Source organism: Sorex araneus, chromosome 5, assembly GCF_027595985.1.
Source record: "Sorex araneus isolate mSorAra2 chromosome 5, mSorAra2.pri, whole genome shotgun sequence".
NCBI lineage: Eukaryota > Metazoa > Chordata > Mammalia > Eulipotyphla > Soricidae > Sorex > Sorex araneus.
In genome coordinates this window covers 117,830,645-117,902,174 of record NC_073306.1, presented here as the reverse complement: position 1 = coordinate 117,902,174, position 71,530 = coordinate 117,830,645, and the positions used below count along the sequence as shown (strand labels likewise).

Genomic DNA, 71,530 nt, shown 5'->3' with positions numbered 1-71,530 from the left:
GGCCACACTAAGTGCTCAGGGTTTATTCTTGGCCCTGTGCTCAGGGATCACTCCTGGAGGGGCCGGAGGGACTACCACAGGGTGCTGGAGATTAAACTCAGGTTGGCTGTGTGCAAGGCAAGTACTCTTCCCACTATACCGTCACTCCAGCCCTTTATAAATTCTATTTTTGTTTTATTTAATTAATTTATTTTTGGGTGCAACACCTGGCAGTTCTCAGGACTTACTTCTGACTCTGAGGTCAGGGATCACTCCTGGAGGGACTCAGGGGACCAAGTGGGGTGCTAGGAATTGAACTTGGGTCAGCTGCATGCAAGACAAGGGCCTCCCCACTGTACTACTGCTCCAGCTCCTTCTAAATCTATTTTTTTTAATTTTTATTTATTTAAATATTTTGCTTTTTGGGTCACACCTGGCAACGCACAGAGGTTACTCCTGGCTCTGTACTCAGGAATTACTCCTGGCGTTGCTCAGGGACCATATGGGATGCTGGGAATCGAACCTGGGTTGGCCACATGCAAGGCAAATGCCCTACCCACTGTGCTATTGCTCCAGCCCCTCCTATTTTTTTAATTCAATTATTTTTTCTAAAAATATCCATGGGGCTAGAGAGATAAGGAGGTAAGGTACTTGCTTTGCACCCGGCTACACATGGCATATCCCCAACACCCCCTATGATTCTCTGAGCCTGACCAGGAGTGAGCCCTGAGCAGAGAGCTAGGAGTAAGTCCTGAACATGGCTGGGTGTGGCCCCCAAACAAATAAACACACCCTTCCTCCACACACCCAGGGCTTCAGGACTTCAGGAGAGGGTCCACACACCTCTTCTCTCTCTCTCTCTCTCTCTCTGGGGGCAGCTTCGTGGCTCCTCCCTGCCTCACTGCTCACCCTCCCAGATTGGAGGTTTAGGCTCTTGGCAAGCAATGGGCAGGGTCCCACAGGCCCCAGTGTCTCCTACCCCCTCTTCCTACAACACCCTCTGTCCTGTGCCTCCATCCTCAACCCTCACACCCACCACATCTCCTGTCCCTCTTCACCTTCCAGTCCAGTTCCACCCATATCTGGTTGCCCTGGGCCTCCTTCCATTGCCCCTAGCAGCCAGGCGACACTGGCAAGTGTCTCTAGGACTGGAGAAGCCACGTGAAGCTCTCCTGGAGATGGGGGGCTCAACTTCCCCAGGTGGAAAGTGAAAGTCAAGTGGCACTGGGCATGAAGAGAAGCCAGGGCGGTTAAACACAGGCAGGAGAGTGGCACCCTCTAGCCCGTTCCAGAATGACGGAATCCAGAGCCAGCTCCTGACTCAAAGCATTTCCCACAAGCACACAGTGTGTACCTGCTGGGTCTGGTGCCTGGGTTGAAACAGCCAACTAGGCCACAAAGGCAGGGTTGGAGAGGAAGTACAGCAGTCAGGGCACTTGCCTTGAATGCAGCGGACCTGGGTGTAATCTTTAGTAACACCGATAGTCCCCCAGGCCCACTAGCAGAGCCAGGAGTCAGCCTGAGCATTGCCAGGTGTGGCCCCCTAATATATATATATATATATATATATATGTATATATATATATATATGTATACTCAAAAGTGCTCTCTTATCCCTCCTTGCCTCATCTCCCCTCCTCTCCTAAAGGTTGTAAAACTTCTCCTCTCCCACCCCACCTACAGGGCCAATAGTGACGCCCCACTAGCTCTCTCCCTTGGCCAGGATTCTCTCCTGGGGAGCCGGGGCTGTGAAGAGAGCCAAACTTGCTGGATTGTCTTTTATAAGCCTTGAGGGGCGTGTATACCCCAATACTGACTGTGCTCTTTGCATCTTGGGGTGCTTGTGATAACTTTGGCTGCAGTGGCCACTGCTGGGATATCCGGAAGTGGTCCCTGCCTCTAGCTAGTATGCAATAAGTGCTCCCCGCCCCATGACTAGCAGGGGCAGGATGAAGGGAACCACACTTGTGCCCAGCAGTTGGGACCAGCTGTAAACACACAGTGCAGGAACCATGCCACCTGTGTGTTTGTCCTTAGAGGACCCACACACAGTGGGCACCTGTGCGGGAAACATATGTGGAAGAGAGCAGGGGACAGAACCTTTGAAATTATCTTCCAGTACCCCGGAAAGCAAACCTTTCAGGCTTGCTGGAAAAGAAGCACTTTGGGGTATTGTTGAGGCTTATTTTGAAAACTACCAGGTTCAGTTTCCTCTGGAATGCTTTCCTTTCTTCCATTCTCATCATTCCTTGTCTTTTTTTTTTTTTTTAACACTTGCCTTTCGAGTGGTTGATTGAATCATGGCCCTGGGGACCTGCACGAGCCAGTCAGGGTTCTAGCGAGGCTTCCGAGACACCAGCCCAGCATTCGCACCCAGAAACCAGCTCCAAGGAGGATGGAATCTTCATCAGAACACACACACACACACGCTGTAAGAAATAGAATTCTCAGGGGCCGGAGCGATAGCACAATGGGTAGGGCGTTTGCCTTGCACGCGGCCGACCCAGGTTCGATCCCCGGCATCCCATATGATCCCCCAAGCACTGCCAGGAGTAATTCCTGAGTGCAAAGCCAGGAGTAACCCCTGAGCATCGCTGGGTGTGACCCAAAAAGAAAAAAAAAAAGAAAAGAAAAGAAAGAAATAGAATTCTCCGTGACAGGTGTATGTCCAACGCACAGACAACATAAAATGGCTGTTGGGGGACGGAGAGATTAAAAGCAGGCCGGGCTCCTGCCTTGTGCACGCCTACATGTGTTCGATTTCCTACAGCCTGGCCAGGAGGGATCCCTTAGAGCAAAACTAGGAGTAAGCCCTGAGCACTGCAGGGTGTGGCCCAAAAGCTAAAGCACAAAACCAGAAAGAAAGGAAGAGAAATGCCTGCTCAGTGGGAGAAGGTGGATTGGAAAAAATTCTCTTGCTGCAGTGGTTTCATTAGGGCCAAGACTGGAAACAGCTGGGAGCTTACCTGTCCAACCCCCCGGGGCCCGCCTGGCCTGCCTCCTCCTGCCACACTCTGGCAGCCCGGGCGTGGGGGGGTCAGGCAGAGGGAGAGATGAGCTTCAGCTGAGCGGTTTCACCTTTCAGCTGAGTACTTACCGCCCTTCAGGTGAGCACTTTTGCTCTTCAGCTGAGTGCTTCCTGCCCTTCAGCTGAGCACTTCCTACCCTTCAGGTGAGTACTCCCTATGCACCGGGCACTGTCTCACAGGACTCTGAGAACAACTCTGGGAATTTATTGTCACTCTTTTGCAGAAAGGGGTTTCCTGTGGTATCTCAAAGGATAAAGAGGGCCCAGGAGATAATTCATAGGACTGAAATGTCTGCTTTGCATGTGTGAGCCCCAGGTTCGATCCCCAGCACTGTGGTACCTCAGCACCATCAGAAGTGACCCCTGAACACTGAGAAGAGCCCCCTGAGCATGGCTGTGTGCAATAGAAAACCCAACAAAGCAAAACAAAGCAGTGGATGGAATTGCAGCAGTGTGGCACGGCTGCGGCCACAGCAGGGAGGGGAGGGTGAGGCTGGAGCTGAAGGATCACGTGGCCCAGAGCTCTGCCAGCTCGGCTGGGTGGGAAAGGCCCAGGAAGCCCAGGTCAGGAGCTGGGAGAGGGCGAGGGATGAGGCGGGGGGCGCCGGGGATACTGCAGGAAGAGAATTCGTGTATGTTTGTTTGCAATCAAACCTGGCCACACTCAGGGGCTGTGTGTGACTGTGCTCGGAAGTGGCTCCTAGTGGTGCTTGGGGACCATATGGGAGGCTGGGGATGGAACCAAGATTGGCTGCGGCAAGGCAAACGCCCTCCCCACTGTACCATCTCTCCAGGGAAGAGCAATTCAAAGGGTGTGCGGGCAGCAGCATCCGAGGCTGACAAGGCTGAGTCGGAGGAGGCACGAAGGGCTTGGGAAGTGCATGTCCTCACCAGATCACACAGGTCCCCACACCACAGGAGCACAGGGTGCGGGTCGCATTTTCATGTGTCCAGGGCTCTGAGTCCAATTCCTGGCACTACCTTGGGGCCAAGAGCACCACTGGATCTGAGCATGCATCCCAGTTAGCCAAGGAGTTAGTCCTGACCACTAGCTGGGGGTGGGGGTTGTGGGGAGAGGGGGGAGAGAGAGAGACAGAGAGACAGACAGACAGATAGACAGAGAGACTGTTGTTACGTGCAGAAACAATTGTGCATATATGCACAGGAATACACATGCAGGACTGCTCTCATGTGTGCAGGCCTCTGTGTGCACAGGGTACATGCACACACACACCCAGAGAACAGGGACAGGCGCAGGCTGTGGGTCAGTGGCAGAGCGCCTGCCTCTCAGGCCAGAGGCCCTGTGTTCCATTCTCAGCATTGCAAGAAGAAAGAATGTGAAGAGCACATATGTGAACACACCGGGAGGCACGTGGACACGGGCGCTCCTCCCGGTACAGGCACACACGGATAGCGTGTCCACGGAGCCTCTGCGTCGGGTCCACCCAGGGATCCTGCCTCACACCTCATTAAGCGCCGCCAGTTCTGAACTGGCAACTTGTAACTAAATAAATATGATAAACAGCCCCCCTCCAGATGGCTCCGGCGCTCACCCACTCTTGCTCCGAGGGATGGCACGCTTCGTGCCAATAAATCCTTCTGTTTGAAAACATTTGCCTTCTTAATTGGCCCGTTTACGGGTAAAATATGTTTCTGCGTAGAGTTCTGCCAGGACGGGCCCCGAGGTGCCCGGCCACCCCGCACTCAGCAGGGGCACAGGCGATGGTGCAGCTGCTGGGGACAGCACCCCCAGCCCTGGGAGGCCCCTCGGTCCTCTCACAGGGACAGGCCCAAAGGGACATGGCCCTCTGCCGTGTGCACCTCCCTCTCTCTGCCTCCTTTGCTTTCCTGGGATTCGTGTGTTTGTTTGTGTGTGTGTGTGTGTGTGTGTGTGTGTGTGTGTGTGTGTGTGTGTGTGTGTGTGTGGTGCCAGAGAATGATTCTTGGAAACCCTTAATAGTAGTCCCCCTAAAATATATGTTCGGGGGCTGGAGTGATAGCACAGTGGGTAGGGCGTTTGCCTTGCACACAGCCGACCGGGGTTTGATTCCCAGCATCCCATATGGTCCCCCGAGCACCACCAGGAGTTATTCCTGAGTGCATGAGCCAGGAGTAATCCCTGTGCATCACTGGGTGTGACCCAAAAAGCAAATAAATAAATAAAATAAAATGTATGTCAAGGCCATAAACTAGGAGATGGCTCAAAAGCCCAGAGTTCATGCTTTGCATGTCGGATTGTATTCCCAGCACCTCATAGTCTCCTGAGCACTGCCAGGAGTGACCCTAGAGCATCAAACCAGATGTAGCTCTTAATCAAGACTGAGTCTGGCCCCCAACAAAAATATGTCCAGGCCAGGAACGTAGCTCAGTCGTAGAGCACACATCTGGAACAGATGAGGTCCTGGGTGTGCGGGAGCTGAAGAAACAGGGCTTAAGCGCTTGCTTACCTTGCATGTGGTCAACCCCAGTTTGATTCCTGACACCCCATATGGTCCCCCGAGCACTGCAAGAGGTAGTTCCTGAGAAAAAAGCCCAGAGTAGCCTCTGAACAAGACTGGGTGTATTTGACCCAGCAATACCACTGCTGGGAATATATCCCAGAGAGGCAAAAAAGTACAATCGAAACAACATCTGCACATGTATGTTCATCGCAGCACTGTTTACAATAGCCAGAATCTGGAAAAAACCCGAATGCCCCAGAACGGATGACTGGTTGAGGAAACTTTGGTACATCTATACAATGGAATACTATGCAGCTGTTAGAAAAAAGGAGGTCAAGAATTTTGTAGTTAAGTGGATGGGCATGAAAAGTTTCATGCTGAGTGAAATGAGTCAGAAAGAGAGAGACAGACATAGAAAGATTGCACTCATCTATGGTATATAGAATAACAGAGTGGGAGACTAACACCCAAGAACTGTAGAAATAAGTACCAGGAGGTTGACTCCATGGCTTCGAGGCTGGCCTCACGTTCCGGGGAAAGGTCAACTCAGAGAAGCGATCACCAACTACATTGTAGTCGAAGGCCATGTGGGGGAAGGGAGTTGCGGGCTGAATGAGGGCTAGAGACTGAGCACAGCGGCCACTCAACACCTTTATTGCAAACCACAACAGCTAATTAGAGAGAGAGAACAGAAGGGAATGCCTTGCCACAGTGGCAGGGTGGGGTGGGGGGGAGATGGGATTGGGGAGGGTGGGAGGGACACTGGGTTTACGGGTGGTGGAGAATGGGCACTGGTGAAGGGATGGGTTCCCAAACTTTGTATGAGGGAAGTATAAGCACAAAAGTGTATAAATCTGTAACTGTACCCTCACGGTGATTCTCTAATTAAAAATAAATAAATTATAAATAAATAAATAAATAAATATACATATGCTAAAAAAAAAAAAAAGACTGGGTGTGACCCAAATGTCAATCCCCAAGAAACGGTCCAGAGAGCACTCAACAGGCTGAGTACAGATTTTGCAAGTGAAAGGCCGGGGTTTGATTCCTAGCACCCAAGTACTACTGGAAGCCTCCCTGGCCCAGTCTATTCACACCAAGTACAGAGCCAGGAGTCGCACCCAGCACTGCTGGGTGTGGAACAAAATCAAACCAAAACCAAGACCATATCCAGATTTCCCGACCTGTGAACACAGCTTTATCTGGAAAGAGGGTCTTAGCCATGATCTCAAAGACTTAGCCAGGAGTATCCTGGCCTGCACAGAGGGGCCCTCGGTCCTGCGCACGTTCCTTAAGGAGATGCACAGAAGGTGGAGCAGAGTTGGGGGCACAATCCCAGATTTGCAGGCAAAAAAACAAGGGTGCTTCATCCTGTGGGCAGCGGACATCCTGGCTGGATTTGGGGGCTGCCCAAATGCACTCGACTTGGGTTTTAAGCCCCTCTCTTTGGAGCAGTTTGTTCTGGTGGTCTCAGAAAACTAATACACCCCCTCTTTTAGAGGGGGGGCACATCCTGACTATACAAAACTTGACTTTGCTCTTTGTTGTGCCACCTCACGGGTTCTGAGAGAGACCCTCAGTCCAGAGGGGAGCGGCGAGGGCAGTGACAAGGCCAGTGCCCCGTCATGGCCCTCCCTCGTACCAGCTCACCCCCGCCAAGTCTTCCTGTCAAAAGAAAGTGGCAAGGAAGTAAAGCAGAGGGTATTGTTGAGGTGAGAATGGATAAGGATAGGATAACCAGAACCCTTATCCTGGTTCAACTAAGGAAGGGGGTTCCTTGGGGGTTTTATTTTCTTCATTTTTAGGGGGACCAGGTGAATAAGTCTTCGAGACCCCCCCGCCTCGGCCCCGAGGTGCCTCAATCTCTCCTGACAGCTGCTCCCCAGTGGCTGGGGAGCTGAGGCCAGGCCTCTGGCTCTGGCTCCCAGGGCACCTTCCAGGATGGGGGGCAGCCAGGCCCCTCGGAAACCAACAGAAACCCCAGCTCCTTGCAGAGCCAGCCTGTGGCTAAGCAGCTCCAGCATGGCCAGGTGGGAGTGAGGGGACAATCTGACCACAGTGTGACCTGGGCCACCGCCTGCCTCCCCGGAACCTCCCTTTCCTCAGCTATCAGGGGGATCAGTCACCCCAAGGGTTCTGTGAGAACTGAGAGAAACCACCCCTGGAACTTAGCGACTCACGGGGCAGCAGGCAGAGCTGGCGAGGGCTGTGGGGGCGGGGAGGCTGTCAGGGTCACTGAGCGTGCAGAGGGCAGGGTGCTCTGGGACCAGTGTCAGGCCAGGGGACAAAGCCCCAACAGGCGGGCTCCGCTGACAGACGGGCGTGTGCTCGGCACTAATGCCTCCCCGAAGGACACCAAATCCTCTGCTCGTGCCTCGCCCAGGGCTGAGGGCAGAAAGGAACTGCAGGGCCAGGGTCAGGGAGGAGGCAGGCGCGGGGACACAGCAATAGCCTGGCCCCGCCCCCCGCTCCCCTTCCCTGGCTGGGCACGGCAGGCCTCTTCTCCCCAGTTCAAGGGAATATCAGGTGGATCCTGTTTGTTTGGGGACCACAGTCAGTGTGCTTGGGAGTTACTCGTGGATCAGTGCTCAGGGTACCATAAACCACAGGGGATCGGATCCAAGCCTGACCACCTGCGTGCAAAGCAAGCACTCGGCCCACTAAGCCGACAGTCCCGACCCATCAGGGTTGACGGGAATGAGGCAGCCAAAGAAGTTCCGTGTCTGGGGCCAGGGCGATGGCTCAGAGGGCTGGAACGCATGCTTTGCCTGTGACAGCTTCAGCTTCAATACCCAGCAAGATTGGTCTCCCAAGTACCACCAGGAGTGACCTCAGAGTCGAGCCGAAAACAGGCCCCAAGGGGCTGGAGCGACAGTACAGCAGGTAGGGTGTTTGCCTTGCATGCGGCTGACCTGGGTTCAATCCCCGGCAACTCATATGGTCCCTCAAGAACCTCCAGGAGTAATTCCTGAGTGCAGAGCCAGGAGTAACCCTTGAGCATCACTGGGTGTGACCCAAAAAGCAAAAAAAAAAAAAAAAAAAAAACAAGAAACAAAACAAACAAACAAAAAACAGAACCCAAACAGGATAAAAGAGAGGTTCAAGGTTTGGTTAGTGGGAACAGAAACCAGATCAGGGGCTGGAGTGATAGCACAGCGGGTAGGGCATTTGCTTTGCATGCGGTCAACCTGGGTTCGAATCCCAGCATCCCATATGGTCCCCTGAGCACCGCCAGGGGTAATTCCTGAGTGCAGAGCCAGGAGGGACCCCTGAACATCGCCGGGTGTGACCCAAAAAGCAAAATAAATAAATTAATTAAATAAACAGAAACCAGATCATGAACATTAGCCACACGGGACAGATGAAAAGGAAAGCAGGGCATGTGGCCACCAAGCCAGGTCAGCTGAACACTCACTCCTCTGTGGACACCATCCCTGAAGTGTTTGGGGTCGGGGTCCCCCAGTAGAGGTCCAGCAGTTGTCCTTTGGTCATATAACGGGCTTTCTCAGAAGAGCTCATTCAAACAATCCTAAAAGAGTTTCAAGGGGCTGGAGTGATAGCACAGTGGGTACGGCGTTTGCCTTGCATGCAGCCGACCCGGGTTCGAATCCCAGCATCCCATATGGTCCCCTGAGCACCGCCAGGGGTAATTCCTGAGTGCTTGCCTTGCATGTGGCCGACCCAGGTTCGATCCCTGGAACCCCCTATGATCCCCCAAGCCTAGGCACCACTGGCTGTGGTCCAAAAACAGACAAAAAGTTTTAAGAGCCCTGCCCTTTCGGTTCTGCCTTTGTTTTTGTCTGGGGGCCACACCTGGCAGTGCTCTGGGTGTCCGCCCAGCTCTGTACTCGGGAGACACTCTGAATGCCCAGGGAACCAGGCGGTGCCGGGGACTGAACCCTGGCCTCCTATGCATAAAGCAGACCCCAGGGCATTGAGCCATCTCCCAGGCCCCAGGTCCTTTCACTCAACTAATTCATCCCAGCTAGGAATGAATTCGGCTAGGCTGCTGTGGCTCTCATTGGGAAGGTGAAAGTAGGAGGGCGAGAGGGCCACTGGGAAAGGCCACCACGGTGATGCCGCCAGGCGGGGACCATGAGGCGGTGAGCCACGTGGGAGGGCCCATTCTCGTGTTCTCATTCTCAGTAGAAGAGACAGCAGGACAGAGACATCTGACCCGTGTTGACAGGCTGGTTGGCTGCCAGGGGTAGCCAGGACACCTGGGGAAAGTCCATGACAAGTGAGTGATGCCATACAGGGGCCTGGGCCAACCAGGACCACGCGGTGTGTAACCTGGGCAACCGCACAGGGCTCTCACTTGCAAGGGCCCTTCAAAGTTTTCCAGCCATTTGGTTTGAATTCTAAGGAGCCCCCAAATTAGAGAGCTCCTTTGGAGTGTGTTGGGGGGGCACAGAGGATTGAGCCCAGGGATCCACGTGCAACACAAATGCTCGGCTGCTGGGGCACGACCGGGGCCAGCAGACACTCTGGCCAAATCAGAGAAAGCAGATTTTATTTGGGGGGTGGGTCACACCCGGAGTTAATCCCAGTGGGCTTGGGGGGACCCATTTGCTGCTACAGATCAATTGGGGCTTCCTGCATGCAAAACCTGAGGAAAGGGGTTTTCTTTTTTTCCTTTTTTCTTTTTGGGTCACACCCGGCGATGCACAGGGTTTACTCCTGGTTCTACACTCAGGAATTACTCCTGGTGGTGCTCAGGGGACCATATGGGATGCTGGGAATCGAACCCGGGTTGGCCGCATGCAAGGCAAACGCCCTACCCGCTGTGCTATCGCTCCAGCCCCATGGAAAGGGGTTTTCTTAATTCAGTTTTTTTTTTTTTACTTCGTTATTAGTTTGCCCTTTACTGGGGGGGAGGGAGGGCGTACCAGAGATCAGACTCAGGATTCGCAGGCTGTTCCTGTGCTCTGTCATTCCCGCCTTCAAAGTCTTGCACAGTCCTTTTCCTTTCCCTCAGTGGGGAGCGAGGCCTGAAGTTGGTTATGGGGTGGCGGTGGGGTCATTCCTTCTGGAATCAGGGAACAACCACAATCCCCACCCCGACCGGGATGGCTCTTCACCTGTCTCCCAGAGTTCACCCGGCCCACCTTAGAAGAACGTTCAAAGCAGCCACTGTAGGCAGGAGGAGGAGGAGCAGGGGGTGAGAAGGAAGAGGAGGGGGGGAGGTGGGGAGAAGGGGGAGAAAGAGGAAGAAGAGAGGGGAGGAGGAGGGAGGAGGGGTTAAGGTGGAGAAGGGGAGAGGAGGAGGAGGAAGGAGGAAGGAGAAGGAGGAGGGGTAGAAGGTGGGGGGAGGAGGAGGAGGAGAAATAAGAAAGACCTTAATTATTATTTTATTTATTCGTTTGCTTTTTTTTTTTTTGGAGGGTCACACCTGGTGATGCACAGGGGTTACTCCTGGCTCTGCACTCAGGAATTACTCCTGGTGGCGCTCAAGGGACCGTATGGGATGCTGGGATTCGAACCTGGTTTGGCCGCGTGTAAGGCAAATGCCCTACCCGTCGTGCTATCACTCCAGCCCTGACCTTAATTATTATTAAGGTGCTTGCCTCGCAGGTAGCTGAAGTGACTCTCACCCAAATTTGATGATTCACCCCCTCGCAGCTAGCCTGTACCCCTACCTCCTCTCCTTACCTCCCGTCTCTCAGGTCCTGGCAGGTTCCCTCACTCTCCCATAAAGCAGGATGCAGTGGTATGGGGTGGCCGGTGTGTGGCGTGGAGAGGATCCACGGCAGACACCCCCAACCCCGCACACACTCCCATTGCCTCCTCTCGCCTGCAGTGGGGCACGGAGCGCGGGCCTCACTCCCGGGGGCATGGCGCCACCTGCAGGTCACAGAACGCACTGCAGCGGTGGCCCCACAGACCCGGGAGGGCCCCACCTGCTGGGATCCCACCTGGGGAAACCCCAGTATCACACACACACACACACACACACACACACACACACACACACACACACACCCCTCCCGCAAAAGATTGGAAGCAGCGTTTCCTAACTCACGTCCTGTGGAACGCACACACCGCGGCAGAAGTTTGGGAAATGGCCTCAGATCTTCGTGCTCACTTCCTTCTGAAGTCGGCTTTGAGTTCCCTGACGGGGGAAAGTTCGGCCCTTCCTCTTCTGCAGAGTGGGGCTGGGGGTGTTGTTACCTAAAAGAGATTTTCCCTCCAGACAGATGGAATTCTCGGACTTTACCAGGTATGGAAGCCTGTTTAAAATGCAAGTTCCGGGGCTGGAAACGTAGTACAGCCGGTAAAGCATTTGTCTTGAATGCTGGGTTAATCCCCCGCACCACATATGGTACCATGGGCATTCCCAGGAGTAATCCCTGAGCACAGAACCAGGAGTAAGCTCGGAGCACCGCTGGATGTATCCACTCCCCCAACAAATAATAAAACAACCAAAAATTTAAAAATACTAAATACAAGTTCCAAGCAAGTTTGCTAAGGAGGTGGGGTGGAGAGCAGGAGGGACCCTTGGGTCATTTCAGGAGGGACTCTGACACTGGGGGTGCGTTTGGAGTTGGAACATTGTATGCCTGAAACTCTGTAACTAATGGTTTTGTAAATCATGGTGAATAAATTTGAAATATTTTTTTAAACTTAAAATTTGGCTTTATTTTTTTGTCACACCCGGCGATGCTCAGGGCTGACTCCTGGCTCTACACTCAAGAATCACTCCTGGTACAATGGAATACTATGCAGCTGTCAGAAAAAAGGAGGTCATGAATTTTGTAGTTAAGTGGATGGGCATGAAAAGTTTCATGCTGAGTGAAATGAGTCAGAAAGAGAGAGACAGACATAGAAAGATTGCACTCATCTAGGGTATATAGAATAACAGAGTGGGAGACTAACACCCAAGAATTGTAGAAATAAGTACTAGGAGGTTGACTCCATGGCTTGGAGGCTGGCCTCACATTCTGGGGAAAGGGCAACTCAGAGAAGGGATCACCAACTATAATGTAGTCGAAGGCCATGTGGGGGAAGGGAGTTGCGGGCTGAATGAGGGCTAGAGACTGAACACAGTGGCCACTCAACACCTTTATTGCAAACCACAACAGCTAATTAGAGAGAGAGAACAGAAGGGAATGCCCTGCCACAGTGGCAGGGCGGGGTGGGGGGAGATGGGATCGGGGAGGGTGGGAGGGATGCTGGGTTTACTGGTGGTGGAGAATGGGCACTGGTGAAGGGATGGGTTCCCGAACTTTGTATGAGGGAAGCATAAGCACAAAAGTGTATAAATCTGTAAATGTGCCCTCATGGTGATTCACGAATTAAAAATAAATAAATTAATTAAAAAAAAAAAAGAATCACTCCTGGGGCCAGAGCGATAGCACAGCAGGTAGGGCGTTTGCCTTGCACGCGGCCGACACGGGTTCGATCCCCGGCATCCCATATGGTCCCCCAAGCACTGCCAGGAGCAATTCCTGAGTGCAAAGCCAGGAGTAATCCCTGAGCATTGCTGGGTGTGACCCAAAAAGAAAAAAAATAAAGAATCACTCCTGGCGGTGCTTGGGGAGACCATATGGAATGCTGGGAATCGAACCCAGGTCGGTCGAGTGCAAGGCAAACGCCCTACCCGCTGTACTACCGTTCCAGCCCCGTTTAAACTTAAAATTTGGGGGGTTGGGGGTTTGAGCTACACCAAGCATGTTCAGAGCTTACTCCTGGCTCTGCACTTAGGAATGGCTGTCTCAGGGTGCCATATGGGGTATCAGGAATTGAACCCCAGTCAGCTATACACAAGGCAAGTGCCTAACCTGCTGTACTGTCTTTCCAGCCCCTAATTTAAACAAAAAATTTAAAAAGGCAAGTTCTGGGAAAGGGATGGCAAAAAGGGCTGGAGTGCATGCTTTGCCCAAGGGCACCCAAGGTGCAATCCCTGTCCTGCATGGTTCCCCAGCACCTCCAGGAGTGACCCAGGGCACCAGTAGTCAGCAGCTGGTCCCACAAGTGAGCAACCACCACCACAAGGGAGTAAAAAGGAAAGACAAATAAAAAAGGCAGGTTTTTCACTGACAGATTATCTCATTCCTAGGTAACTGACCATAGAAGTAAGATTAAGGGTTTAACTCATGGGACCATACATGATGCTGCAAATGGAGCCAAGAGAGCAGATGCAGAATTCAGCTGTGCTGTCGGCACTCACCACAGGCTGCGTCTGCAAATGGCCCGAATGAGCTCTCTGGTCCCTGGGCTCTTTCAGAAGGAGCTCAACCCTCATCAAGAGGTGGGGGTCTAATTTCTCTCCCTCTGAGCCTGCTGGGTAGACTGCTCTCTCGGAAGCAGAGAAAGGCCTGCAGTCACTGCTGTCTGACTGGCTGGGGGCCGAGGGCACCTTCGCCTTGCTGGCTCACATAAGGCAGCTGATTACAGCCTCAAGCTCTGACTCCACGGACGCCCATGCTGAAGAGACGCCCATGCTCCTGCTGACAGCTTCAGGGAAGCCCCAGCCAATCACAACACACACACACACACACACACACACACACACACACACACACACACACACACACACACATGATTCCAGCTGTTGAAATGAAACCCCGGTTTGGGGGCAGGTAAGGCCCCGTTACCACACACACACACACACACACACAGATGTAAGTGGTCTCCACTCGGTCCTGTCCTGTGCAGGTCTCCCCCATATCCCCCAGGCACATAACAAAATCACATTGCACACCAGAGGGGGCTGTTGCTTCTTTCTCTCTTTTGCTTTTTGGGTCACACCTGGGGAGTATCCCAGAATTAGGAGTTATTCCTGATTCTGCAATTAGGAATTACTCCTGGAGGTGCTGGGGGACAATATGGGATGTGGGGATCAAACTTTGCTGTGTGCAGAGCAAACGCCCGCCCTCCCCACTGTGCTAGCGCTCTGGCTCCAGGGGCTGCTGCTTCAGGGGGGTGTTCTCCCATGATGCTGAGGCAAACCTGCACTCCTGGCCCCATGTCTCAGCTGTGCTTCCTGGGAGGGAACTAAGGGTCTGCGGTCACTCAGTCCTCAAGCTGAGAGAAACTAGTTTCCCCGGAGAGATGGTCTTGGGGTAAAGATCTGCACGCTCTGATGGGGAAGTCCACCAGCCCAGGCGGGTCCCACCTTCCAAGTTCCTTGTGAAGGAGTCAAAACCCCACTCTGCAGTATAGTTCTGACCCTGCCGCTCTGTGTCAGGGGTAGTTCTAGACCCGGGACTTCCTTGGGTAGTTCTAGACCTGGAGTTTCTCCGGCTGGTTCTAGGTCCTAGCTTTCCCTTGGTGGTTCTGGATATTGGTTTCTCTGGGTGGTTCTGGATCCTGGATTTCCCTGGGGGTTTCTAAATCCTCTTGCCTCTTTTCTCCCAACAGGGAGACATCTAAGAGTTGGCTTTCTCTGGCCCCTGCAGCTGGTCCCAGTCAGGGTTGAGTTGGCCCCTCTAAAAAAGCAAAGAAATCGCTTGACCCTGTCCACACTGCAGGAAAGGCCTGGCTGAGGATGAGTCGCTGGATTCTTCTTTCTTTCTTCTTTCTTTTCTTTTTCTTTTTTTTTTTTTTTCTTTTTGGGTCACACCTGGCGATGCACAGGGGTTATTCCTGGCAGTGCTCAGGGGACCATATGGGATTCTGGGGATCGAACCTGGGTCGGCCACGTGCAAGGCAAATGCCCTATCTGTTGTAGTATTGTCCCAGGGGTGGCTGGATTCTTGCATCAATGGTGCTCATGAGCAGGCAAGTCACTGTCTCCCTGAGCCTGGGTTCTCACCTACATGATGGAACAGGGCAACAGGTGGTCTGGCCTGAGTTGTTCTTGCGTGGCCTCAATGAAGTGATGCAGATCCGTGAGTGGTCTGAGTAAATACCCCCAGTGTCTGCTCTTCCTTGAACACCAGCATCCAGGAGTCACTGTGCACAGAACGTGACTTTGCCCCAAAGGGGCCCTTTCCATTCTGCTTCTGATTTCAGTGGGAATTTGGCACCCCATGAGCTGGAGCTTCGGGGAAATCTAGTTAGGGCTGGGGGCACAGTCCAGGCTGCAGGACCCACAGGTCTGTGCCTCTATCCCAACTCCACTGCCTTGTCGGCCCTTGGCTGAGCCCGGCCAGAATGCCATGAGGAAGGCTGGGCAGGGCCAGTGTCTAGAAAGAAGCCTCCATAGGTGTGCACTGGGGAACTGAGTCTCAGCTAGAACCTTGGTGCCCTGCTCTCCCCATCTGTCATTTGTTCTGTAAATGCTGCAGATCTGGTGACTCCAACATGGTCTGGCTCAGGCTCCCGAGGCAGCCAGGCAGCCCCGCAGCCTTCACTCTGCTGTTGAAACCCCTTCCCCATCTTTTCCTTGGCTGAGTTCGTAACATCCCCATCCTGGCTGTGGCCGACCATCCTCCCACAAGTCCTCCTGGGTCAGGCATCCTCTTCCCAATGAGCTGAACCCCACTGCTGACCCAGCCTGCGGGCAATGATGGCTAATTTCCCCACGAATCCACGAGCTCAGTGAGAGTTGGCAGAGGTGCTCAGCACAGGCTGGTGGAACCAATGGCTCCTACAGCAGAAGAGTTCATAAGCTTGTCTGCCTCTCATTAGCAGTGAGTCCCACTCTTTTTTTTTTTTTTTTTTTTTGCTTTTTTGGGTCACACCCGGCGATGCACAGGGGTCACTCCTGGCTCTGCACTCAGGAATTACCCCTGGCGGTACTCAGGGGACCATATGGGATGCTGGGAATCGAACCCAGGTCGGCCGCATGCAAGGCAAGCGCCCTACCCGCTGTGCTATCACTCCAGCCCCAGAGATCCACTGTTTCTTGAACCACTGGATTTTACAAGCAGCAAGTGGGGCCACAGTACACCTGAGCTTCCCGCCTGCACCTCTCAGGGCGCCCTAAAGCCTGCAGGGAGGCTTACAGCCTCACAGCCTCACTCTGACCTCACAGCCCCAGAGCGGTGGGTTCGATACTGCCCTACAGCATCCCTGTCCACCTGGAACCTGTGTTACCTTGTTGGAAATAGGGTCTCTGGAGATACAATTACAGTGAGCGAGATCATGGGCATCAGGGTGGGCTCTAATGATGACAGGTGCCCTCAGTAAGGACACACACCGTGGGGTGTCACTGCAGAGAGGCAGAGCCCAGAGTGATGCCCAGAGGGCCCTCCTAGAGCTGCTAACCGGACAATATCTGACTGTGGATTTGAGACCTTTTAAACTGTCGAGAATAAGTGCCTTATTGTTTTTTTTTTTTTTTTTTTTTTGCTTTTTGGGTCACACCTGGCGATGCACAGAGGTTACTCCTGGCTCTGCACTCAGGAATCACCCCTGAGTGATGCTCAGGGGACCATATGGGATGCTGGGGATCGAACCCGGGTTGGCCGCGGCGTGCAAGGCAAACGCCCTACCTGCTGTGCTATCACTCCAGCCCCAAGTGCCTTATTGTTTTGGAGTCACACCCAGTGGTGCTGGAGGGCTACTCCCCGTAGTAGTAGTTTGGGAGTTGCTTCTAATAGTGGCTCAACAATCCCGATGCCCCAAGGATAGAGCCCAGGGCTCCTACATGCAAAGCATGTGCTCAGCCCTGTAGCTGTCTCTCCCTGGTGCTCAATGCCTGTTTTGTTTGGGGGCCACACCCAGCAATGCTCAGGGTTTACTCCTGGCTCAGGGATCATTCCTGTGAGGCTCAGGGGACCAGATGGGGTGCAGGGGATCAAACCCAGGTCAACCACAAGCAAGGCAAGAGCCCTGTGCACTGTATTATCTCTCCAGCCCCCAAATTCCTATTATTTGAAGGCACTTAGTTATGATCCTTTGCTATAACCAGCCCTGAGTGTTTTGTCACCTGTACTTTACAGATGAGAAAATTGAGGCTGAGCATGAGCTCACGAAGTCTCTGGTATTGCAGGACAGACCCGGAACCTGTGTGTCAGACTCAGAGCGCCATGCTCCTGGCATCTACCCTGCTCTTTGTGGCCCGCCCACGCCCCTGCCCAGTGTCCAGTCTCAACTTGAAGCAGCAGGATCTTCCCCCACAGCATCACAGCTTTGGAAAATGCTGTCATGGCCTGAGAATAGACAGCAGCCCTGGTTTAAGCCTGTTTTCTTACTAGAAACCCGACTGTCTCCAGGTGTGATGAGAAAGGGCTCAGGGAAGGGAGCTTCCTCCCAAGTTTTGCTTTTTTCAGGGGCCACCTGGCAGTGCTCCAGGCTGACTCCTGGCCCTGTGGCCGGCCTGGGGGACCAGATGGAGTGCTGGGGATCGACCCCAAGCTGGCCACATATGAGGCAAGTGCCCTACCCTGCTGTACTATTGCTCTGGTCCCCTCTGGCCCAGTTTTTATTTATTTATTTATTTATTTTGCTTTTTTGGGTTACACCCGGCAATGCACAGGGATTAACTCCTGGCTTTGCACTCAGGAGACCATATGGGATGCTGGGAATCGAACCCGGGTCGGCCGCATGCAAGGCAAATGCCCTACCCGCTGTGCTATTGCTCCAGCCCCTCTGGCCCAGTTTTTAGAGCATCCTGGCTGCACTCCTTTGGTCCCCACATACAGCCCAAGAGACACAGGGGAACTTGGTTGCATCCACACACAGTCCCTTGATCATGTCCGAGACACCATAAACACCTGTTCAGTAAGTTTTGAATAATTAAGTAAATACCTTCACTGCTTATCCTTCTAATTCGTTGAGTCCTCTAGTGGTTGGGAATCAAGGAGCCCAGACACAGTAACTTCTCTCTCCAGCTCAAGTGGAGCCTTTCCTGAGACTAGGGAGGCACCGGGCATTACTGCCTCCTGCGTCCCACAGGCCCGGCATAAGGCCATGTCATTAAGAAAACCCCCTATTTTTCAAAGAGCCCCAGATGCTGCTGTGGTCCTGTCTTCAATGGCCTGTAAAGAGCCGGGTGGGTATCTGAGTGCCCAAACATGAGGTGCGAAGCCCGAGGCAGCTGAGAAGAGTTAATGCTCACCTCCGCATCTCCCCAGGAGAGCACGCTGCTCAGGGACCACACCCGTGCAGGCTACCAAGGGTGGGTACTGGGAGACAGAACAACAGGCAGGGTGCTTGCCCTGCACATGGCGGGTGTGATCCCTCCCCGCAAAAACATAACAGGAGGGCTGGAGCAAAAGTACAGCGGGTAAGGCACTTGCCCTGCATGTGGTGACCCAAGTTCAATCCCCAGCTTCCCATTTGGTCCCCTGAGCGCTGCCAAAGCCCAAAGCATCACTGGGTGTGGCCCCAAAACAAAAGGAAAACAAAATCAAAAAAACCCCATCACAGAAAGGGAAGAGCCTGACCCGGAGCCACTAGGCAAGAGTGAAGACCTGTGGCCTGAATCCTGTCACTGCCAGCCAGGCGGGAGGGCCACTCTGCAGAGCTGTAGATGGGCTCCATGCACGGACTAGGACTTGTCGGCTGGTGACCCTGCGTGCCCGCTGCACTGCCTCACAGACACTGACAGACCAGGGGGAGGAAACTGGTTCCTGAAGCTGTCTTGGAGGTCCCCAAGTGAATGGACAGCCGCAGTCCCCAGTCTCTGGAGCCCCGAGACCCCGCCGGCCAGGCTCGTGCTGTGCTCAGGCTCACCCCGTGGGCGGGTGGCCAGCATCGGTCTTCCAGGTCTCGCCACAAAACACAGGTCCCCTCCGAAGCACATGACAGACGGAACACAACAGCAAAGTATGAAAATTAATCGAGATATTTAATAGACAGTGCAAACCATCATTTCATCTGAATATAAATGTATGCACATGTTTTCAATGAGTTATCTATCAGTTATCACAAACAGCAACAAGGACCTTAGAGCTATGTTAGAAAAATGGATCGTTGGAATTTAATTCTAACAATCTCACTTGCTCTCAAGAGAACATAATCATCCATTTCAAATCAGTCACAAACTCCAAAAGACCGGGGTGGGGTGGGATGGGGGGGATAGGAGCGAGGAGTGGGCCAGCGTGGGAAACGTGGGGGCCAGTACACGGGTGAGAGACAGAGATACAGCGCTCAGAGAAACCCAACTTCGATGCATTATTACAGCTAAAGACAAGGAAAAGCCTATGGCTTTTTAAAAAAATGACTTTTCTGCCAGTACCGTAGAGTCTTACAAGGAGATGTGCGACAAGTCAACTGATTTAAAAGGACAGAGGCTACATTTTCAGGTCATTTAAACTGCGGACGGTCGACCCTTTCCATTGAGGCTCAGCAGTGGAGTTAGCGTAGTCCGGAAGCTCAATGTTGGCTTTGCAAATACAGTTTATTTTACAGAAATTCAACATTATAAACAGCAGGCACCTCCCCCCCGCCCGCCCCCCGCCCCCCGCCCCGCTGGGTGCAGACCATGCTATGCAGAGAGGGAGCAGTGATGTGGCCCCTGCTTCGGAGGGAGACTGAACGATGGAACCTGCCCGCACCACGTCCTGCCTGCCCTGCACGTGCCACAGTCCGTCTGGGCCCAGCCTGCAGGGGACCGGCTAAATGCTTCCGGCCCAGGTCTCCAATTCCTTCATGTCGTCATCTTCCTCTTCCTTCTTCTTGGCTGTGAGAGGAGAGGAAGGCTAGTTACTAGGACAGCTGGCGGCGTGGCTCCACACATCCGGACTGGGTGCCAGGGCCTCCCTGAGTCATCCAGCCCCGCTCCAGAGCCTCGCGCTGGGGAACAGTGGGGATCTTCAGGTTTGCCCCCACCGTGGGTGCACCGGGCCAGAGCACTCTGCAGTCGTGGGGGTCTCTCGAGGAAGGGCCCGTTTTTTTCTGTCCAGTGTGTGGGGGGAGGATGGGTGCGGGTCTGATTCTCAATACTGGCAAACCCGGACTCAAAGGGAAGCCAACCGAGCCCAGGTCATGACTCGAGTGCCAATACTCACCGGGTTTGGACGGTAGTGTTACAGAAGGGACATTTGGTAGAGGGACTGTTTCGGGTCCGCTGATTTCCAACAAATTCTTGTCTAGCTCTTCCTGTTCTAGTTCTTCTAGTTCTGCCATGAGCTCATCCTGGTAAGAGAACAAGAGTAAGAGAGGTGTGTGTGTGTGTGGGGGGGGGTGTGGTGTGTGTGTAGTGTGTGATGTGTGTGTGTGTTGTGGGGAGGGGAACGCAGCAGGAGAAGGAGGATGTTGGTGGAAGTACAATGAGCAGGGCACTTATCTTACATACACATGACCCAGGTTCAACCCCCGGCACCCCATAGGTCCCCTCAGCCCCCTCCTCCCCCCCAAAAAAGAAGAGTAAGAAATGTTCCTGGGAGTCTCAGCATATGTAGCAATATCTTTTACACAATAATTCAGGGGACATGCCACTCCTGAGTTTACAGAAGAGAAGAATTTCAGATCTGCACGCATGATTCAAAACCCTGCTTCCTGGAGGGCAGAGTGGGCTGGGGGGCACAGTGGACTGTAGAGAAGTTACATGTCAATGCTGCACATGTGTCCTGCTGTAAGCATCTGGAGGGAAGGAAGGGATCGTGTCTTTTCATTCCCGTTTCTTTGGTTTTGGCTTCTGGGTCGCACCTGGTGGTCAAGGCTTACTCCTGGCTTGGGGGACCATATGGGGTGACAGGGATCAAACCTGGGTCAGTCATGTGCAAGGCAAGCACCTTATCTGCTATACTATCTCTCCAGGCTCCTATTTTTTTGAGGGGACTTGGGTTTACATCTGATGGTGCTCAGGGGCTAGCCCTGGCTTTGTCTCAGGAGTAACCCCTCGAGGTGTTCAAGGGGCCAGATATGGTGCCAGGGACTGAAACAGGATCAACAGCATGTAAGGCAAATGCCTCCCCTCCTGTATTTTCTCTGGCCTCATTCCTATTTTTTAAATCTTAGAATTAGGTACAAAAACAACAATGAGGGGACGAGAAGCGGAGTCACATACATACACAAAGGACATAGGGCCAGAGAGACGGTACAGTAGGTAGGGCACTAGCCTAGCATACAACTTGGCTGACCTGGGTTTGATCCCCAAACTACAGATGGTCTCCTGAGCACCACTGGGTATGGCTCCCAAAACAAAAGAAAAAACATAAAAACAAACAAACAAATAAAAAAATAGTCTGGAGCATAGCACAGCAGGTAGAGCATTTGTCTTGTACACGGCTGACCTGGGTTTGATTCCCAGCAACCGTATGGTCCCCCGAGCACCACCAGGAGTAATTCCTGAGTGCATGAGCCAGGGGTAACCTCTGAGCATCACCGGGTGTCACCCCAACAGCAAAAAAAAAAAAACCAAAGAAAAAATAACAAATAAAAGGACAGAATAAAAATCAATCGATTCAGGGCTAGAGAGATCGGTCAATGGGCTAGAGCACCCCAGGAGGGTCTCAAGCACTGAGCTGGGAGAAGGCCCTGAGCACCATCGGGTGTAGCTCCCAAAAACAAACAAAAAGACTTAACAGACAAGGTTCCAACTGCTACTGCAGAAACTGGTAGGTACACCCCTGGCTGCCCTAGCTTTGAGCCCGGGGCCCCCCCACAGAAAGGCGCAGGGTATCTTCTGACTGAATCACTGCCCTGAAGACTGGTAAGGTGCCAAGAAAGGCTCCTTTATTCCGCCTCAGTTTCTACATGGTGAAAGCATCCCTCAAAGCCAGGAATCTGGCGGGTTAATATCATTCCTGTTTATGTTCAAGATTCTGAAGGGATGAGATTTCCAAACCACAAGTCCATGGCCCCCCATCACAACGCCTTGAAGGACAGCTTGCGTATCCATCCGCATGGAGAGGCAATTCCCAAGAAGCCACTTACCTCATCAAACTCTTCTCCAAAGCCTACAGGTTTTGAAATAGCTGTTGAAATCTCCTCTGCAAGTTCTTGCTGGTCAGCAATGTCCTGCATTAACTCATCAACTTTATCGATGTCCCTGTAAATGAAATGAACAGATATCCTATCAGACAACTGGTCCGTATAAAGAGGATGGTGCAGAAGCTTAGCCCGTATAACATAACTACAGAAAGCCCCGCCACAAACACTGACTCCCTGGGAGAAGTGAATCAAAAAGGGTGGAAGCATCTCTGGCATCACCTAGTGCAGTACTCTAAAGAAATAAGGCTCGGCAAAGTTAGGTGCCAGGGTCTAACGTGGGCTACGAAATCTATCAGAGGCTATGGACTCTAACTCTTGCATCCACAGTTCTTTAAACTGAAGGCAACTCCACACAGAGAATCATCAATGCATCCCTGTATTTATCATAAATCATAAAACACAGCTGTGCCACTCAAGAGACCTGCCCATCTTCATATCTGCCCATGGCAGGGCTGGAGCGATAGCACAGCAGGTAGGGCATTTGCCTTGCATGTGGCTGACCCGGGTTCGATTCCCAGCATCCCATCTGGTTCCCTGAGCACCGCCAGGAGTAAGAGCCCTGTGCATCACCAGATGTGACCCAAAAAAGAAAAAAACAAAACTCCACCCATGGCTCCTCCTGGAGGCCCAGCTGACAGGTAACATGGAGAATGACTTCTTTACACTGTCAACCATACAACCATGCCATCAACTCGGCTCACATATACACACAAACTGAGGCTACCATGTTTATCTGCAGTATGTGCTGTGCCAGGCATCTTCAGAAAGAGGAATGAAGCAGACACTGACCTCGCTCAGGAAATCCAGTGAAATCCACCCTTGGCTAACACCTCGTGAATTGTTCACAATTCCCTTTTTTTTTTTTTTTTTTTGCTTTTTAGGTCACATCTGGCTCTGCACTCAGGAATTGCCCCTGGCAGTGCTCGGGGTAATATGGGATGCTGGGAATCAAACCCGGGTCAGCCGAGTGCAAGGCAAATGTCCTACCTGCTGTGCTATCACTCCAGCCCCGAGTTGTTCACAATTCTTTGTGCAGTGCTGGGCATCAAACTCAGGGCCTCCTGCATGATATTCATGCTTTACCATTTGAGTAATCTTCCTGGACCAGCTATTTGAAGAGTACTTTTGCTATAACCCTGCATTATCTTCTCCTTTTTTTCCCCCACTGGCCACACCCAGCAGTGCTCAGGGCTTACTCTCAGGCTCTGTGTTCAGGAATCACTCCTGGCAGGACTCAAGGGAACATATGTGGTGCCGGGGATCAACCTCAGGTCAGCTGTGTAGAGACAAGCGCCCTATCTGCTATAGTATTGCTCTGGCCCCATCGCCAAGCTTTTTCTATAAAGAGTCAAATAGCAGATACTTGAAAATTTGGGATCATACGATCTTTCTTGCAAAAACTCAACCCTGCCATAGACTGTATGAAAGTTTGCACAACTGGGTCTTAACAAAACTTTTTTTTTTTTTGCTTTTTGGGTCACACCCAGCGATGCTCAGGGGTTACTCCTGGCTTTGCACTCAGGAATTACTCCTGGCGGTGCTTGGGGGACCATATGGGATGCTGGGGATCGAACCTGGGTCGGCCGCGTGCAAGGCAAACGCCCTACCCGCTGTGCTATCACTCAAGCCCCAGTCTGCTATTTTTTTTTTTAAAGTAGACCCAGCAGCAGTAGGGCCCCTTAACAAAACTTTATTTACAAAACTATTCATGTTCACAGGCTACATTTTGCCAACCCTGCTTGAGCACAGCTGAGAATACCCCAAAGGAAGCAAAAACAGCCTCCAAGACTTCCAAATCGATGCTGCCGAGTCCAAACACTAAACAAGTGCAGATGATGTTCAGTGGGGAGCCTCTGAGCCACTCTGGGCTTCCATTCTCATTAGCAAGCAGGGCTAGCGAGTCCTTAAGCTACCACATAGATGAAAGGACTACTGTGGCCAGGAACACTGTCACCAGGACAGCCAACCCCTGAGAGTCATCAACAACATACCGACATCAGCAGGATCCAAAGCTGCTACTTTAAAGGGACCCTGACTGTAGCACTGTCTGTAGCACTGTCATCCCGTCGTTCATTGATTTGCTCGAGCAGGCACCAGTAACGTCTCCATTGTGAGACTTGTTGTTACTGCTGAATACGCTGACAGCATTCAGAAAATAGTTGGGGGCGTGAAATCTAACCCCACTCTGTCCAAGCTCTGATATAGCCCACTGGGCTACCCACCATGACACTCTGGGTGAGAGACCTTCCCAGGCGCAGCCCTGAATTACTGAGGACACACCTCAGGCCGTGAGGGCTGCTCCTTAAGGCAGCAGAGCCCAGGGCTTGGCAAGAAGCCGATGAAGACAAACTCCAGGGGCTTGGCCCATTCCTACCACGTGCGCGCCCTCCCCGGCACGGGGCCACTCACATGTTGTCGTGAGCAGCCTTCATGGCCTTGGCGGCGTAGCCCATGTTCTTCAGCACCTCCGTGTTGGTGTTGGCGTTCTCGAGGGCCTCGCGCTGGAACTCGATGGTCGAAAGCGTGCCGTCAATCTGGGCCAGCTGCTTCTCGTACCTCTTCTTGCGCTTCAGAGCCTGGAGGGCCGCTGCGAGGAGGAAAAGCAAGGTTTCAGAGGGCCCAGAAATTAGGGGCCACCCCTGGGTCCACCCGAGTCTTCTCTGATTGCAACGAATGCCCCACAGCTGCGGCTGCCACCATGGGGACAGGGTTAACTGTCTCTTCTATGCAAAGAACACAGTTTTAAAGAATACGATACCAAATTCATATCCTTGGGAATAGAGCCAAGCACAGGAGCAAAAGTTCACGATCTCTGGAAATCACACACAACATGGTGGACACCCCCCCAGCAGCGGCCTAACAGAAGGTAATTTTTTTTTCCTTTATGAAACCGTATTTATTTGGAACAGCTTTTTAAAAGTTTTGGGTTTACAATGCTGTTAATAATAATTTCTCATGCACATAATACCAACACCACATCCGTCACCAGTATCATCTCCTTCCTGCAAGGATCCCAACCCTTTTCCCTCTCACCCCTCTACCCAACTCAATTGTGTGGATCGGTTTTCCCGTTATGTTGCCTTTGATCTTGTTGCTACCTCACTATGTAATTTTAAGTTCCACATATGAGAGAAATCATTCTTTATCTGTCCCTTTTTTATGAGACTTCAATCAGCATGGCATCCTCCAGTTCCACCTGAAAACTATATGATTTTGATCTACAGAAGGTAATTTAGACGTACTTCACAAGCTAGCTTACATCTAGGCAACCACTGTCGTGATTCTGGAAAGTCATATGGCAACAGCCCTAATAATATTCCTGCCCTCTGACCCAGTAATTTCCTTCTAGAAAAGTATTAAACAAAAGCAAAGAACCCCATGCTGATGATGGTTATTCTAGCATCCTCTACCAGAGGAAAAAAAAAATGAAATGAGAGCACTTCCTACCAAGGACAAATCTGGAGTCTGACTTTTAGTCTCCTCATGGTTACCATCCAGCTCAGCCTCTGGCGCGGCAAAGCTGTAGATGTTGTTTTGTTCTCATATGCAGTCAGGGCGAGCAATCTGACCAGGGTGAGTCTGGGGCCGAGCAGGGGCCCAAACTCAAAACACAATTCCCAGGGGACTGTGGGCTGGAGCGCCAGTACAGCGGGCAGAAGAGGAAGCTGGCCTTGCGCAAGGTCAACCCAGGTTTGATCCCTGGCACCATATATGGTCCCCTGAGCCCCATGAGGAGCAATCCCTGAGCACAGAGCAGGGAGTAAGACCTGAACACCTCTGGGTGTGACCCCCCAAAAAAAACTGAAACAGTGATTCTCAAGCCTTCTCAGGCCCATGTCCCAGAGTGCCTTTGCTCTGGTCCTTAGCCACCTTCACTACCCATGGCATAACCCAGCATAGAACTTGACAGAATGAGGTGTTCGAAAGCCTGGGGCACAGCAAGCAGGAGGGGCACCTGGGCAGCTCCTGCCACTTGTTTCATCCTCCCAGGCCCATCTCAGGGCAGGGATCCCAGCTCCACACTAAAAGGGCGGCAGAGGAAAGGGAAAGAGGCTCACCAGGTTCAAGTTCTCAGGAAGAGTGGGTGCAGCCACCAGGCTCTGTAAGGCCCAGGCTGCTGCCCACCTCCACAGGCTCAGAATGACACCCAGAGATAGGAGTGAGGGGGTAGGGGGGCGGGGGGACGACAGCCCTCAGGACACTGACATGACATATCTGTCTCACTCTTCAGCATCCAAGGTGGAGCAAGAGACCTGGTCGTAGTCAGCCAGCTACATTATGATTTTTAAAACTAAATTTTGTAAAAAAAAAAAAACCAACAAAAAACCCCCATAAATTTATCCTGTCCCTATAAACATCATACATTTAGAACTTTTTTTTTTTTTTAAAGCTTTTTGAGTAACACCTGATGATGCTCAGGAGCTACTCCTGGCTCTGCAACTCAGGAATTACTCCTGGAAGTGCCTGGGGGATCATATGGGATGCTGGGGACTGGCCCCTGGTCAGTCGCGTGCAAGGCAAACCCCCTACCCGCTGCACTATTGTTGTGGCTCCTAGAACTACTTTTTTGATGTAATACAATTTCAATTGGCAATGACTCCTCGCATGTCCATCCTATATTTCTCTGACTTATGTCCTACTTCTAAAATTCCCAAGCAAGAAACTGATCTGGAAGCAAATACCACCCACCACATACATCAGGAAAGTAGTCAGAGCTCCCTGAGAACATAATAATATTTCTACTATTGGTCTTTAAAGACTAGCATCCACCATAACTGCTGATAGCAGTAAGTGTTTCAATCTGAGTTAAAATAATTTCTGGTTGTGGTGCATTGAGAAACCTTTTACTAATGCCAGACTTGTCTGTCCCCATATTCAGTCACATAACCCCACAGAGTCCGGATGCACGGACTAAGAAGCAAGGCCAAAGGGGAAACTCAAGGCTCTGAGGATTCTGAGTACTTAGAACAAGAAAAACTCCCCTCTTCCTACATTCTGCTACACGTCCAATAAAACATCCTGCACCAGACCTTATTTCTGACCACAAAAAAAAAAAGTGCTTCTATCTACAAAGTCTCAGGGCCAAGCTCAAGGTTTTACATTTACATTTTACATTTTACATGCTGGCTCCTAGTGTCCTGCTTTCTATTTTTCTGGGTTTCTCATTTAGAAAACAATACTGGGGCCAGAGCAGTAGTACAGCAGGTAGGGCATGTGCCTTGCATGCAGCCGATCCAGGTTTAATCCCCAGCCACATACATTTCAGAGACAGGAGTGATCCCTAAGCACTGCCAGGTGTGTCCCAAAAACAACTAAAACAAACAAGGATTTCATCATAAGGGGGGAATAACCTGTATAGAGTTGGATAACAAAACTTACTACTGTGATTATTTTACCATATATATAAATATCAAATTTTGTATATGTAAGCAAGTACAATGTTCTATGTCAACTGTGTCTCAGTAAAACAGGCCTAGGGGAATGGGAGGGGAAAATATTATGCGCTAACAAGGATTTCATCTAAAACAAATATTCAAAGAAGAGGCTTCCATCCTTTAAGAACTAAAATCCAACCCAGGCAAATAGATATTTAAAAGTCTGCTTTTAGATGGAAAAAAAATAGTCCTTGGAAATCTCCATATTTAATTATGCCTTTGCCGGTTCCAAGAGAGTAATTACAGCAGCAATTACAGGATCTAATAACCAGCTTTATTGGCTCTGAAAGCTGAAGCAAAAACAACTCCAATCACCGTTGAAATAAACATTGGTCTCCAGACGGTTGCTTCATTAGACACTCCAAACAGCTATCTGGAGGAAAAATACAGAAGAGATAACCGAAGAAGCAAGGACCAGCGGAACGATGTTCATCCAGACCGGAAATGCCTTCTCTCTGCACGTCACCTGCCTGGACAGCCTGTGAGCTCGGCACTCCAGACAGCATCTCCACTGCCAGGTCGGGGCCGACTGGCCTTGCTCTGCCTGGGGTTCTCGGGGTGCCTCAACAGAGACTAAGAGGCCAACTCAGTCGGGACTGGTACAGAGATTCAGGCTCAAGGAACGGGAGTGTCATGACATCCCCGGGCTAAATGAACGATGGGGTCCTATAGCAGGGGACAAAGGGAGGGGAGCGCCACTTCCTGCCAACTTTCAGTATCAATGATGCAGCAAACACAAATGTATTCCAAAGATACTTATACACAAATACAACTCAAGGAGTCTGCTAATTTTTTTATTTTTAAAATTTTTTTTTGCTTTTTGGGTCACAACCTGGCAATGCACAGGGGCCACTCCTGGCTCTGCACTCAGGAATTACTCCTGGCGGTGCTCAGGGGACCATATGGGATGCTGGGAATCGAACCCGGATCGGCTGTGTGTGAGGCAAATGCCCTACCCGCTGAGCTATCACTCCAGCCCCAGTCTGCTATTTTTTTTTAAAAGTAGACCCAGCAGCAGTGGGGGGCTGCCATATGGAGCAAGGAAGGAACTTGGGGCTTTGTACATTCCAGACCTGTGCTCTCCCTCCTGAGCTCTCTCTCTGGCCCCCCAAACCAGAATCCTGACGAGCCCCAGGCAGCTTGGTCACGGCTGGCACTGAAGTCCAGCTCTGCCTGCCTCCAGCGATCACTCAGCCGCATCTCGCCACAAGCATGAGGAAACTTCACGTGTTCAGAATAAGCCCAGTCAGGAGAACTTCAGCCGGCTCTCAAGCTACGAGTCATTTGCTGGCATCACATAGGGTGAAGCCAGCAAATACTGCCCTGTGTGAGTGGACAAGAAAACAAACAAACAAACAAACAAAACCAAAAATAAAATTAGCCACCACGGGGCTGGAGAGAGGAAAGAAAGAGGTAAGACAAGGGGTCACTTCAGCTTCGACCCTGGTTCTATCCCTGGCACCAGAGATGGTCCCCTGTGCATTGCCAGGGGTGATTCCTGCGCTCAGAACCAGGAACGAGCCCTGATACCACTGGGTGTGGCCCCCAAACATAAGGTTGGGGGGGAAGTTACACACAAGAGCCCAGGGTGTATCAGTGAATAAGTGACTGCCTTGCAAGAGTCTGATCTCTGGTGATGCCCATGCGCACTGAGGTGGTCATCAGATCTGAAATTACAGGGTGTGATTCCACTGCCCAGTCAGGTGTGTGCAAGCGCCACTACTAATGACAGACGTGAACACTGTAGCCAGGAGGATGACTCCAAAGAGCAAGACACATGTGAGTAGCATAACAACCTCCAGCAACACGGCAAGTAGAATGGATGTGCAACCCAGACTGCAACTCCCAGGGGAGTACTTGTGCAAGCACCCCAACTAATGTGGATGACACCTGCTCACTGCAACAACAGCACCAAACAAAAGGGAAGCCGGGGGCAGAGTAAATGACCTTCAGCAGGGATGCTAGTTATTAGTAACCATCCCGGCACTCCATGGCACCTGATGACCTACCAGTCCTGATCAAGTAAGAGTTACAATGAGGGTACTGAAAGCAGAGGGGAATGGCAAGAGTCAGAGCTCAGCAGCACAGCATGACAAGTGTGAGGCCCTGGGCCACCCCCACCCCATCACCCACAGTAAAACAAAAACAGAAGGATCCCAAAGGATTCTGAGAAATACTGAAGTCCAGCCTGCTGCATTCAATAGATGAAAATAAACTGTGCCTAGGAACGGATAGCGGGCAGGGCATTTGCCTTGCATGTGGCCAACCTGGGTTTGATCCCCAGCACCCCATATGGTCCCAGGATCACTGCCAGAAGTGATCCCTGAGTGCAGAGCCAGGAGTAACCCCTGAGCATCGCTGGGTGTGACCAAAAGATAACAATAACAAAAAGAAAGAAACAAATTGAGAGACAGCTTGCCTGTCCTGTAGAGAGTTGGGAGGATGAATCTGGACTAGATCCCAGGTTTTCAGCCTTGAGCTCTATCACCTCAAGCTGCCATAAATTAGGAGACAGCAGGCTGGAGAGTAGAGTGGACAGACTGCTTGCCTTGCACATGGCCGACCTGGGTTCAATCTCTGCACAAAAGAGGTGGGGGGAAAGCAAAGAGCTCCCCCACCATTGGAAAATGTCTGCCTACTAATCTTTTTTTTTTTTTTCTTTTTGGGTCACACCCGGCTATGCTCAGGGGTTACTCCTGGCTCTGCACTCAGGAATTACTCCTCGAAGTGCTTGAGGGACCGTATGGGATGCCAGGGATTGAACCCTGATCAGCTGTGTGCAAGGCAAATGTCCTACCTGCTATGCTATCACTTCAGCCCCTGCCTAATGATTTCATCCAATTTTGTAAACCCCATTAAAAAACACAGGTTGGGGCTACAGAGATGGTTCAACAGCCTGAGTGCATGCTTTGCATCCTAGAGGTTCGATTCCTGGCATCACGTGGTCCTTTGGGCAGCTCCAAGAGTGACCCTCAAGTACAGAATCAAAAGGAGACCCTGAGGATCACCTGGCATGTGACCAAAAAGCAAACAGAAAAGCTCACACTGACATATGAAAGAAATGGAAAGCTACTGAACATGCGTGTTTTACTTTGGGGGGGCCATATCCAGTGGCCTTGCACACAGCTGACCAGGGTTCGATCTCTGGCATCCCATATGGCCCTCCAAGCACTGCCAGGAGTAATTCCTGAGTGCAAACCCCTGAGCACCACTGGGTGTGATCCCAAAAAGCCAAAAATAACTGCTCAGGGGTTGCTCTAGGATGTGCTCAGGGGACCAGGTGTTACTGAGGAACAAACCTGAGCCTCCTACATGCAAATCATGCACTTAACCTAGGTCAGTCCCCAGTTGGAAAAAAAGGGGGCAAAAAACCAACTTGGTATACCTCCAAAAGGGTGTTGCTGATCCTGTCTGCAGTTCCTAAGGTGTCATGTCGCTGGCTTGGATAAAGGTGATAGGAACAGCACAGATCTACAAGACGTACAGAAAGGTCACAGAAAACAAAATGCACCTTTAATTCCAGACAGGGCTGTTTGTGTCTGTCGCTCAGACAGAGCTCCACGCTCGTCTGCAGACGAGGGTCCTGTGCCACATGAGTCTTGGGCTGTGGTCCCTGACAATGCTGTCCTGATTCCCACACAGCCGGAGGGTTCAGGCTAGACGTGCGCACAGCATTTTTCAGAGCAGCCTCCTTCTCTGTGATGGATCTCTCTGGTTCCCTAATTTGCTGTCCGTGGCCTGGAGCTAATACGCTCCATTTAGAGATGGTAAAATAAGTGCTTGTGTATGACCAGGAAAGCAGAGTCTGAAACCCTGCTGACTTCATCAGCCCACACATAGGGAGGGCAGTACTTGCTGCAAGGGAAAATTGTCGAAAGAAAAAAAAAAGCCCCATAAACTGTTTCACAAGAACAAAGATGAAAGAAATGAGTGCCCCAATTATCAAGCTAACAGAACATCAAAGTGTCCTGAAATCATTTAAACAGTGTGAATAAAGTATGTTCTGTAAAAGACAGGTAAAGGCATGGTAAGACACCTTCAAACTAGCTTAGGAAACCCTGGGTCATATACCCAACTATCACGCTCACTAAAGGAGTCGTCCAAATGCAAATTTCAGTTACACTTTCAAATCTTAAGCAAATTACTGAACCTCATTAATCCTCAGCTATAAATAACATCCACCAATTAAAAAAAATTAAAAAAGAAAAAAATAACATCCACCTCAAAGAGCTATTGCATGGATTGAAAAATAAAATCTATGTGCCAGAATGATGACACAGCAGATAGGGCACTTGCCTTACACGTGGCCAATGCCGGGGTTCAATCCCCGGCACCCCCTAGGTTCTCCTGAGCCCATCAGGAGTGATTCCTGAGTGCAGAGCCAGGAGTAAGCCTTGAGCACCGCCAGGTATGACTCAAAAACAAAAACAAAAAATAAGATTTGTGTGTGAAGTGCCTGACACAGGGCCGGACATGCCTATGTGCTCAGTAAATTTGGGCCACTGGAATTTTTGATGTGTGGGGTGGGTGAGAGGGAGTGCTGGGGATCAAAACCAGGGCCTCACACATACAAGGCAAGTGCTCTACTGCGGAGCCACGTCCCTGGCCCTGGTCATCGGGAGGATTATGGGTATTTCTCAGACCCTATTTTATTTTATTTTATTTTTGCTTTTTGGGTCACACCTGGCAATGCACAGGGGTTACTCCTGGCTCATGCACTCAGGAATCACTCCTGGCAGTGCTCAGGGAACCATATGGGATGCTGGGAATCGAACCCGGGTCGGCCGCGTGCAAGGCAAACGCCCTACCGGCTGTGCTATCACTCTAGCCCCTCAGGCCCTATTTTAATAGAAAGAAAAGTACTTAGCAGACCACCACCAGCAAATAGCTTGGGAGGATAGGACGTGGCTCAGTGGTAGAGTACCTGCTCCACAGCTGTGAGACTGGATTCCTCCAACCACAAAGAAAACCACAGCTGGGGGCAAGAAAACTTATAACCTCCTCTATTGTTTAGCCCACAAACTCCATCACAATGGAGCACAGAGAAAAGAGCTTGAGGCATGTCAGAATTCCAGCTGGGCCCTGGTGGGCCAAGTTATTTCATCTCCATAAGAATATGGGTGTCAAGCTGCTTCCTCAGGACAATGAGAGAGAAGACTGCTTCGGACAAGCATTCTCTCCATTCTGCCACTCTGCCTCTTCTCTTTCCCAAATTCATATTCTCTCTGGGATCTCTGTATCTGTCTTTCCCTGTCTGACTATGTCTAGGCCAGCGTGTCTTTCCAAGACCATGGAGCCATGGAACACTGGAGAAGAGTAGAATCGGTAACAGTTGCCTGTGAGCTGCCTCCTTGGAACCAGGGACCAAGACTGCTGTGGGGCTGCTCACTGGCTCCTCCCAACCACCTACAAATACCGGCTCTGATACGCCACTGAGAAATGAGAAAACTGAAGACGAATTGATGGCCGAAGCCATTCACTCAGGCAGACCTGAGATTAATGCCATATTGTCTGTTCACAACAGTCATAGCCTGTTTCTGGGGATCTGAGAGCCCACCCAAGAGATTACACAAGCCAGCAGTGGACATGGCATCAGGAGGCAGCTAGCTGGTCCATAGACCCTCAGCTAATTGATAATCCATGAAACAAATGCCAGACTTGAAAATTGTTTCTTAGTGGGGCTACTTCTGGCTCTGCACTCAGAATTACTCCTCGGGGGACCATATGGGATGCTGGGGATTGAACCCGGGTCAGCTGCATGCAAGGCAAATGCCCTCCCACTGTGCTATTGCTCCAGCCCTCCTAGTGGATTTTATGTAACCAATTTAATGAGAGAGAGAGAGAGAGAGAGAGAGAGAGAGAGAGAGAGAGAGAGAGAGAGAGAGAGATTTCTCTGAAGGCACATCCTATTTTCAGAATTTACTCCTGGCTCTGAGCTTAGGGGTCTCACCCTGGCAGGACTCAGGGGGTCCTATGGGTGCTGGGAATTGAATCCCGGGTCAGCAGCATGCAAGGCAAGTACCCTACCTGCTGCACTGCACTATCTCTTCAGTCCAAACTATACATTAAATAAACAAATAAATAAAACTTACAGCAGTGCTCAGAGGTCCCAGCAGTTCAGGGATTAAACCTGGGTCTCATGCACGCAAAGCATGTGCTCAGCCTCAGCCTCCGGGCCCCTGAGTGGATTTTAAATTGGCCAAAAGTATTTGGGATAAAGAGTATCCAATCATTCTGTTAGCCCCTTTGCATCTAGAACTCTACATAGTTGAATTCTTTGTGAGGTTTCACTTTATTTTTCCTGTTTTCAAGTCTCCTTCCCTCATGCCTGACCATAACCAGGGAGGCCTGTGACTAAACAGAATCTGCAACCTGGGATCTGGGAGCCTGGATGCTTCTAGATCTAATTCTGTCATGACCAAATTACGCCACTAAGCAATGACCCTTTGTTCCTAGCGTTCAGGCTCTTTATCAGGACCATGGAAAATGTGGTGATATATTCCTACCAAAGTCTTTCTCCAGGCAAACAGTACAAGAACCTAGCTAGTCTGAGATTCCTAGTAACTGAAACAAACACAAAAGACTTTTTCTGGTTGGTAGCATGTGATTTTTTTTTTCGCCTTTTGGGTCAAACCCAGTGATGCTCAGGGGTCACTCCTGGCTCTGCACTCAGGAATTACCCCTGGCGGTGTTCAGGGGACCATATGGGATGCTAGGAACCGAACCCAGGTTGGCCGTGTGCAAGGCAAACGCCCTACCTGCTGTGCTATCACCCCTTTTTTTTAGTTTTTAATTGAACTACCATGAGAAAGCCTTCATGTTTGAGATTCAGCCATACAATGATCAATCATTTACTTTCTATGGCTCATTTTGCATATCATGAAAGGTTGTGTGGCTGCTTATGCGGACATGCGCTTCTGAAATTCTAAGATTATAAATGGTTGCGTCCCAGAGACATCTCTGTAGAGAGCTATTCCATTTTGGGATTCAGTTGGGAGTTTCTGGGCCCCAGACTGTTGGTGCGCCAAGATGGCACCTAGGGGTGGGTTGTGGGCGGGCGTGACATCCGGCATCAGGAGGGGATGGGAAGCCAGGGTGAGACTGCCCGGTTCAGATATGGCTATGCGGTTTGGAGATTTAGTCCTAACACCCACATACCAGAGCCTTGTTTATGTAAACTCATGGTCGCTGGAATTCCATCTGGAGAAGGCAGGGAGACCCCATATGATCTTGAACAGTCAATGAGGTCCATCCTCTGAGTAATTTCATATATGCAAAATATTCTTTTCCTATGAAATTAAGTGGGTTTTGGTTTTCTTTTTTTCTTTTTCTTGTTTTTTTTTTTTTTTTTTTTTTTTTTTTGCGGGAGGTGAGGGCTTGGGGATAGAATCCCAAGAGGCATGTGGTCCGCTGAGCTACAACCCTAGCCCCCAGCACTATCTTTCATTTTTTCATTTAACTGGTCTCACAAACTGAGTTAAAAAAAATCAGACTCCCTCAAGCCTCTGGACACTGTGTCACCAGCTAAATGGAGGAAGTCAGGATTCAAACTCAACATTAGTCACAAACATCGTTTACAGATGTTACTCAGAAGAGAAACCACAGTCAGGATGTGAATCCAGACGCCCTCGCCCTCCACCTTCATTCTAAATTCTGACACCGCCGACCTCCTCCTGCTGAAACTCCCCACCAGTCCTAGGGGGTGCCCTGGCCTGGCTCCCCACGCACCCAAAGAAATTCTTTCTGGAGCTTTATTTTCAACTCTTTCTCTTGTCTCTTTCAAATTCCCTTTCCCTTCATTGCTGTGGTGAGGTGATGTGTGTGTGTGGGGGGCGAGTGCCTGGGCTTGCCAGGACTCACACATCAGGTTGTGGTGCTCCCACACTTGGCCAAGGCGCTCACCCAAGGGCTGCACTGCTTTACTTCTTTTTCTCAGCCATGGCATTCACAGTGGTTGGGCGTTCACTTTTCACGCAGCCGACCCGAGTTCGATTCCTCCACCCCTCTCGGAGAGCCCGGCAAGCTACCGAGAGTATCGAGCCCGCGCGGCAGAACCTGGCAAGCTACCCGTGCGTATTGGATATGCCAAAAACAGTAACAATTTAAGTCTCTCAATGAGAGACGTTACTGGTGCCCGCTTGAACAAATTGATGAGCAATGGGATGACAGTGACAGATGACAGTGACAGATGGCATTCCCGTACCTTTTGAGCTGTGGTGCTAGCTGGAGCTGGCACCCGTTTGTGTTCTGTACACACACCTGGCTGGTTTGTGGTCAGAAGAGCTTGCAGTAAAAGGGGTGACAGACAGCAAAGCTGCCAAGAGGCCACTTGGCACATGTGGGATACCAGGGATTTGTATCCACAGTGGGGAATAATCAGCCTATTTCAAAGTAGGCTATGACAAGTTAAAGATTCATTATAAACTGTAAGCACTTGACTCTCTTTCTCACCAACGAGGAAGAGATACTGCGGTTTGTAAGGAGCAGGCTAACCCTCAAAGTCAATGACCCCATGGGAAAACGTCAGAGCGAAAGTGCAAGACCAGGAGGGCAGCTTGCCCACCGGCAGTGACCGATATTTGCAAACAGTGGGAGAACAGCTGAACTCCAACACCCAGAGGTCTCTGCACCTGGCACCATGCCTGCATGGTGACATCACCCCTATGCCAACCCTCAGGAAATACAACCGTGAGAAGATGTGGTCTAATGCACCACTCGCAGACAGCTCCCTGTGCCATCAACTGTCGCAAGAAACACGACCACGCCAACAACCTGTGCCCCAAGATCAATAATCTCTCCTCTCCCCTGCAATCTCCTCTGCCCAAAAAGTGGCCTCTGCCCCAGGATGGGGAAGGCGGCTTGCACATGCCTTGCCCTAAGTTCAAGCTTTGTTTGGGTTCAATCCCTGGTACCAAAAACAAAATCTTAAATGAAAAAGGAGAAACCATGCTCATCAGGTCTTTATTTTTCTTTTTTTGGGGTTGGGGGGACCTCACCCACCCAGCTATGCTCAGGGATTACTTCTGACTGTGCTCAGCGATCACTCCTGGCAGTGCTTAAGGGACCATATGGGGTGTCTGGGACAACAACAGGATTGGCAGTATGCAAGGCAAATGCCCTACCCACTGTACTACTGCTTCTGTCCCTCTCACCACATCAATCTGGTTGGGGGGGGGGGCGTGTCACAGACCTCAAAATTTAAAATTAGGGGCCAGAGTGATAAGGCACTGCTTTGCATGTCGCCGACCAGGGTTGGTTCGATCCCCGGCATCCAATATGGTTCCCCCAAGCACCACCAGGAGGATTTCTGAGTGCAGAGCCAGGAGTACTTGGTTTCCGAAACAAAACAAAAAATTTTAATTAGTACCAGTAGGGGACTACAGAGAAGGCTCAATACCACCTGGTCTCCCAAGCACCTGCCAGGAGCAATCCACCCCTGAACAATATACTGGGAGTAGCCCCCGTGAGCATGACCAGGATGTCAAATAAAACAAAAAAACAGGGGCCAGAGAAATATTATAGCAGACAAGGCGCTTGCCTGGGTTAGATCCCCTGTACCAAAATGGTCCCCTAGCACCACCAGGAGTGATCCCTGAGAGCAGAGCCAGGAATAAACCCTGCACACACCTGGGTTTGGCTCCCAAAGCACAATATTAAGGCCACCAATTTCAAGAAATATTCCCTAAATGCATATAAAGACAGAGAAATTGAAGGTTTTTAAATGATTGAATCAAAACTCAAAAGGAGGGGAGGAATAATTTGGGGCTCCTGTCAGCCGAGGTGGGGCTTGGGACAATATGTTATGCTGGGATCAATTCAGGCTCCTGCGTGCACAGCAACTCCAACCTGCTAATTAAGCTATTTTTCCAGTCCAGATCTAAATATTTTCTTACAAAACTATAAAAAGCACAAGATTCAAAGGTAACTTAATTGCTAGCTTTATGCACGTTGGCACTGTCAGGGGGAAATACAGGTATCTTTTATTTAAGGAGACAACCTTTGGATTTTTAATTGGTTGCCTCTGGGAAGGGCACCGAGGAGCTGGGGCAGAAAAGGCTCTTTGTAAATGATGTACCATTCACCTGAATATCCAATCAAAACAGAAACAACTTCATGAAACAGTCACTCTCTTCCTCATCCCCAGATATGAAAAGGGAATTACATTTAAAACAGCAACAAGGGGGGCTGGAGTGATAGCACAGCGGGTAGGGCGTTTGCCTTGCATGCGGCCGACCCGGGTTCAAATCCCAGCATCCCATATGGTCCCCTGAGCACCGCCAGGAGTGATTCCTGAGTGCATGAGCCAGGAGTGACCCCTGTGCATTGCTGGGTGTGACCAAAAAAAAAAAAAAAACAGCAACAAGGGACCAGAGAGACAGTACAGAGGGTAGGGCACTTGCCTGGCACACAGCTGAACTGGATTTGATCCCTAGCACCCCATATGATTCCCTGAACCCCACTAGGAGTGATCCTAGAGTGCAGAGCCAGGAGGAAGCACCGGACACTGCCAGGCATGGCTCAAAACCGGCCAAACAAACCAGTCAGCAAATAATTAGAACTGGGGATGTGATTCAGTGGTAGAATGTTGGATATATGAGGTCCTGGATTTGGTACCACATGGTCTCCAAGCACTGCCCAGAGTGACCCTGAGCACAGAGCCACAAATAGCCCTCATCACTAAATATTACTGGGTGTGGCCCCCAAACCATAAAATAAAATAGCTAAGAACAGGCGATGGAGCAGTAGTACAGCAGGTAGGGTGCTTGCCTTGCCAGGAGTGATCCCTGAGCACAGAGTTAGGAGTAACCACTAAATACTGCCAGGTGCAGTGCGTGCGTGCACACACACACAAACACTCCTAAGAACAGCCTGACTGCCTGATCCCACCAACACACACACACACACACACACACACACACAAGAACAGTCTGATTCTGCCTGGTCCCACCAACAGAGTGGTGGCGCCGAAGCCTTCCCTTGGCCCCTGTTCCAGGCCGTGCGTGCCCGTAGCCAGCTCTCTGGAGCAATTGGCTTCTTGGCTGGGACAGAGGGTAAGCAGACCTTGTTTTCCGTTCCCAGGCCGGGATGAAACGTTTCTTTCCGACGGGCTTTTCTTCCCCAGCTTCCAGCTGAATGCATGCCAACAAGAGCCCCCTTCTGCCTGAGCAGGCATGAGAGCACCCTGGTGGCGGAGATGGCAACTGAGGTCTGGGGTCTTCTGTGAGGAAAGGGAAAGGCAGGCGGGGGCGGGGTGTTGGCATGCCAACAGCAAAATACACTGCAGTGTTTCCCCCAAAGCCAGAGGGAAAAACCAAACCAGTCTTTCCCCCTGAAGAATCAAAGACACATGATTAGTGGGAGTCGAGACAAGTCAGCTAAGTATGGGGAAAAGCCCTGTCTGACCCCCAAAAATGAAGGAGCACAAAAAGGCACAGTCCTTGAACTATATAGCATAACTCTATTTTATTTTCTTTCTTTTGTGGGGGGTGTGGGGTGTTTACACCCAGAAGCACTCAGGGCTTACTCCTGGCTCTGCGTTCAGGGATCACTCCTGGCAGGGTTTGAGGGACCATATGGGCTGCCAAGGACTGATCCTGAGTCATCTGCGTGCAAGGCAAGCACCTCAGCCACGGAACTCTATTTCCGGTCCCACATGTCTCTATTCTCTTCTTCTTCTTTTTTTGGGTCACACCTGGCAATGCACAGGGGTTACTCCTGGCTTTGCACTCAGGAATTACTCCTGGCGGTGCTCAGGGGACCATATGGGATGCTGGGAATCGAACCCGGGTCCCCTGTGTGGGAGGCAAACGCCCTACCCGCTGTGCTATCGCTCCAGCCCCATGTCTCTATTCTCACCATGCCTGTAATTGAACTGGAGTGTGAGCTTAGCAAGGGAAACTTTCCTACGAAGTGAACCCAGCGAGGGATGGCTAAGGAGACAGACGCTGTGGGAGAGGGAGTTCAACCTTGCTTGTACACGGGGAAGAAGCTGAGGCCCAGTGAGGCAAGGGCACAGTGCACATGCTCAGTGCGCCTCTGAAATGAAAGCCAAAAGGACGGGAAGGGGAACGACTGAATCCGGTCTCCTGACCTCCCACACTCCATGTAGAGCGGGGGGAAATGGATGGGCAGGGGCTGGGGAAATCTGATCAAAGGGTTGGAGGTGTGCTCTGCAAGCAGGAGCCCTGGGTTTGAGTCCCAGGACCAAAGCATGGCCCCTGCCAGCCCTACCATGTGTGTTCCCCAACTCCAAAACGGTCAAGCATCAGATGTGGCTCCTAAAAGAATGGGCGAGCGGGGTCAGTGTGCTCCATCAGGGAGGAAGGAGGCACAGGTCAACTATCTCCCTCAAGACCAACCTCCTCAAACCCGAAACTTCTGCAACCAGAACTGGCCTCGGGCCCCTGGGGCAGAGCAGGCTGGTGGGCTTGAAGCTGGGGGGCAGACCAGTCCTTCCCTGAGGCTCGGGTCTAGTCGTGAGCCCGTGGCTCAGGTCAGACTTCTTCTCATATCCGCTGTGACATTTTACAGGACAGATGAACCTCCCCCAGTCCCAAAGGCAGAAGATGGCCGTGGCCCAGTCTCCAGGGGAGGTCAGTGAGGATGACTCAATAGCCAGAGACTCGGCTGCACCCTCTGTGCCATGGTCACCCGAGTCCCAACTCAGTCTTCTACAGAGTAAGAGAACACGAACTGGCATTCTGTCACTTGCAGATAAAAACAAACTGGCCCGATCAGGAAACAAGGGATAGCAGAAAAACAGCAGGCACCAAGACGGGGGTGCAGACTCCCATCCTGGGGCCCAGGATCCCTAACACAACCTGCAAAACTTTATATGTGCCTGTAGGTGGTGCCGTTTTCTGAGAAAACGTAACATGGATTATTCCAAAAGGCCTGCGAGCCCCCAGAGATTTCAAAGCGAAGGGAACGGGCCCGGAGCACCGCTCAAAGAGCTGGAACACATGCTCCATTTGCAGGAGCCCCAGGCTGATCCCCAGCACTACACAGTCCCCTAAGCACATGGGAGCGGCCCCGACTGTTGGGAGCAGCACCAAGCACTGCCAGGTGTGACCTCCAAACAAACACAGCAACATGCAGGGGCCAGGAGACAGGGCTCAGGGACGGAACACTTGCCTCCTATTTAATCCCTGGTTCTGATTCTCATGCTGCCACACATGGGACCCAAACGGCACCACAGCCAAATGTGTCTATACCACAACCAAGTGTGCAACTCCCCGTAACATCACAAAAACAAGAGGTGGGGAGGGATTTTATTGATCACTAGCGCTCAGGTCACATGTTTACATCTATGGCTTTGGTGTGTATAGCTGCCTCACTTCACCGCCACTACCAAGTGTCCATGACGCTCCACCAATGCCCTCACGTGATTTCCATTCCACCTCACCACTCCTCCCATCCGTTCCCCTCTCAGCCTGTCTCAGTTCTGCAACTCAGGGCTGTTTTGAATTGATATTGTCTATATCCTTTTTTGGTTTCTCCATATACCACACATGAATGCGACTATCTGGTACTTATCCTTCGTCCTCTTATTTTGCTCAACACGGTATCCTCCTCCCCAGTTCCAGCCATATCACAGTGAGCTGCATCATTTCATCCTCTTTGTGGCTGCATCGTATTTCACTTTGTGTATATACCACAACTTCTTTATCTAGCTGTCTGTCAGCAGTCATTTAAATTAAACTGTTTCCATATCCTGGCTATTGTTCCAAGTGCTGCAATGAACATAAATGTGTGTATATAGATGTATCTATGTGTACATATATCCAAATATATACACATGTACATATATACACTTATGTGTATGTATGTGGATCTTTTCAAATTAATATTTGTGGTTCTGGACTAGATGCCAAGAAGCAGCCTTTGTGTTATATGGGATCTCCACACTTTTTTCCATAGAGGTTAATCAGATAAAATCCCCACCAACAGTGAAACAGGGTTCCTGCTCCCCCACAACCCCACTGGCATTGGTTGTTCCCAGCCTTTTTGATGTATGCTGGTCTGACCACTGAGGAAGCCTATCTTATCTGCTTGCATTTCCCTGATAAGGAGAGATGCTGGGTACTTTTTCATATGCCTACTGGTCCTCCGGTGAGATTGATGACTGGTCCGCTCTTGGGTCTCCCCTTGGGATCTCCACATCCTACCTCGGCAGCCTCCAGCTTCCTCCACGCCCTCATGCCCTCATCACTACGACCTCTGCACAGATCCTCCTGTCTCCAGGAAGCTAACGGCTAAGCTGACATTTCTTTCTAGCTCCCCTTTTGGTGACATCTGTGTTGAGCTCTCAGTAGGGGGACTGCGCACTCTAGTTTCCCTGGGACAATTCCAGGGGACACCTGCTGTTCAGAGTCATTATTAAACTGCTTTTGCTCTCTTAAGTGTCTCAATTTGAGTGAACCAGTATCACCCTAGCTCCCAGCACCAGATGAGACCCTCTGTCCTTTTCTTCCCAGTCACAGAGCCTCTCCGATGGCAGGGAGACACAGGCAGTGGGCAAAAGAATGGAGCCAAGGGTGTCAGAGCCATGTTTTCCCCAGGGCAGCATGCAGTGAGTGCACCTAGGTCACCCCACACTCGGGTTGAAGGGTGTGTGTGTGTGTGTGTGTGTGTGTGTGTGTGTGTGTGTGTGTGTGTGTGTATGGGCACTTACTCCTCTAGGCCTTTCTCCCTTTGTCCCCAGCAACCTTCTTTTTGGTTTTTGTTCTGGGACCACACTCGGCAATGTTCAAGCTTCTGCACTCAAGAATAGCTCCTAGCAGCATCATATGGGGTGCTGAAGATCAAACCCAGTTTGGTCACATGCAAGGCAAGTATCCTACCCACTGTACCACTGCTCCACCGGTGACCTTTCTTTCTTTTTTTTTCTTTTGGGGGGCCATACCCACCAATGCTCAGGGGTCACTCCTGGCTCTGCAATCTGAAATTACTCCTGTACTTACCCCACTGTGCTATCGCTCCGGCCCCTCCATGATCTTTCTAAACACAGACCTTAGAGAGAGAGTGCTGGCTCTGCCTGTGTGAAAGCCTGGGTCGACCCTGAACACCGCCAAAAAAAAAAAAAAGTAAACAGAGACTTTAGCATTCCAGTGCCCTGCCTAGAAAAACTGTATTGGGGGCTGGAGCGACAGCACAGAGGGAAGGGCATTTGCCTTGCACACAGCCAACCCGGGTTCGATTTCCCTGCATCCCATCCGGTCCCCTTAGCACCGCCAGGAGTAATTCCTGAGTGCAGAGCCAGGAGTAACCCCTGAGCATCACCGGGTGTGAAAAGAAAAGAAAAAGAAAGAAGAGAAGAGAAGAGAAGAGAAGAGAAGAGAAGAGAAGAGAAGAGAAGAGAAGAGAAGAGAAGAGAAGAGAAGAGAAGAGAAGAGAAGAGAAGAGAAGAGAAGAGAAGAGAAAAGAGAACTTGTATTGGTTTTCATTCCCTGTAGCCTCCTCTGATACAGCTTTCCTCTGCTAAGTCCTCGGGCCGGCTCCCCCTGGTCTTGCAGGGCTGGCCAGGCAGTGGCTTCTGGATCATCCTGCCCGCTCCCACACTCCTCTGCCTCCAAGTACCAGCACTGCACTATAGCTGCTGCCCCTCTGCAGAGTACACTGCACCTCTGGCCAGAATCCCTGCAAACAGGGGGTGACTAGGCCTATATGTCACCAAAAAGAAGTTATCTGTGAGCTGGTCCCGTCACTCTGCACCAGCCAGTGGTTTTCAAGAACTCCTGGTCTTAGGATAAATGTTTTATTGAGCTTCTTCAAACAACCAAGCATTAATTTCTACCAAGCCAGAGGTTTACTAACTATCTCAGGGGCCAGAGAGAGAGAGAGCTCAGTGGGTTGAGCACATGCTTTGCATGCCAGAGGCCTGGATTCAATCTGGGTGCCACGAGCACTGCAGAGCACCACCAAGCACAGCCCAAAGCAGAGAAAAGCAAACACAAAACCCTGCCCCGGAATCTAGAGCCACTGCTCCCCCGCTGTGTGTCTATTTGAACCAAACCTGGCTACTGAAAATGTCTTAAGACCATCTCAATCGAGGTTGGGGTGAGGTTGGACATTTGCCTTGCATGCAACTAACCTGGGTTTGATCCCCAACACCCCATAGAGCCCCTGAGCACTGCCAGGAGTTATCCTTGAGTGATCACTGAGCAGAGAGCTAGGAATAAGCCCTTAGCACTGCTGCGGTGGCAAAAAGAAACCAAGCCAACAACAACAACAACAACAACAACAAAAACAAAATACCCACCTCCATCAACTAAAACCCCCAACCAAAGCCTGAGTGGCTCCCAACTTTGAGAGACCGCGCTGATGAGACGTTATTGCTTGCCAATCCTCACTCTGTCTCAGGGTTAATGAGAAAGAAAGAAATCTTTTCCTAGGTCCAGGGATGGGGAGCTGGGAGAGGAGGAGGAGGAGGAGGAGGAGGAGGAGGAGACAGAGGAGGAAGAGGAAGAAGAGGAAGAAGAGAAGGAAGAGAAGGAGGAAGAGGAGAGGAAGAGGAAAAGGAAGAAGAGGAGGAAGTGGAGGAGGAGAAAAAAGAAGAGGAAAGGAGGAAGAGGAGAAAGAGGAGGAGGAGGAGGAGGAGGTGGGGGTGGGGGAGGTCAGTGGGTAGGGCTCTTGCCTTGCACACTGCTGACCAGGATTCAATCTCCGGCATCCATATGGGTCCCTGAGCACCACCAAGAGTGATAGCTGAGTAAAGAGCCAGGAGTGAGCTCTGAGCACAGCTAGGTGTGCCCCCACACCTCCAATAAACAGTGAGAAGAAAAAAAGAAGAAAAAGCCTCTGTGCTCTTCTATGTCCTTCCTTCCTACTTCCCGTCTTACACTCCACAAAGTCCAACATGCCGGCTATTGATTTATTTAATTTTTGAGGTCACACCCTGCAGTGCCCTGGTGCTACTCCTGGACATGCCTGGACGACCATGAGGCCGGGGCCTGAAACCCAGGGCTCCTGCATGTAAAGCATGCAGGCCAGACACTGGAGCCATCTCCTCAGACTCAGCAGCTGAATCCTAACAGCTAATTCCCAAATTGGCTCTGGTGCCAGGGTTTCACCCATGTGAAAGAGCTCTACCAACGAGCTACATCCCAGGTCTGTAAGTCATTCCTCAACGGCTCTTCCTGGGCCATGTGGCTAAGCAGTGGAGACCTTCCCTGCATGTGTGTGTCCTGATTCAAGTCTCAGTACCACCACCACCACAAACAAAAACATGGCCTGCCTGGGGCCAGAGAAAAAGCATAGCGGGTGGAATACTTACAATGGTAGGGGGCTTGCACATGGCTTGCACATGGCCAATCTGAGCTTGATCCCCAGAATCCCATATGTTCTCCCAAGCATGGCCAGGAGGAATTCCTGAGTGCAGAGCCAGGAGTAACCCCTGAGCACCGCCGGATGTGACCCAAAGCCAAAACAAACAAAAACACCAAAACCAGGGCCAGAGAGATAGCACAGTGGGGAAGGCACTTGTCTTGCATGAGGCTGACCCAGGTTTGATCCCCGGCACTCCAGAGCCCACCAGGAGAGATCCCTGAACCCAGAACCAGGTGTAAGCCTGGGATGCATCACTAGGTCTGACCCAAAACTCTTCCCCTTCCCCACCCAGAGAAGACTAAGGTTCTTCCCAAAATTTAATAGCTAGGTGACCACAGGGCTCACAGTCCCTCTGTCCGGTATAATTAACAGCACCTGCATCTCACCCACTGTGAGGAAGCAAGGTGGCACCTGACAGCACCCATGTGGCCACCGAGAGAATAGGTGCAATACACCTTCAGTTCCTTCTCCCCTTCAACACAGGTGGAAACAGAGGTGTAGAAAGTTAAGTAACTCCCCAAGACTGCAGTTGGCAAATGATGTTAAGTAATTCCCCAAGACGGCGGTCCGTAAATGATGGAGGCTGAATTCAAATCTAATACTCTCTGATTCCTGAGCCCTTACTATTAGCATTATTATTACTACTCCTACTTTACGGACAAGGATGTGGATAAGGCTAAATAGTTCATCAAAACCATCAAAACGGTGGTAGACATTAATGTGAACATCCTTCTGTCCTTCTGCACAGCAACTAATCCTGGTGAGGTAAAAAAAAAAAACAAAAAACAGAGGTCAAGGAGAGAGTTCAAGGGGCTGGAGCACATATTTTGCATATGGGAGGCCTGACCTTGATCCTGGCACTGCACAATCCCCCAAGCACTGCCAGGAGTGCAAGAGGCTGGGAGTAACCCCTGAGCACCACCAGGTAAGCGGCCAAAACAAACAAAAAAAGTCAAACAAATAAGTATTTGTGGAAACATCCAATACACCTGCCGCTCCATCCAGCCTCTGCCTGCCTACCCACCACCCTCTCTTATCTGAGCATCATTTCCTCTCTTGCTGAGCACCCCTTAAGAACTTCTTTGTAGGGGCCGGAGCGATAGCACAGCGAATAGGGTGTTTGCCTTGCATGCGGCCGACCCGAGTTCAATCCCCGGCATCCCATATGGTCCCCCAAGCACTGCCAGGAGTAATTCCTGAGTGCAAAGCCAGGAGTAACCCCTGAGCATCGCTGGGTGTGACCCAAAAAGCAAAACAAAACAAAACAAGAACTTCTTTGTAGGCAGGAAACTCAGTTTCTGGTTAAAGTGCTTATCAAATCAGTCTTAGTTTCCTCATCGGTAAAATAGCAGTGGAGAACAGACCCAGCTGACCCAAGCCTCTGATGTTTGCAAGACACAGCAACTCACGTTCTGTGTTCAGAACATGAACACAGTATAGTCAGGCTATGCCATCTGCCCTTCCTTCCTTCCTATCTACAGGCCACACATGTTCCTAGGGTCAGCGCTGAGATGCTCTGATGGCCCGGGCTGTTATCTCCTCAGCTGCCCTGTCTCGGGGGCTGGTCCTCACTGCCTCAGGAATCCTTGGAAGGAAGGGAGCACCATGGACCTTTATTTACATACTACCTTTCCCCCTCCAGCCAACCACAGAGAATCCTATGACTTTATTAGCACTTAAAACAAAAACTTGACTCTGACACAAGAAAAGAAGATCAGCCAAAGTATCTCTTGGGTTTGATTTCACTTAAAATAGAGAAACTTCTGGGGCTGGGGAGATGGCTCAAGGGCTGGAGTATGTTTTGCATGTGGAAACCCTGGGTTCAATCACCAGTACCATACAGTCCCCAGAGAACCGTTGGAAATGGCCGCCCCAGAAACAAAAGATACAAAAAAATTATCTTGGGGGGAGGTGGGGAACAGGTGTTTAGGGGTACATCACATGTACCCAGTGAGGCCTGGACTCCGAGCTCAATGCTTGGGGGTGATTTCTGGCAGTGTTGAGGGAACCAAATTCCACTAAGCTATCACCTTGGCCCTCAAAATTCTGTTTTAAATGATCTGACCAAGTCAGGGGGAGCAGAGAAATTCAGGTCAAAATTAACTTGCAGTGGGCTAGAAAGAGAGTATAGCAGATAGGGTTCTTGCCTTGTACATGGTTTGATCTTTGGCACCCCAGGACCGCCAGGAGTGATTACTGGGGGCAAAGCCTCAGAGATCACTAAGTCTGGGGTGATTCCTGAGCACAGCTGGGTGTGGCTCCCAAACCAAACCAAAACAAACAAAAAAAGTATCTCACAGACTTGTGGTCTTTCGAGCTCAAGAGCTCCTGAGAGCAGGGAAGTGTCTCCAGTTTCTGCTTTCCCGCACACTGCCTGATTCTCTGCTGCTTTCAGCAGAGAAGGCCAGGTGGGGCCAACAGCACAGAAGCAAACATGTGGTACAGCTTCTTACTCCAAAACCCAGCATGGTCTGATGATGAGAAATTCTAGTGAGAAGGAACTGTAAGTCCATCATCTGTTTACTTTCCTGTATTTATCTGTTTGGGGGCTATACTCAGGAGTGCTCAGGACTTCCTCCTGGCTGTGCTCAGGAAGCACTCCTAGCAGAGCTTGGGGACAGATGGGGTACTGCAGATTGAACCTGGGTCAGTTGTGCTGCAAAACAAGTGCCTTATCTGCTGCACTATCTCTTCAGCCACGCTGCCTGTACTGATGGGCACTGGAGACTAGTGGGAATTCTGGATCTTCCTAAGTATACATATACCCTCTTATATTCTAGCAGGAGGAGGGTCCCAGGCGCGCTGAAGGGATGGCTCCCAGGGCTAGACAGAGCACAAGATTGCATGCGGGAGCCCCGAGCTCGGTCTGTGACACCCACCACCTGGTTCCCCCAGCAGCACTAGTGGGAGTCCCCAGGAAGAGCTAGCTGGGATGGCCCCAGACAAAAGCAAGAGGCCTCTCACATTCTCACTTTCTTCTCCCTCCATAATCTCTGTGGCTTGTAAGAATGAGACAGAGATTAACAATCACTCACTTTGTACTCTCAGCAATATGGAGCAAGTGCACTGCTAGGTGTCCAGAAAATGTATGTTGAATGCCAAACAGAATAAAAATACAACAGCTCTGAGATTCTCAGAGTATCTAGGAATCTAGTGAGTCAACAAACATTCTCAAGTTCTCAACTGCCTTAAAATCACCAGCACTGCCCAGGAGCTGTAAGTTTCCTCTGTCTTATTGTGAATGACTAGTACATATACTAGTACATATATAAGTACATATACGTTTTTAAGAACTTTCTAAGCAGTTCACAAGAACTCCTCTGCTTTACTGATAATGAAAATGTATGAATGAAATGAAGTAAAAATGATGAAAACAAGAAAACAAGAAAAAATGATGAAAACAATGGGGGAAAAAAAGCATTGCCCCCCAAAGGGGGGCTGGAGCAATAGCACAGCGGGTAGGGCATTTGCCTTGGCACGCGGCCGACCCAGGTTCAATTCCCAGCATCCCATATGGTCCCCTGAGCACCGCCAGGGGTGATTCCTGAATGCGGAGCCAGGAGTAACCCCTGTGCATCGCAGGGTGTGACCCAAAAAGGAAAAAAAAAAGCATTGCCCCCAATTACTATTTATATGCCAGCTAAGACTCCTTATAGACTTCTGACTCCTCCTCAGAGTCCTGGCAGACAGGCTGAAAGTTGGATTTATTCTGCTTGCTTGCAGAGGGGCTGCCTGCGGTGAGCAGGGCAGTGCCTGGCTATGCCTGGCTACACAAAGTCAGGAGTGTAGCAACACCAGACCCCGGGGTTTCTGCCGCTCCACCCAGGCGGTGTCAGCCTGCCAAGCCACCAACAGCCAGTTATAACTCAAAGAAAACAAGCCCCCCAAATAGCAACTGTTTGCTCCATCTTTCTTGTCAGCTGGCTTTCTGCACGGCAGAGTGAAACTTTCCTTTTATTTGCACAACCATTCTGGCAGGGCTGGGAACACGCCACCACAATGTCTGCTGAGAAGCAGAGAAGCAGCGACTCAGGAACAGGGAGGCAGAATCAGGGCTTCAGTCCACAATTTCCTTCAGGAGCGGTTCTCCTCTTACTCGATGCCTGATTTTCTGGAACTGGGATTTCCCTCCGGACAGGCAGTGAGCTCTAAAGTGCTCACGCTCACTTTCAGGGCTCAGAGCAACAGTCCAGCGGGTACGGTGCATCCCATATGGTCCCCCGAGTCCACCAGGAATGATTCTTGAGGGCTGAGCACTGCCCCCCAATAACTAAATACATTTATTTATTTATTGCTTTTTTGGGGGTCACTCCTGGCAATGCACAGGGGTCACTCCTGGCTCTGCACTCAGGAATTACCCCTGGCAGTCTCAGGGGACCATATGGGATGCTGAGAATTGAACCCGGGTCGGCCACATGCAAGGCAAACGCCCTACCCACTGTGCTATCGCTCCCGCCCAAGTAAATACATTTTAAAGTAATAGTAATAAAGCACGTATCTTCAGAGCAGCTTAGCACAGGGATAAACTGTGAAAGGTAAAGTCAGGCTAAAGAGAGATCTGTTCTAATGGGCGCAAGTGGGGGCTGGGGAGCTTCAAAGGCCGAACTGAGAACCAGGTGGGAGATGTTCTTCAGACTCCTAAGAGGCTGAGCTGCTCCCGGGGCTGGGGATTACACTAAGCACTCTGCCAGCTGCTCTCCCTGAGACGCCCAGCACCCCGCCCCCTGGGCAGCTGGTTCCTTTCTCTACCTGCTCACACAAGAGACAAACCTCCTGTGGTCCTGAAAGCAGGCTGACTTTACTTTACAAACGAATCCACTTTACTACAAGGAAGCTCGCCAAATGCGGGCCAGAGACCTAGTACAGTGGGTAGGACACATGCCTTGCATGTCGCCAACTTGGGTTTGATCCCTGGTACCACAAAGAGTCCCCCCAAGTCCCGCCAGAAGTGATCCCTGAGAGCAGAGCAGGCGAAAGCCCCGAGTGCAGCCTGTTGTGCTTACAAGCAGAACAAAAGCAAGGAAGTCGACCTAAGAGCAGAATCAGTAGAGTTTTGACCTGCAGGAGCAGGGCAACATAAATGTGCATCTCTCTGGGACTAGAGAGATAACTCGAGCTGAGCTCATGCTTTCCGTGCAGGAGGCCTGTGTTCAATTCCCAGCACTTCTAAGCACCACCAGGAGAAACACCCAGCACAGAGCTGTGAGTAGCCCCTGGTCACTCCAAAGCAAAACAAAGCAAAGAAAGCGAAAGGAATCTGTGCCTCTGGCTCGCCAGGAAGACTGGCCATCAAGCCAGAGGCAGGCTACTTAGCTAAAGGAGCTGGGAGAGATGCCTTCCGGCATCTGTGCTCCGTCTGCAGTGAGGCTCGGGGGAGCAGCTAAAAACCATTATTCAGCCCTAACCTCTGAACAGAGAGTAAAAAATGAAAACTGTCCAGTGCTTTCTACACAAGTCTGTCACTGTGCTGAGCTTTCACAATTGCCTGGGATGTACCTAAAGCTGCTAACAGACCAAATGAATGCTGAGTGATTCCATCATTTGTTTTGTTCTTTGAGATACGGCATGGCTAGGAGTTACTCCTGGTTCAGTGCTCGGGGACTATGAAGTGCCAGGGATTTAATCTAGGGCTACACCCTTCGAGTCATCTCTCCAGCTCCAGTCCATGTTTTTGTTCTTTTTTTTTTGGGGGGGTGAGAGTTTGTTTTGGTATTGGGGCCACCCAAAGCGATGCAAAGAGGTTACTCCTGGCTCTGCAGTCAAGGAATTACTCCTGATGGTGCTCAGGGCACCATATGTGATGGTGGGGACTGAAACTGGGACAGACGCATGCATGCGGGGTGAGCACCCTACCTGCTGTACTATCTCCAGTCCCAGGGCTCCATGTTTTTAATGCAGTAAAACTCAGAAGAGTCTGACAAGCTCCCTGTGGTGTATTCAAGATGCCAAATACAGCAACAATAACAGGTCTCATTCCCCTGACCCTGAAAAGAGCCTCCAATCGTTGGGGAAAACGAGTAAGGAGAGGCTGCTTAAATCTCAGGGCTGGGACGAATGGAGACGTTACTGGCACCCGCTCAAGTAAATCGATGAACAACAGGATGACAGTGATACAGTGAAAACTGCTTGAAGTCACACGTCACACTTGGAAAAGAAAGGATGGCACTTGTTGACTCAAGACGCTGTTAGAGCAGGAACGACTCCAAACATTCACTGAATCCATCCTTCACTTCTCATTGTTGAGAAAACAAAGGTTCCAAGAGGAAGGCACTTGTCTCAGTCAGCCAGCTGGCTCTGGAGGCGTATGCACAGTGCTCCTAAGTCCAAGGGCTCTGCTCTACCTTCCAGGAGCACAGGAAAGGTGTCTGTGAGCTCAGGAAAAGGACGGCACTGAGTTCTCCAACATCTGTGCTAGGACAGCAGAGAGAGCATGGCCTCAGAAACAGAGGGCCCTGTCATCAGCCAAGGGAAGTAACTCACTTTCTTCTGGATCAGAGATAAACAGGAGGGAAGATTAAATAATCTCAAAGGTCACAACTGAGCGAGCCAGCCGGGCAGGTGGGAGTTAAACGCACTAGTGGAGGCAGCCAAGGACCTGATGCATTAGTAAGGCTGGGTCAAGCTCGGTTAAGCAGGGAAGTCTGCTTACCTCTGGCACGGAACCTGAGCTTAGGTGGAGAAAAGTTGCAGGCCTGCCTCTACCCAGCCAGCTGGAATATGCCAGGCTTCCGATAAAGCACCGCAGGAAGCAGGAAGAAGGAAGGAAAGTGTGGTGACCTGTGGGTCCTCCATTAGAGGGAATAGCCCCTCCACCCCCCCATTCCCCCGGGCAGTACGGGCAGACAGTCTCCCAGGAAGTGGTGCCATAGGAAGATGGCTTCTGGCGCCCACACTCTACTTTTTAAAATTTAATTTAATTTTTATAAAGTTGTTCGTAGTATGTATGTTATCACATTCAATATTCCAACACCAATTCCACCACCATTACACCTTCCAGCACCATTATTTCAAATTTTCCCACCACCACCCAAGCCTGCCCCCAAAGCAAGCCCTAAATAATTTATTTTGCATTGCGTGTTGTGACTAATCTGCTAAAAATGATCCCAAAAGTTTCCTTAGAGGGAAATGCCACACTTTCCTTAGAGTCGAAACACATTTGCTCAGTGTGTGCGCATTACGTTCCACCTCGTCCAGGCTCCTCAGCTGGTGCCCAGGGCCTTCTCCGTGACATCAGGACTACCTTTCCACTGCCAGTCCTCACCCCAGCCTCCCGTCCCACTACAGACTCACACTAAGCTCCAAGTCTTGGTTCCCACATCCTCTCTGCCTGGAACAGCCCCACCCTCTCCCTCCAAAGCCTCCTCATCTGTGTCCCTTCACATACGGCCCTTCTCAGGGGGGCACTCAAAGGGCTGGCTGAGTTGGGGGCAACGTAACAACCTTGTTCTTCCTCCAACCATCAACTGGCATCAAGAGCCCCGTCCCGGAGGCCAACCAGTTGGCCAGATGCTAAGCCTGAAGCGCCTGGCTCTCCTTCAGGAACCATGTGTGTTGCCTGGCCTCTCTGCCTCTCACCTCTGGAAAAAAAAAAAAGTACTAGTTTTTATCAGAAGCTACTGCTTTGAGATGAGAAGCTTTGGAAGCACATATTCTCAAGTTCTGAGCCATTATCTTTCACTCCCCTTGGACCCATGCACCATTTACCAACTAATGCTAGGAACTTAAAGTTTGTTTCCAGCTAAACGCCTCTTCTTTTATCACTAATGCCCTAGTGGATAGTTGCTGAAAGAGCTGCACAAGGGCTCTGGGAAACCTGTTGGTTTTTCATTTCCATGAAGTGCAGAGATGACGGTCTCGAGTGTGGAAATAGTAGACGGTTTCAAGACGAGCCTGGGATCTCGGGCCTGCTGTTCCTGAAATCTCAGGCATCAGCGGGCTCCTAGCGTATGCTTTCCGAGTCCATGGTGTTCACAGGTACCACGCCACTGTGGGGTCTGTGAAAGGAGCCTCCCAGATCTGCCTGTGCACCGTACGGTCAGCACAGTAATAAACCAAATAATAAACAACTACCGCTCATGTCAGACAGCCTGTGAGAGGGACCCAGAATGTGAGGATTCCATAAATATAGGTAGAAGGGAATTACGTATCATTGCAAGTAATAAGCACTGAACTTATTACTTATTACAACTAGGGCCACACGGACACCCCTTAGAGTATTTTGAAATTAGAAAAGCATCATCCAGCTTGAAGAGACTGAAACTCTCTGGGCTGCTGAAAGACCCTGCGTGAGAGGAATTCAGGTCTAGGCCCTGTCCTCACCAAACTGCCCAAAAGCAAAGCCAGAAAGGTCCCAACTATCCCGAGACCTCAGTGTCCCCAGCAGAACAACAAACATATGAACTAGGGTCTGGAAAGATGAATCGAAGGGTAGGAACAGCACAGAGTTCCCTGAGCACTGAGAAAGGAGTAAAACCAGAGCATGTGTGGGCTGGAGCGATAGTACAGTGGGTAGGGCGTTTGCCTTGCACTCGGCCGACCCAGGTTCTATTCCCAGCATCCCATATGGTCCCCCGAGCACCGCCAGGAATGATTCCTGAGTGCAGAGCCAGGAGTCAGCCCTGAGCATTGCCAGGTGTGACCCAAAAAGCAAAAAAAAAAAAAAAAAAAACCAAAACCAAGAGCATGTGTGCCCCATTACCCTTGCCCCCAAAAAGGAAGGAGAGGCCATGGGAATAATACAGGAGTGAAGGCCTTGCCTTGAACACATGTAATCACCTAAGGCTGCCAGCAGCGATCCCTGAACTCAGACCTAGGAGTAAGTCATGAGCACCACCAGAGCTAGCCCAAACCACCCCCCATATATACACATGCCAAAACAGGCCGGGGATGTCGCCACAGGGCCCTTGCCTTACATGTGCAAGGTTCTAGGTTCAGTCCCTGGCATCACATGCAAAAAAATAACAATAACCCAAGTATCAATAGTTCCAAGATCAAGAAAAATCATTCGAGGGTCACAGAGGCAGTCCAGCAGGTAGGGTGCTTGCCTTGCACAGGGCTTAACTCAGGTTCAGGCCCCAACCCCACCAGTGAGTGATCCCAGAGAGCAGAGCCAGGAGGAAGCCCTGAGCGCTCCCACCGAAAGAGAACACAGAACGAGACTGAGGCAGTGTCTCAGCTCGGGAGCACATGTTTGATTCCCAGCACCACGTACCCTGAGTGCTGCACCTAGCAGTACCCCAACCCGCCCCCCCCACTAAATAACAACAATAAATGGGGGAAAATGAGCTTACTGTGGCAGAAGAAATGGATCAGTCTGATAAATGCACAATGCTGCTATAGCATAAAGACAGTGAATAAATATAGAGAATAAAGGCTCTCCAGACACCTATGAACAGTTTCTTTGTTTTCTTTCTAGCCCGAGCCACTGCATATAATATGATCCAGTCATTCTCAGGACCCCCCAAACTTGTTCTCCCCAACCTGACTCACACCCATCATGGACAGATAGCCCTGCTGTGTAGCAAGGGCATGTGAGCTACACAGGAGCACAGCTGCACAGGAACACAGCAGACTTTGAGCCTAATAAAGGATTCCAGCCTCGACTCAATCCCTGGGAAACCACTTAATCACTTCGCGTCATCTCTGAAAATGGGATTAAAATCATAACCAGTTCTACTACACATTTTATAAAGCTTCTCTAAGTTTTTAAACAAGGCTATTGATATCAAAATGCTTTGGAAACCACAAAACCCTACAAAGATGTCAGGTATTTTCCTGCAGAGTAACAGGTATAAAGGGAATATCTTAAAAATAGTTCCAATGACAGGATTTGGCCCACTGATAAATTATAAGCACCCTTGGCAATGAAGTCCTGGCACTTATAGTAATACCAAAGGCACCATAAACCAACTGCTGCAGACCACCTCAGGATCCACAACATCAGTGAGTCATATGATCTGAACATTAGCTAACTTATTTCCTACCTATGTCTGTGCCTCTCTGAGTATTGCAGAATATCACTTAATATATGAGGTTGTTACAAAGATCACATATGATCAAGTTTGTAAAGTATATGGTATTCCCCAAGGGAAACATTGCCATCTTCTGGATTTTATTTATGGGTCACTCTCTGCAGTACTCAGGCTGCTCTTGGCTCTGTTCTCAGGAATCACTCTCTGCTGTGTTTGGGAAACCATGTGATGCCAAGGATCAAGTCTGGGCCTCTGGCACACAAAGCATGCACTCAGCCCATTGGGTTTTCTCTCCAGTTTACACTTTCTGAAGATTTTCCTCCTAAAAATAATTCTTTTTTATTTTGAGGGGGGGGCTAGAGCGAGAGGTTTCCCGACCTTATGGTCTCCAGAGCACTGCCAGGAGTCACTCTGGAGCAAAGGGCCAGAAGTAGCTCTTGAACACCAGCAGGTGTGACCCATGCCCTTGACCACCATAATGAAAGAAGAGGCATCCCTAAGCTCCCTGTAAACTTCCAAAGTTACTGCTGAATGCGGTCAGAGATGTGTCTCAGTGATCGAGCGCTTGCATGTGTGGGTCCTAGGTTTGATTGCTGGCAACAAATGGTGCCCTGACCACCACCAGGAATGACCCTGTGCACAGCTGGGAGTAGCCCCTGAGCATAGCCAGGTATGGCCCCCCAAACCAAAAACAAACAACAGAGGGTTACAGAAATAGTACAGAGAAAGGCACTTCTATTGCAGATGGCCAAGCCCAGTTCAATGCCCAAAACCGTATATGGTCCCCCATGCATGAATCTGCAGTAGCCCCTGACCCCAAACAAACACACAGATCCCCAACAACAACAGCAAAAACCACAGAAACAAAAGTACCTCTGAAATCTAAACAGAAGAACTGTCTGTGACCACCAGCCCTATATCTGTCTATACAGGCTGGGGGAGGGAGGGCGGAGTGACAACACAGAGACTAAGGCACTTGTCTTGCACACGGTTGACCTGGGACTGATTCCCGGCATCCTATAAGGTCCCCTGAGCACTGCCAGGAATATTCCTGAGTGCAGAGCCAGGAGAAACCCATGACCACAGAGAGTATGAGTATGCCTGCCCCCCAAACAAAAGAGGATGAATGCCAGGGTGATACCAGTTTTCTCCTTAAATCTGGCCATAGAAGCTATCAGAGAACTTCATATGGGCCCATTATGACTTAGCACCCAAAGCTCCTAACTCTAGTCTTACCACCACTTACTTTCTGCAAGATTCTGAAGGGTTATAATACTCTGGAGATGAAAGGAATTTAACAACTGACAGAGAAGTAAGATACGATCAGTCATTTGAGTCTTTTTTTCTTTTTTTAATTTTTGTTCTAGGACTACACCCATCAGTGTTCAGGCGCTACTCTCTAGTGCTCAGGGAACCATTTGGTTCCAAGACTCAAGCCTGGAAACAGAACTCAGGTTTTCCATGTGCAATCTCTGAGCCATCTCCCTCATCACCAATAACCTGAATTTTTTGTTTTGTTTTGGGGCCACACCCAGCTGTACTCAGGGCTTACCCCTAACTCCAGGAAACACTACTCCTGGCAGTGCTCAGAGGACCATATGCAGTATCGGGGATCAAACACAGATTGGACGCATGCAAGGCAAGCACCCTGCCCACTGTACTATTACCCTGGCCCTGAATTTTACTATTTTTGGTTTTGAATCATACTCAGCTTATTACTCATGACTTGGTGCTCAAAGCTCTCTCCTGGTGGGACTTGGGGGACCATATGGGGTGCTGGGGATTGAACCCACTTTGGCTCTGTGCAAGGCAAAAAATGTACTATCTCTCCAGCCCCCTCATTTAGATTTTAAATGTCAGCCGTGTCAGTCAATACTTCCAAGTCTAATGAGCCAAGATGATCAGACTGTCCCCCTAATACAGTATTTTAGGATTTGGGGATGTGGCTCAGTGGTAGAATACTATGCTGCATATGTGAGGCCCTGGGTTTGAATCCCAGCATCACAAAAAAAACAACCCCCCAAAAAATAAATGGAATTATTTCTGAGTAGCAAATTCTACAAGAAGAGCAGCAGGCTATTCACGTACACAAATGCTATTTTTGCTTCTGTAAGTTTCAGGTCTTAAACAGATTACAAAGAATTTACAGGTCTTACTTATCCAGATAGCACAGAATTTACTCCTCATGGTTATTAGTTCCCAGCTTGCTTCTATAGGCAGCATGACAACTATAAAGCAAATACACAATAATAAGAAGAATCATCTGTACTTTAAACTTAATCAAGTATTCTAAACTTAGTATTCTACTTTCTAACATGATTTTTGGGGGACGAGGGGGTGCCACACTCGGTAGTATTCAGGGGTTGCTCCTGGCTCTGCACTCAGGAATCACTCCTGGAAGGTGTGGGGGAACCATATGGGATGCCGGGGATGGAACCCGGGTCAGCCGCGTGCAAGGCAAAAGCCCTTCTTGCTGTACCATTGCTCCTGGCCCACCAACATAGCTATTTAATAAACAACAGGTTCAATTTACAGATACATACACGCACACACTCATACAAGCACACAACGGCTGTTTTGGCTCCCTCTGCTGCATAGCCTGTCCTCTAAATTCCGAATATGGATTCAGAACAGATCACGCTGTACTCTGACTCTATCTGTTTACTTGTCTGTCACTCTGTGAACATCTCAGAGGCAATGACCTGTTTTCATCTGCATTTACCCAATAAATTAGAAAAGTGTCTGGCACACAGCTTAAGTTAATATATACTGATCAAATGGATTCATGAATAAAGCAACAGATTTCGGAAGGCTGATGGTGCAGAGCTCAGTGGACAAGTACATGCTTTTGCATGCATGGTGCATTGGGCTTGTCCCCCAGAGCATGTGCACATGAACAAATGCACACACAATTTCTAGGTCTTTTTTTTTTCCTTTTCCTTTTTGCTTTTTTGGGTCATACCCAGGAATGAAGTGATAGCACAGCGGGTAGGGCATTTGCCTGGCATGCGGCCGACTGGGGTTCAATTGCTCCGTCCCTCTAGGAGAGCCCGGTAAGCTACCTAGAGAATCCTGCCCGCACTGGCAAGCCACCCATGGCATATTCAATATGCCAAAAACAGTAACAACAATGGAGACGTTACTGGTGCCCGCTCGAGCAAATCAATGAATCGGACAAGAGTGCTACAGTGCTACCCAGCAATTCACAGGAATTTCTCCTGGCTCTGCACTCAGGAATTACTCCTTGAGGTGCTCAGGGACCATATGAGATGCTAGGGATTAAACGCAGGTCGGCCGCATGCAAGGCAAACACCCTATCTGCTATTCTATTGCTCCAGCACCGCCCGTCTTTTCTTATCTAATTAAAAAACCTTTTTTTGTTGTTTTTGGGCCTCATCTGAGAGTAGTGAAAATTGGACCCAGACCTCCAGCTTCCAGCTCACCACACTATATCCCTGGTCCAAAAACTATCTTTTAAAATTAACCCTCTGGGGAGGGGAGGGGCTTGTCTTAAAAGTGGCTAACAGGCTTCAATCCCAGACACCCCATATGATCCCCAAGCCCAAGACCCAGGGCGATCCCTGAGCGCAGAGCCAGGAGGAAGCCTTGCGCATAGCCAGGGGCAGCCCCCAAACAAAACAAACAAAAAACTCCAGGAGCTGAAGCAGTAGTACAGTAGGTAAGACATTTGTTTTGCACATAGCCAACTGGGGTTCAATCGCTGGCATTCTATATGGTGCCCTGGCCACTACTAGGAATGATCCCTGAGTGCAGGGCCAATGGTAAGCCCTGAGTATCCCTGGGTGTGACACCCCTGTGTGTGACAAACCCCCCCCCCAAAAAAAAAACAAGGGCCAGAGTGATATTATAGCAGGTAGGGCACTTACCTTGTACATGGCCAATCCAGTTTTGATCCCTAAGCAGAGCCAGGAGAAAGAACTAAGCACCACTGGGTTGGCTACCCTCTCTCTACCTTTCCCCGCAAAGAAAAAGGTATTAAAAAAAAAACAGGAAATGTTAAAGTAAAATTAAATAAAATTAACCATCTTGTTAAGGCTTATTCCTGTGCTCAGGGATTTTAAGAGGGTATTGGGAGACCCATATGTGATGTGGGAATCAAACCCAGGTTGGCAGCATGCAAGACAAGCATCATACTCATTGTACTATCTCTCTGATCCGAAAATTAACCATCGGAGGGCTGAGAACTAGGACAGGTGTTAAGACACTTGTTTTGCATATGGTCAACTCTGGTTCAATCCCTGGCATCACAGATAGTCCCCCGAGCACAGCCAGGGATCACTCCTGAGCACAGAGCCAGGAATGGCCTTGGAGTCCCACTGGCTGTGGCTCCAACACGAAACAAAACAAACCAACTAACCATCTGAAACTCATTGCAAATGTCTATCCATGAAGCATTAAGATCAAAATGATTTGGGACCGCAAATATTTTACTGGTTCCCAGAGAGTAAACAATAACCAAATCTACTTCAAAATCCCTATTTTACCTCTTCTCAAATACTGTACATAACATTCCTCTGTACCCAACACTACCAACGGAAAGCAAAGGTTCTTCTGCAATTTCCTGCTGTAACTCAAGATCCAGGGTGTTGTCACATAAAAAACATGAGTGGTTATACCCAACCCTCACCCTCTTCTGTAGCTGCAACTTAAGGACAAACCAAAGAAAATGACATTGTAACCCCATCTAAGCCAACTGCTCAATTCAAATTTCCACTAAACTCTGTGCAAGGCATGCCTACAGATGGTACAGAGTCAATCTGGGGCTTGTTTTTGTTTGTTGTTTGCTGCAGTGTCGAGGATCAAACCCAATCACAGAAGGCAAGTATTCTATGGCCCAGCCCCAGCCTACAGTCAATTTTGGATCTCCTGAGAGCAAGATCAGAGTTCTTGGGGCCAGCGAGAGCTCAAGGGTCTGGAGTATGTGTTGCATGCTGAAGGTCTGGGTTCGGTTCGAGACATGCAATGCCAGGTGCAACCCCTGTGCACTGAGCCAGGAGTAGTCCCCAAACACTACCAGGTGTGGCCCCAAACAATCCCAAGCCACCCCCCAAAAGAAAGCAGAATGCAGAATCATACACTCGGCAGGAAAGGTCAATACCTAAACTTCTTCTGACTTTGGAACAGAGTCTCGCACACTGAGCAAACTCGGCTCTTCTGCTTAATAGGAGAAAGCTTTCCTCAGCAGGCTGTGCCAACCCCCAGGCTTAGCAGCCAGAGCAACTTCGTGCCTGTTCTGTTTGTGTAATTGTTACAGGGGAAGGAGGGGGCACGCAGGGGCACGGAAGTGAAGAGTGCAGACGAAGATAAAGGTCTTACCCATTATATTCTTACTCCCAAGAAGATAATGGGGGTGGGGATAGGACTGGGATAATACTAGGAATGGAGGGAGAATGTGAACTCAGATCTTCTGACTACAAATTCAGGAACTTTTCCACTGTACCACACCAGTAGCCTAGAGCTTCCCTGTACCCCTCAACTGAGCCCACCAGCCAACTTTGTCCTGTAAGGAAAAGGGAGACAGAGCCAGAACTATTTCTTTCTTTTTTTTTTTTTTTTTGGCTTTTTGGGTCATACCTGGCGATGCACAGGGGTTACTCCTGGCTCTGCACTCAGGAATTACCCCTGGCCTTGTGCAGGGGACCATATGGGATGCTGGGATTTGAACCCGGGTCGGCTGCGTGCAAGGCAAACGCCCTACCCGCTGTGCTATCTCTCCAGCCCCGGAGCCAGAACTATTAACTACAGGAAAATCTAGTTAGTCAGTCTCTTTGAACTTAAATTATTGTCTTTCAACTTTAGGAGTTCCTACTCATTCCTGGTTGTAATAATGAAAGGTCACAAGGAAACAGCTTTCCTCCTTATTTAAAAAAATAAATAAATTTTGGGTCACACCTCACAATGTTCAGGGCTTACTCCTGGTTGTGCAAGCAGGCATCACTCCTGGCAGGGTGATCATATAGGATACATATGGAATATGGTGATCAAACCAAGGTCAGCCATGTGCAAGGAAAGCACCCTACCCACTGTACTATCTTTCTGGGGAATTGCTTTTTTTTTTTTTTATTTTTGCTTTTTGGGTCACACCCAGCGATGCAAAGGGGTTACTCCTGGCTCATGCACTCAGGAATTACTCCTGGCAGTGCTCAGGGGACTATATGGGGTGCTGGGAATTGAACCCAGGTCAGCTGCGTGCAAGGCAAATGCCCTACCCACTGCGCTATTGCTCCAGCCCTGCTTGTTTTTAAATGTAGGCCATAGAGACAGTAAAGAGATTATTAAGGCACTGCATGTTGTCAATCCAGGTTTGAGCCGCAGCACCACCAATAGTCCCCTGAGCACCACTGGGGTCATTCCTGAGCAGTCAGAAGTAAGCCCTGAGCATCACTAGATACAGACAAAACCCTGTATCCTTCCCTGAATCCCTGCCCAATTTTTTTAAGTGTCAGTGACACTGAAACTAGAACACAAAATTAATTCCTTAGCAGATAACCATTCCTGTTTGTTCTTAGATTTGTGGTCCAGACTTTGGCTGGACTATTCAGAGTACTCAGTTCTGTCCTCTTTATACTTTAAGAACAATGATAAACAGGGACATATCCAGAGAGCAGCAAAGAAAGAACAGCAAACACCAGGTCTGGAAATCCACATGACAGTGGGAAACGGTAGATCTGTCCTAGAGAAATGCACTCTTGAAACAGAAGCATCGGGCTGGAGTGAGAGCAGTGGGTAGGGCGTTTGCCTTGCATGCGGCTGACCCTGTTTCGATTCCCGGCATCCCATATGGTCCCCCAAGCACCGCCAGAAGTCATTCCTGAGTGCATGAGCCAGGAATAACCCCTGTGCATTGCCAAGTGTGACCCAAAAACTAAAAAAAAAAAAAAAAGCAAAAAAAAAACCCCAAAAAACCAAAACAGAAGCGTCACCTTCCCTGTCTCACACTGAAGGGAGATTACACCACTCTCCAATCCCAAGAGGCAGAATTAGTGATCTGTCTTTCCTGGAGAAAAGCAGTTCACAAAGGCCAAGTGGCAGAGCTAGGACTTGTCCCCGGCCTTCTAATCCCAGATCACACATTCCTGCCACCTCGGACCAAGCTGTTTCCCTGAAGGGCTACCACCCCAGCCCATACAGGAGTAGGCACCCCAGGGAGAACAAGCTCAGGTCCAAATAAGAAAGGTGAGTTTACAACAGAGCTGCCCAAAGACAGACTGCCCTGCAGGGGGAGAGGCTAGACAGAGCAGCTACACCCCGCCAGCAGAGGGTCAGGCAGAGGTTACTGTTGGCGGGAATACTGTACAGGGCACCTGGGTGCTTAATGGGTGGCTGGGTGACATGAACCTACCAACCATTACAGAGGAATTCATCTTTTCCTGCTGTTTTCCTCGAATGCTTCAACTGTGCTCACCACTTGCCATTTATGTTACTTGAACATGAATAGATCTTCAGTGAACTGAGAACCCTTCCTGTGGCAAAGCAGTGTGCTGTTATTATTATTATTATTATTATTATGGGGGGACTAGGGTTTAAATCAAAGGCCTCACACGAGACCACAAAACAAAAGTTCTACCGCTCTGCTACTTTCCCTGACCAGGAAAGTGATGCCTCATCTATCTTTACACTTCTTTTTGTGCCTAAGACGTGAGACACCACGGAAACATTTATCCTCTCCTCTGTGCAGGCCTCTGCTGGGAACAAAAACCCTAAGAAGGAAGTAGGCGTGTTCCTTCTCATACACAGAAATCGAGATGGTAACTGCCAAGGTACTGCTGGAGAATGGCAAAGCTGGCATTCAAACTGGGCCATCTTCGTTTGCCTTGCACACAGCCAACCTGGGTTCGATTCCCAGCATCCCATATGGTCCCCTGAGCACGCCAGTGGTGATTGCTGAGTGCAGAGCCAGGATAACCCCTGTGCATCGCCAGGTGTGACCCAAAAAGAAAAAAAAAAAAAAAATGTACTCAAGGTGAGAGAACCAGTTCAAAGGGCTCAGGGCGACACGCTTGGTCCCCAGAGCCAGGAGTAGTCCCTGAGCAATGACAGGAGAGGCCCGAACACAAAAAGAAATGTAATCATACTTTTGTTATAAGTTCCTAACTGAAACCACTGAGGCATACACTGCAAACAATCCACGTGAGTTTCAGAGACCTGATTCAAGACAGTTTCTCATCTTTCCAATGTGCATACCACAAAGACAGCACCCCCCTGGCTACACACTCACAGTGCAGGACCTGGTGCCGCCTGTTCCTTCTCCCCCAGTCAGCACCACACCTTGCTCAGGTATGCGTCTAATGAGTAGTGACCACGGTCATGCTGACTCCTTCGGCCTCCGTGGGAGTAAAATATCACAAGATCACAAGATGCCCATAGCTGCCTTAAGAACTGTCCGAGTCGAGTTACATCCTCTGTAGCCTCATTTTCCTGTCTGTTCAGCGAAACAAAGGATACACAAGATTGCTCCCTCTCGTTCGGTAAGCCCTCACTGGGCAGTAGCCACAATGCAGGTGCTGTGGTCAGTGAACATGGCCACAAGCAGACTATCACAACAGCCTCAAGAAACGCACCAGCGGGCTGGAGAGATAGCACAGCGAGTAGGGCGTTTGCCTTGCACGCGCCCGACCCGGGTTCGATTCCCAGCATCCCATATGGTCCCCTGAGCACCGCCAGGAGTGACTCCTGAGTGCAAAGCCAGGAGTAACCCCTTGCATTGCCAGGTGTGACCCAAAAAGCAAAAAAAAAAAAAAGAAAGAAAGAAACGCACCAGCTCTGGGGATGTTGTGCGACTCAAGGGGAAGGAATCTTTACAAACTCCAAAGAACTGTTAAGAACTGTGAAATGTTGGGGCTGGAGTGATAGCACAGCGGGGAGGACATATGCCTTGCATGCGGCCGACCCGGGTTTGAATCCCAGCATCCCATATGGTCCCCTGAGCACCGCCAGGGGTGATTCCTGAGTGCATGAACCAGGAGTGACCCTGTGCATCGCCGGGTGTGACCCAAAAAGGAAAAAAAAAAAGAATTGTGAAATGTTGGGGCTGAAGCGATAGCACAGCAGGTAGGGCATTTGCCTTGCACGTGGCCAACCCGGATTCGATTCCAGCATCCCATATGGTCCCCTAAGCACCGCCAGAACCAATTCCTGACTGCAGAGCCAGGAATAACCCCTGTGCATTGCTGGGTGTGACCCAAAAAGAATAAATAAATAAATAAATAAATAAATAAATAAATAAATAAATAAAGTAATAAATAAAGTAATGTAGAGTTCATGCCCAATTCACTCAGCTTAATCAATGGCTGAATAAATAGCAGGAAGTTACAGGCCTTACAGAAATTCCTTCACACTGAGCCAATCTGAGGTTCATCTGCAAAGTGGGCTGAGAATTCCGAGTTTTCAACATTGTAAGGTTCATCCTTCATGTTGCTTCTTTGCTGGCAGATTCAAGAGCTAGGGGCAGAGCTGGAGAGGAGAGGTTGCCAAGCATTCCCTCCTGAGCCTTGAGGTGGCTTAGGACTGGGGCTTAGGCAAAGGGCATGTGGTATGAAGGAAGGCTGGGGTCAGGGTTGGGAGAGGAACATCAGTGAAGTTAATGACAAAGGACTTTCACTGTCACCTTAGGGCTGGGAGAGGACCTCGAATTGTTTCATAAATGGCAGGGAAGTTCCCGGTCACTGGGTATGATGGCTGGAGATGATACATCCCTTATGTTCTGTGTATCTCAAAGGCTCCCAGATTTTTAGCTTTGTCCCTCAAATTTCGCTGCCCTACACCAAACTCTTTATCTTCCTCCCTAAACCTGAGCCTGTACCACGACAACCACCAACCCCTGCCCCACTTCTCCACCATGTCTCTTAGGGCAGAAATTGTATATTGACTCCTAATTCCTTCCCATACCCCCTTCTTAGTAGAAAAATCTGAGTTATCTGTCTACCAAATCACTGTATTCCTACAGTGCCGGCCTCCCGCCCAGCTGGATGTGGCCATGGGACCAAGTTCCAAATCAACATTTTCAATCCAGATATTCTAAGGAAGCCAGAGGCGAAAATCACAGAGATGAGGAAGCCATGTCATGAGACTAGGGGTCCAACTAGTAGGACAGGAGGGCCCAAGAGTAAAACAAGGGTGGAAGGGGTCACAGAAAAGATTGAGAAATTCTGGTCTTTTAATGACAAAGTGGACATGGAAGTTTTGTTTCTAGGGAAAGCTCCTGATAGGGGCTACATCTGAGCACTTGCAACTGATAGTCTTCTAAGAGGAGGAACCTAGGTGTGCCAGCTGGAGCTCCTGCAGCCACTCTGGGCCCTGAGGATATAAACACAGACATGCCTCACCTAATGCTGCTTCAGTCAACCACAGACTGCATACATGATGGTGGTCCCAACAGATTCTATCACACAGCCTTGGTGAGTAGTGAGCTGTGCCATCAAGAATTGTGTAACAACACTCTCTGATGTTCACACCACGATGACATGATCTCATAAAGCAGTTCTGAGCACGCATTGCCGTTGAGTGTTGCCTAAGGAAGAACTGGAAGAGCTGGACAGAACAAGGATCTCGGGATTCTTAGGGCTGCCAGAGACTCACATCATCTAACTCCAGATGTTTCTTGCCTGAGAAAAGAAGTTGCTCCACATTCACATCTCTGTAATACTGATTCCTGTTATTCACGGCTGAACCTATTCGTAAGTGAAAGTTGGGACCCTGGGCCCCTTCCCTACATCTGATTCCACAACACCCTTCAGCTCTCTCTCTCCAATCATCCCCTTTTCTTATTTCTGTCTGTCTCAGCCATGTCAGCTTGTACCAGGATGAAAGCAACCGCTTCCTCACACGCTGAGCCCTGCTTTTACCTCTCCTCACCAACACTCAGGCCCAAAGGACTCTCACCTTTTAGTTAAACTTTCTGAAACCAGAAAAAAAAAATTATAAAGTGTTGGGGCTGAAAAGATAGTACAGCACGTAGGGTATTTGCCTTGCATGTGGCTGACCAGGTTTGATCCCTGACACCCCCATCTGGTCCTCTGGGCGTGCCAGAAATGATCCCTGAGGACAGAGCCAGGAGGAAGCCCTGAGCACAGGGTGTGACCCAAAAATAAAAAAACAAAACATAATTTAAAATCATGAATTATGCTCACACAATGATGATGATGATGTATCACTTCCTCACTGTGCTTCACAACTTGGCTAATGGCACCATTATTCACCAGATGTCTGAGTAGGAAGCTTAGAAATCATCCTCAACTACTTCCTCTTTTACCCTGCTACAACTTCAATGAATCAACAAGCTTCTTTTGATTCTCCTTTACAAAAGTGTCTGACATACAAACTTCCTGTCCTGTTTTCTATGCTGATACTCTAATCCCTTTGTTACACCTGAATGATTCTGAGTCTCCTTATAACAACGGTAATGGCAAGTTTAACTGTTCACTTACTATATAGCAGGCACTTGCTAAGAGCTCTGCTAACACAGTTTAATAAAACCCTGACGGAACTCAGGCCTCTTACATGCAAGACAAATGCTCTACCACGGAGCCCCATCCTGGCCCTGTGATTCTATCCTTACCTCTTGTTAACTGCCTCCAGTCCTTCCTAGTTGATCTCTGCTTCTTTTTTCTGCTGCTCTTTCAAAAATCCAAGTTGACCTGTATCTTCTGCTTCAAGACAGCCAACTGCTCCACAGTTCAAGGTTTACCGGCTACAGGCTACTTTCCACGTCACACCCACTGCTCCCCAAACTCCTTGCTGATCTTTCTCAGTTTCTTATTTGAAAGTGTTTCTTGCCCTTTCTATGAAAGAAACTTCTTAGCAGTCTCTATTTCTGTGCCGTGTGTGAATGAGTGCGTGTGTATGTGCATGCGTGCATGTGTGTGTGCGTGTCCCTACCAATCCTGAGTTCATGGAGGGCAGGCACACTGTATCTTCATTTTAGATTCTCCCTTCCAGACCAACTGCAAGTAAGTGACTGAATGGTAGGTAGTGGTGATGCCACCTCAAAGCAGTAGAGACCTTTCTCTCAGAGTACACTAAAAAGAAGGGCAGGTAAGAATAGGTTATTCCTCTCAGGCAAACTCCAAAAGACAGGCTCCTTCTAGTAAAGTTACTGCAAGCGAGAGATTGGTCCCCCATGGCCTGCTGGTGGCCTCTCTCCAAGCCTCTTGAAAGCCAATAACCTCTCAACCGCAAAAAATAAACCATCTGCAGGCCAACAAACCACAGAACTGCCCATTCTGATGAGAGATGGAACAAAACGCCCCCCTCCCCCACCCAGTAAAGGACAAAACACTGCAAAGTGCAGACTAGTAGAAACAGGGGCTCTAATTTCTGTGGGAAATCAAGCATCCTTGCGGAGAAGAGTCTCGGGGAGAAAAGCAGCAGAGGCAGTGAAATCCAACCCTGCTCACCAGCCACAGAGCTACAAGCTGGAGTCTGAGTCCAGGTCACCCACCAATGGCTCCCGCTCACCACCACCCTGCCCTACTGCACTCCCTCTTTCCCAAAGAGCGGCCAGATGGTGCCTGAAACCTCCACAGATCACCCGGAGACGCTCCTTGACAACACCCTCCAACGCCCTCCCAGGTACCTGCAATAAAACCCACACTAGACGCTGGGAGTTCAATGTCCACCCCAAGCCCTTACTTCACTGCCTCTCCCCTTCCATCAGAGAGGATAAGCCAAGCGCCCGTCCCTGTCCGCGCAGGGACGACTCCTCCTTTCACTTTCCACAGATCACTGCCGCTCCTCTTCCTTCTCCAGACTCAAGGCAGAGAGGACCTTTTCCATACCAGGCCTGCCGTCTCCAAAGCCACCCCTCTTCCTGTCCATCACTCCCTAGTGGTCATCCCTGGTCAGCACTCGCTCCGCTGGATGTTACTCCCGTGTCCCACTTGCCTGTCCCTTTCCGTCTTCTCCCTCACGGAAGGTGGAAGCTGTCTTTTGCTCACCCTGAGAACATAGAGCGTAGGTGGTTAAGCACACAAATTTCTCCCCAGAGCGCCTGCTGACCATGAGCAGAGGAAAACCCTCCGACGGGCACTCCTTGGCCTTTCAGTCGACAAAACCTCCAGGTAGCCCACGCTCCGGGCTGGGCACTGCAAATCCTGCATCTTGCTTCCAGAAAGGTAAATGGGCTCAAGGTCAAAGAGCTGATGACCAGCCAACTAAACTTGACCCTCAACTCTTATTCACGCAGACCCGAAGCCCCTCTCAGCCTCCGCTGGTGCCAGGAGAACGTTTACTTCCCAAAAGGCTTTTGCATGTGCCACTTTGCCCGTTCACCTGGCTTTAGAAGAACAGGAAGTACTGGCCCAGAAATAAACCGAAGAACATCGAGGAGCCAAGGAAGATGCCTCAAGGGCCACCAGGACCCCTGCGGAGCTCCGGGAGGGGGGTGGGGGTGACGTGGGCACAGGGTGAGCGTCGCTGTGGAAACCCTATTCCAGTGCCGAGGGAGGGGACAGAGGTGAGTCACCGGGCGTGCAACTCCGATAAGCCGCGGCCAGGAGGCCAGCAGAAGTGACTCAGGGAGTCAGGAAGCACGGTGGACCCCGAGGAGGCCGGGAGCGGGGCACACCGCGGCGGGCCAGAGGGGCAGCAACTTTGTCAAGTTCACTCACAAGTGACCCGGGCCGGGGGTGGGGGGGCTATCCCCCTGCCCCGACTCCCCTCTTTCCTCCACCCAGGAGGCTTCTCAACCCGACTCCCCTCTTTCCTCCACCCAGGAGGCTTCTCAAGGTGGGAATCGCAGGCACTGGGGTTGGGAGGGGCCAGAGCGGGGGTCATGGGAATGGCCGGAGAGGACAGGGGAAGAACCCAGGGGCAGGCTGGCCGCAGAGACGACCCTTCCCCGCCGCCCCGAAACAGGAAGCGAATGCGGAAGAGCGGAGAGGCGAGGGCGAGCGGCTGGGAAGCCCGGCTCCGAGGGCAGGCGGAGGGGGCCGAGCCTCGGGGGAGCGGGCTGGCGTCCCAGGCCCCGGGAGCCGGAAGGGGGCGGCCGGGAGGGGGATCCCGGGCCCGGAACGGCCTGGAACGAAGTTCCAGGGATCGGGCAGCCCCTGGGGCGAGTGTGACCCCGGGGGGAGTCGGGCCCGGGGACCTGAAGGGGCAGGGCTAGCTCACCGCGTTTGTTCTTGGTGCCGTGTTTCTTGGCGGCCGTCAGTTCCTGCTCGATTTTCTTCTCGAGGAATTCCTGCTTCTTACTGAGCATCTCCTCCGTGTCCCGCAGCCGCTGGATGGCCTCCTGGGGGGTCGGGCCGCCCTTGCCGGCCTTCCCCCCGCCAGCCCCGAACAGCTTCCCGAACACCGACATGGTTGCTGCTCGCCGCGCCGGCCTGCGCCGCCCGCTCCGGCTGGGCTCGGCTCGGCTGGGCTCCGGCGCCTGCTCCCGGCACCGCCGCTCCCTGCCGCCGCAGGCCTCTCCGCCGCCTCCGCCCCACAGCTGGGCCCGGCCGTGCCACCTCCCACAGGCCCACACGCGCTGCCCGGTTGGCGTCAGGGCAACGCGCCGCTGACTACCACTCCCAGCAGGCAGTGCGCGCGCCGGGCCGCAGGTCTAAGGGGAGACGCGCGCTGCATGCTGGGAGGCTGTAGTCTTCCGGCTGGAAGGAGTCGGCGGCGCGTCTTTTTGGACTATGAGGGTCAAAGGGCGAGTGGCATGCTGGGAAATGTAGTCTCCTTGGAACCCGCTCTGTAGGGAGTAGAAGGACAAGCGGAAAACCGGTCTTTTTGAAAGACCGCGGTAACATTTGGCGCTTTCTTTGATCCAGGCTGTGTGAAAAAAAGTGCTTCATATGCATTATCACATTTGATATTCACAGCCTATGACAAATAATATTGTTCTCACTTTGTAAGTGAGGAAACCAAGACCCAGAAAATGAGTGAGTAGCGTAACTTATTAACTGTTTCTTCTGTTACTTCTACTGGAATGCCATTTTATTCTTCATTTGTCTAGCAGGTTTCTTTGAAACCTGTTAGAAGCTAACAACCTGGGGGCAAGAGAGATAGTACAGTTGGGTAGGGCTTTTGCTTTGCAGGTAGCTGACCACGTTCTGTCTCCAGAATCACATATGGCCCCCTGAGCACTGTTAGAAGTGATCTCTGAGTACAGAGCCAGGACTGAGTCCAGAGTACCGTTGAGTGTGGCCCAAAAACAAACAAAAAATAAAAATAAAAATTCTGTAGTATGCCATCATTACGCACAATAATAATAAACCAAGAGGAGACCAAAATTTTAAAAATTAAAAGTATTGTGGAGTTTTCCCCTGCAGCACGTTGGCCTAGCTGTTTATTTTCTCTCTCCTTTGTTGTCATTAATCAATTCTCCATCCATTAATAATGAGGTTGCAGCTGGTAGCTTCTTCCCCCAAGCCCACCATCCTAGTTTGTTGTTTTCATTCTTTGGCATGTGTTAGCCTTGCTTGAAAACAGTAAACCATATCATCTGAAGTGTACGCCAATGAAGAAAAACATGGATTCTTAAAGACTCATCACACTTTCCTGGATCTTTCAGATATGTGAAGTTTCTTGGGAACAGTTTCAAATAAATGAGACTTCTCCTATATTATTTTGGGGTATTTGAATTTTACCTCCTCAGACAAGATCTATTTGTGTATAAAAACATCCCATGGGGGGAGCAGAGGTCAGGAGTGACAGTAGAGGTTAAGGTGCTTGCCTTGCATCCTTCCTATTCAATCTTCAGCCACACCTAAGCACTTCCGGTGTCATTCCTGATCAGTTACTCATACAGTCTCCTAATCACAACTTTTAGTTGTCACAGGCCAAAAACTAGGGGTGGGAATGGTGGTGTGGTAAGTCCCTTGGAAGTTGTTGCTGGGTTCTTCTACAATTCCAGCCTGCACCTAGAGATGTCCCATCTGAGAGGATGGGAGAATTTATTTCTCCCAACTTTCCAGGCTAGAAGAAAATGTTCAAATGTGACAGACAGGCTAGAAATTGTCAAGAATTCACAGAAACATAAATTGTGAAATGTAAGTCACATCTGTGTTTATTTTGTAATTGTGACATTGCAATGTTCTTATCAAAACAAAACCCATGACTTCCCTCATGTTTTTTTTCCTTTGGCTTTTGGGGTCACACCTGATGATGCTCAGGGGTTACTCCTGGCTCTGGACTCAGGAATTACTCCTGGTATTGCTCGGGGGACCATATGGGATCCTGAGGATTCAACCCAGGTTGGCTGCATGCAAGGCAAACGCCCTACCCGCTGTATTATCACTCTAGCCCTCACCCCTTCCCTCTTATCAAATGCTGAAACCTGGCACTCAGGTATCAGACTACTTGTTACCTTTGAACTATGACCCAAATAGATTAACAGGTAGGTCTGTGGGTCTCGAAACATCAGTTTCATAGTGCTATGACAATGATAACTGGAAATTACTCTGGACAAGAGCTGAGTGCTGAAAGGAAGTAAAGTGATATGCCTGATAACTAATAACAGTATTGCAAACCACGGTGCCTTAAAGAAAAACAGGAGAGAGAGAGAGAGAGAGAGAGAGAGAGAGAGAGAGAGAGAAAATATCTGCTATAGGAGCAGGCTAGGGTGATGGT

General features: G+C 50.2%; 1 protein-coding gene across 1 annotated transcript; it reads right to left on the bottom strand.

Annotated features, from left to right (window-relative positions):
* Nucleotides 1-19,110: 19,110 nt before the first annotated feature.
* CHMP4B (charged multivesicular body protein 4B) lies at nt 19,111-69,447 on the bottom strand. The gene is made up of 5 exons (XM_004612562.2): nt 69,083-69,447; nt 24,628-24,805; nt 22,162-22,276; nt 20,292-20,418; nt 19,111-19,963 (listed from the first exon to the last, which is right to left on the bottom strand). Exons 1-5 carry the CDS (start codon nt 69,270-69,272, stop codon nt 19,899-19,901), a joined length of 675 nt encoding a protein of 224 aa, XP_004612619.1. The 5' UTR covers nt 69,273-69,447; the 3' UTR covers nt 19,111-19,898.
* Nucleotides 69,448-71,530: the final 2,083 nt, after the last annotated feature.

Bases quoted from the DNA above. Each gene is read 5' to 3' on its own strand.
- CHMP4B (XM_004612562.2), bottom strand. From the start codon at position 69,272: ATGTCGGTGTTCGGGAAGCTGTTCGGGGCTGGCGGGGGGAAGGCCGGC. The intron at 20,419-22,161 runs GTAAGTGGCTTC...TTCTCTTACCAG, and splicing joins TTGGAGAAGAGTTTGATGAG to GATGAGCTCATGGCAGAACT. The intron at 19,964-20,291 runs GTGAGTATTGGC...CTCCTCTCACAG, and splicing joins AACACTACCGTCCAAACCCG to CCAAGAAGAAGGAAGAGGAA.